At 43.8% G+C, this 69533-nt stretch overlaps 4 protein-coding genes across 10 annotated transcripts; 1 reads left to right on the forward strand and 3 right to left on the reverse strand.

Annotated features, from left to right (window-relative positions):
• Positions 1 to 7409: 7409 nt before the first annotated feature.
• LOC113975810 (cytochrome P450 2H1-like) lies at positions 7410 to 15730 on the forward strand. 2 transcript variants are annotated; one of them, XM_027700280.1, is made up of 9 exons: positions 7410 to 7652; positions 9052 to 9214; positions 10084 to 10233; positions 12016 to 12171; positions 12558 to 12739; positions 13167 to 13308; positions 13599 to 13786; positions 14270 to 14411; positions 14903 to 15730. In XM_027700280.1, the coding sequence occupies exons 1-9, from the start codon at positions 7473 to 7475 to the stop codon at positions 15082 to 15084; spliced, it is 1485 nt and encodes a 494-aa protein (XP_027556081.1). In that variant the 5' UTR covers positions 7410 to 7472; the 3' UTR covers positions 15085 to 15730. The 2 variants fall into 2 exon arrangements, with proteins under 2 accessions (XP_027556081.1, XP_027556080.1); XM_027700279.1 differs by having other exon boundaries at positions 7411 to 7652; positions 12016 to 12176; positions 12563 to 12739.
• A 2999-nt stretch (positions 15731 to 18729) lies between these two features.
• BLOC1S2 (biogenesis of lysosomal organelles complex 1 subunit 2) lies at positions 18730 to 22896 on the reverse strand. 3 transcript variants are annotated; one of them, XM_027700281.1, is made up of 5 exons: positions 22517 to 22896; positions 21342 to 21458; positions 20379 to 20498; positions 19773 to 19877; positions 18730 to 19282 (listed from the first exon to the last, which is right to left on the reverse strand). In XM_027700281.1, exons 1-5 carry the CDS (start codon positions 22572 to 22574, stop codon positions 19251 to 19253), a joined length of 432 nt encoding a protein of 143 aa, XP_027556082.1. In that variant the 5' UTR covers positions 22575 to 22896; the 3' UTR covers positions 18730 to 19250. The 3 variants fall into 3 exon arrangements, with proteins under 3 accessions (XP_027556082.1, XP_027556083.1, XP_027556084.1); XM_027700282.1 differs by lacking the exon at positions 22517 to 22896 and adding an exon at positions 22237 to 22354; XM_027700283.1 differs by lacking the exon at positions 22517 to 22896 and adding an exon at positions 21608 to 21922.
• Positions 22897 to 23019: 123 nt separating this feature from the next.
• On the reverse strand, positions 23020 to 46937 carry LOC113975809 (ATP-binding cassette sub-family G member 2-like). Of its 4 annotated transcripts, none has more exons than XM_027700276.1 (16): positions 42317 to 42442; positions 39131 to 39414; positions 38519 to 38578; positions 37127 to 37241; positions 34741 to 34893; positions 33811 to 33968; positions 32559 to 32710; positions 31705 to 31821; positions 30642 to 30907; positions 30013 to 30095; positions 29553 to 29642; positions 27977 to 28101; positions 27462 to 27616; positions 25974 to 26063; positions 24724 to 24836; positions 23020 to 23834 (listed from the first exon to the last, which is right to left on the reverse strand). In XM_027700276.1, exons 1-16 carry the CDS (start codon positions 42425 to 42427, stop codon positions 23687 to 23689), a joined length of 2220 nt encoding a protein of 739 aa, XP_027556077.1. In that variant the 5' UTR covers positions 42428 to 42442; the 3' UTR covers positions 23020 to 23686. The 4 variants fall into 4 exon arrangements, with proteins under 4 accessions (XP_027556077.1, XP_027556079.1, XP_027556076.1 ...); XM_027700278.1 differs by lacking the exon at positions 42317 to 42442 and adding an exon at positions 41716 to 41847; XM_027700275.1 differs by lacking the exon at positions 42317 to 42442 and adding an exon at positions 39523 to 39582.
• A 3785-nt stretch (positions 46938 to 50722) lies between these two features.
• On the reverse strand, positions 50723 to 68207 carry PKD2L1 (polycystin 2 like 1, transient receptor potential cation channel). Its single transcript, XM_027700267.1, has 15 exons — positions 67882 to 68207; positions 65077 to 65190; positions 63611 to 63738; positions 62204 to 62460; positions 61172 to 61396; positions 60578 to 60806; positions 60039 to 60209; positions 59140 to 59321; positions 58605 to 58725; positions 57841 to 57939; positions 56980 to 57101; positions 56537 to 56654; positions 56209 to 56345; positions 55270 to 55417; positions 50723 to 54271 (listed from the first exon to the last, which is right to left on the reverse strand). Exons 1-15 carry the CDS (start codon positions 68174 to 68176, stop codon positions 54074 to 54076), a joined length of 2544 nt encoding a protein of 847 aa, XP_027556068.1. The 5' UTR covers positions 68177 to 68207; the 3' UTR covers positions 50723 to 54073.
• Between the last annotated feature and the right edge of the window lie 1326 nt (positions 68208 to 69533).

Consider the following 69533-nt stretch of genomic DNA (forward strand, 5'->3'; position numbering starts at 1 on the left):
GGCAGCACTCTGAGACCTCTGCATCTGACCAGTCTCCCATGGGGAATGATGGTGGATCCGTGCTGCTTGGAGCTGGTTTTCTGGGATCATATTTTACCTAGAGACCTCTCTCTTCTTGGCCTCCAAATACCTAGTCTGAGACACTCAAAGTTCAAGATCTGCTCTTAGGGGTTGGGCTGATGATTTTCTGCCTCAATGGCTTATTTTCCCCCAGGAGGCTGACTGCACTCTGGAAACAATATTCAGATGGACCCATGGAGAGCAAACCAAATTGATCTGTCTCCAGGAATGGCACAAACCACTCTTAAGGATGAATCCAGTATTGAGTCTAGGGCTTGGTGAAACTTGATTTGCACTTAGGAAAAACCTTATACTATGTAAAAAGAGGGTGGCAAAGTTCCTTTTTTTTTCTTTCTCAATTTTTCCTTCATTAAGGCTGAAAAATTTTTAGGCAGGCCTTGGCCCTCATATGATCTATAGGTACCCTCTATAAGGTACAGCTGGATCAAATAATAAACAATAATCCTTTCTTAATAGCTCTTAGTCTAAAGAGCCAATGTACCTTACATGAAGGTTGCAGTGGAAGAGGTTGTGGAACACTGAAAGAGGTCATGGAAGTTCAGTCTTCATTTTCAGCAAAACCTAGTTACAAAGTCTGATGTTGGAAACCTTTCAACTGATGCCTGGATTAACTGAGTTCATTAAGAAATATTTAACCAATCCATTTGCACTGATAAATCAAATATCCTTCTTGCCAAGTCCTTGTGAATTATCAGATCAGCTGTGCAATGGCTGTTTTGCTTCTAGCAGCTGTGCCATCTGAGCTGTTGAATACTAACAGAATGTATTGTACAGTACCACATGTGGATCACTCTTCATCTTTTGCCTTCGCGCTACTGGGAGATTCACTGCAATTAGTAACTTTATTTGAAAGTCACAGAGAAAAAAGGCAGAGGTGCATACCCAGTTATTTAATTTTTTATTGACAATTTTTTCATTGAAATATCATATATTTCATATCTCTTTAGTGGGAAAAATAAATCCTAGTTGATGTTCTCCTCTTTCAGTATTCCAAATTACAAAGGATAGAGGACATCTTTCATGTTTATGAGAGAGAATGAATTAGGCACCATCATTTCCAGAGCAGGTGATATGTGCAGGAGAAGACCATGGTAGGGAGGAGGGGAGGAGCCACCTTTCACACTTGAGGGAGGCAGGGATGAGAGCTGCAGCAGAAGAGTCTTTACATGGGCCCAGTTTACCTGGTGATCCCACATCTGAAACCTGTAGTGGGGGAGGACTGGAAGGGATTGTTACATGCTTTGGAATGAGGCAAGAGAATCAATCTCTGAATCCAGAAAGTTGCCATGGAAGAGAATGATCCCTGTGGGCTCTGAACCAATCACTATTAAACATTAAATGAAACTCAAATACAATTATTAGCTTAGAAAGTCTCACTTCAGCATGAACTACTCACATATTTTGTTTTAATTAAGTGAACTCTGCCTTTGAGTCATTGACAAGTTCATCTTTTGTGTTAACTTTCTAGCCACTGCTGCCTGTGTCCTGCCAGGAGAACACAGTCTGTTCATCTGCTACCCAGACACTGCTTGTGAGTTCATGCAAGTTCTTGTTCCTTGTGGGACAAAGGCCATGACTGATGCAACAGTTCACTATTCACTGCCAGAGCATTTCATGGTTGATTTCCATCATGACTAGTAGAAAAGACATCCTAGAAACTCTCCCCTGGCCCTGCAAATTCTCCTTTTCCCTCGGTCACCATGTAGCTGATGTAAACCCTCACACAGGGAATGACCTGGGGTCTTTGGCCACAGCAAGCACTGGTCCCCTCTGTCTCACCTGTCTCTGTCCTAGGACATACTCACTTTGGCACTGACTTCTACAGAGAAAGGTCCTTCCCAGGCAGTGCCCTCCACCCTGTCCTGGGCTCTCTGCATTTCTCTTTGACTTGTAGTAAATGTTTCTCTCACTCTCTTCCATCTTCTGACACAGCTCTTCTTTCTCAAGTTTCTCTGCATTTCTTTGCTTACCATTTAGAGTAGGGAAACATGAATTACACTTTTACTGCACTTGCTGTAATTTGGCATGTTTAGGAGAAAGCCTGACTGGCAGATACCATTACCTGTAAACCTGAAGTTAAAATGTTGCTGGTTTCTAGAATTTTCTTCATTCAAAAACCAACTTCCCAAACACTAGGAAACTTTGTAAATCCATCAGTGGAACTGGTCTGGAAGATGAGAAGATTAGCCAGTGGCGTGTTCTCTGTGGTCTACCTGGGGAGTATTGCAGTAGGGGCTTCTCACATGATACTGAGGAACCTGCTGTAGCCTGACTATCTACACAATCAACAGGGAGATGGTGTCACCAAAGTGAAGATTCCTCTTCCACCATCATCCTCCTGCTAGAAGGGTCCAGCACTGGCTGTGACACTGTGGTGTGATCACTTCTTAGGGCTGTGCTATTTCTTTGATTTCCTCCTTTAACTTCTCAAGCCACTCTGCCACCTCTGTGCTTCTTTCTCTGGCAGGACTGAAAGGCATATTGAAGGCATACATTATATCACTTGGCATCAGCATCCGTTGCTTTTTTTTTTTAAATGCATGATTTATCATATGTTTTCCTTATCACTGTAGTTACTGGATATCATGAAGTGTTAACAAAGGTTTTGTTACTTGATGATTGCTGAATTCTTCTTGAATTTTAAATTGTCATTTGGTGAATTTTCACATTATCATTTTTATTTATGATATACACTATTTTCAGAATATAAAGACTACCAGCAAGTTCCATGTTTCCATGATCTTTTGGGATGATGATAAGTAACTTTTTAAAGTTTTAGAATGCCTCTAGTTAGGGCCCTAGCCTGAGTTTGAGCAGGTCTGTGTTCAGGTCCTGTTTGTGCTGCAGATTCCCCGCTCAGCCTTTAGAAAGACATGGTGGGCCCTCTGCCCTTTGGTGACGGTGTTACAGATGGGCACAGCTGATAATGTTGCCCCTTTGCTGCTTTATCTCCGAGGGCATGGACCTTCTGGATGACCTGCTGTACACCGTGGTGGTTCTGCAGCTGGCTCAGGAGGAGCTCCACTGCTCGTGCAGAGAGCTGAGAGCAGCAGTCTCAGGAACTCTGCTAACCTCAGACAACCTCTTTGAAACTCACAGCCTTCACTTCTGTGCCTCTCTTTACCATGTTGAGCACCAGACCGACTTTTCCCATTTCCTGACTCTTTTTTTGACTGGTTTAGGGAAGTGCCTGTTCTTTTTTAATGCTGACCATAGATTAGAACTAAGAGCCTTGGCTTTTCTGAAAGATGATGGGGTATAGGAGCAATATAGTGATTAACTGTTGGTGGAGTCATAGCACAGGTCAAGGGAAGGCTGTTATCAGCTTCATTTCCTTGCCCTTCTGATGACTAAAAAGCAGTTTTCCAGGTATTGCAAATGACTGATGAACTTCACTGATCTCAGTCTTTTTCAGCTGAGTTATGTTTTGGGTCTAGTGAGTTCATACACAAATTATTAACCAAGTTTCTTGATCTACCTAGTCAAATGTAATTTCTGTGATCTGAAAACTATCAATGTGCTTTGCATCTTATCTCTAGTACTACGTGTAGCATTTTACAAATATGGGTGTTACACACATTTTGAATGCTGAAGTTATCACTGAACTTTAATATCTGCTGATCACAGCAGATCCTTTGTAAAAATTGCTGCCAGAAATAAGGCAGAGGTTGATATTTTTATTTTCTACATGGCACTAAAGAAAGTCCTATCTAAAAGTGGTAAGTTTAGTAGCTGTTGCTAGTCACAGCAGAACAGAAAAGATGATTTCCATAGGCTACTCTGCCAACCTGCTGTCCTGGTTTTGGATGGGCAGAGTTAATCTTCTTCGTAATAGCTGGTATGGGGCCATGTTTTGGATGTGTGCTGGAAACAGTGTTGATAATTCAGGCATGTTTTAATGATTGTTGAGCAGTGCTTGCAGAGCCTCAAGACCTTTTCTAATTCTCCACCACCCTGCCAGCAAATAAGCTGGAGTTGCACAAGAACACAAGGAGACACAGCTGGGATGGCTGATCCCAACTGATCAAAGTGATATTTCATACCATATAGCAACATGCTGAGCATATAAACTAGGGGGAAATTTGCTGGGGGGCACTGCTCAGTGGTGGCTGGGCATCAGTTGGTTAGTAGTGAGTTTTTAATTTCCATCACTTGTCTTCCTTGAGTTTTATTTTTATTTTTTAATTTCCTTTTCATCATCATCATCATCATCCTTGTTGCTGTTGCTGCTGTTGGATGGCCTGAAGTTGTGTCAGGGGAGGTTTAGGTTGGATATTAAAAAAAGGTTCTTCACCCAGAGGGTGGTTGGGCACTGGAACAGGTTCCCCAGGGAAGTGCTCACAGCACCCAACCTGACAGAGTTCAAGAAGTGTTTGGATGATATTCTCAGGCACATGATGTGACTCTTGGGGATGGTCCTGTGCAGGGCCAGGGGTTGGATTCAATGGTCCTGTGCAGGGCCAGGAGTTGGACTTAATGATCCTTGTGGGTCCCTTCCAACTCGGTATAGTCTGTGATTCTGTGAAGACCAGAGGCCCCAGCATTCGCTTTCCTACTCTACTGGGAAGAAAGCAGAGTCTTCTCAGGTGCTTCTTGTGAATGTGAACTGTATCAGACTGGGTCTTTCATCCCCAGATAATCCTTTCACACTAAAACAGCCTTTCACTCTTAAATAATTCCTGTCTTTCTGTCATCAGAGGTGACCTAAGGCCTTTGGCAGTTAAATCTCTTTCCAGTTAAACTCCTGGAACCCTCCAAGCAGCATTTTGAAACCCTTCAGGGATTACATGAGTAATTAGATAAATAATAAAAAAGCCATGTCTGGATGTGGGATGATGCTGGGAGCAAAGCCCTGCTTTTCTAGTGCATTGGGCTTTGCAGCAGTTTTTCACCCTCAAGGCTGCTAATAAAGGAGTGCAAGGCACTTTATCTGCAAAAGTAAAGGAAAAGAAAATGCAAACAACTTCAGTTTTAACTTGATGACAGTAAAACAGACTGTTTTCAGCAATATAATCATCCCTCCAGAGCCTAGAAGGCTCCTTTCGATTTCATTCATCTGCCAGCTTCTGGTTTTAAATACCCTGCAGTATGCAGAGCAGTGCCTGTTGTACTAGAATTTGCAGAATTTGTTGAAGATATAAAACATCGTTAGGACCAGGAGAAATGCGCAGGGAATTAGAGTCATTTGCCGCAAAACAGATCCCTAGCAGTCGGACACGTAAATCTGTATATGTTTCGTGAGCCTCCCTCTGCAGTCAGGGGAAACAAACTTCTTTAGTGACTGACTCATTTCACACTACAATAAGCTCATAAGAAAAGCCAGATGATCCATTCCCTGGAATTATCAGTATTTCCTCACTAACAGGGCAGACAAGCTGATTTGTATACCTTTTTCATATCTAAATTTAGGTGGGACATGTTTCTTTCTTCGCTGCTGCAGAATCTGCTATTACTCAGCTAATTAAGCTAAAGATAAAATCTGCCCATCCTATAAACCCCATTTTGACAACTCAATAGAAAACAAAGTCTGGTGTTTACAGTATGTCCGGCTATTTTTGTGCACATGAACACTCAAAAACTGATTGAACTGACATGGATTTAAGTCCTAAGTCAATGAGTTCATGCAAGAAAGAAAATTAATTTCCCAGTCCATTACCATTACCTGGGAGATAAATAAGAGATCTAGGTGCATATATAAGAATATATATATAGAATATCATATAAGATTATATTCATTTTAACGCATCCCTCCACCATCACAGCATCTAAGGAGTCAGTATCATTTTGGCTGTGTATCCCAAAAGAAAGAATGGGATGGGCTGAGTGTTGGCAGGTGGCAGAGCCTGTTTCACTGACTGAAATGGTCCCCAATGTGGTTGTGTCCTGGTTAGAATGGCTGGGACCAATTCATCACTGGATGGGTGTAACCCAAAACTGTGTATTCTAGAGCCTTCCATGCCATTTCCCAGAAACTGTTGTCAGTAGAGGCCTGCGAGGTGGGAAGATGTTCCTGTACCCTTTTATGGAATTCCCCTCTCTGAGGGAGGGACTGAGCACTCCCGCCTGAACTGGAGAATATATAAACTGGGAGTTTCAGAACCTTTCCACTCCTCGTGGGATCCAGAGGAAGACTGCAGACCACCGCTCTCAACCAGACTGAGACCACCATCCTCAACTGGACTGCAATCACCACTTTTGACCAGACTGCAGCAGCTCTCCCACCAGCAGGTTTTTCCCCTCTCCCTTTACTTTGGACTCGGGGGTGGGCCAAGGAACACCATTTTTGTTGATACCCCAGGGTGCTGGGTTATACATTTGGGTTTTGCGGGTTAAAACCAATTGTCTGTCTGTGTAATTGTACTTATTGTATTATTTTAATAAATTGTTATTCTGACTTATAATCTCTCTTTTGAGTTGAGTTCATTTCCCCTGCTGGTTAACTTTTAAACCAGCACAGGTTGTTTGGGTGGAATCCCCCTAATGTGACATTAGTTGTCTGAAAATCTGGATAAGCTCCCTCTCTAGTGTGTCAAGAGAAACAGGCCCTGCCAGAGGACACTGATGCCCATTTAATGCTCACCCATTACCAGGTGCTTTACAGAGACCTGGGTATCTGAAGCAAAGAACAGGAGAGTGGTCAATGTGAGCAGAGTTTATGGGGTGAGGGGGGAGGGCTCTTCGGTGGGACAAGACCTACCCAGGGAGCATAGATAGGGGGACTTTGCTCCCTTGCTGGAGATATGGGGCTGTAAAACATAAAGCTTCTCAACAACAGAGGGGAGGTGGCGGGGGGGGGGGAAAGAAGCTGTTTCAAACAGAACTCTCCAAGGAGATTTGGTACAGAGCAACTCTCTTTGACCCACTTCATTTTTCTTGCCATTATCCATTTTTCTTTTTATTATCCACTGCTGGATAATGCTGAAACCAGTTTCATAGATGAGAGAGAAACAGGGATAAACAACCTCCTTTTGCACTGATTCCAATGCAGGGTGACTTTAAGAGTAATGTCATGTCTCTTTCTTATTACACGGAAACTTCCTTCAGTGATGAAACTATTTTTTTTTTATTTCCACTAATGTTTCCACTCCCTTTCTTAAGCTGCAAAAGTTAGTATTTTCTGCTCTCTACACGTGTCCTCTTCCCTTGTTTATTAGTTTCCTTACTGGGGCTTCACTAGGTCTGAATTACCATTGCTTTAGGATTATTACATAACTCACATGCATTTTTATCTTGAGCAGATTAATAAGTAATCTCATATCTCTGCAGGAATAGGAAGGCACTATTGGCTAATTTCAACCACGTGCTTTGATATCACAGCATATAAATAAGCATGGATTTACAGGTCCAACATCAGGCTCTTCTGACACTTGACTTCTCTTCCTCAGCCCACCATGGAGCTCCTGGGAGCGACTACTATTTTCTTGCTGGTCTGTATCTCATATCTTCTTCTCTTGGCCACACGGAGAAGCACATCACAAAAAGGGAAGGAGCCTCCTGGTCCCTTCTCACTTCCTATTGTTGGAAACCTGCTCCAGCTGAACCCACGGAACATGCCTGAAAGCTTGAAGAAGGTAAGGAACTGTTTTGTTCTTTTCTATGTTATCTTCATTGTATATAAAATAAAGGCCAGTCCCTGCAGTCTCAGCTTAATTCACAAGCTTAGTTTGCACTGACCAAATGTTGGACTCAAAGAGAAACTAAAGGTTTCCCAGATATACATGCTTCTGAAATCTATATATCTAATTCTATATATTACAAGTCAGTTTATGTATTTGCAATGATCATACTAATGATGAGTCCCATGCTGACCTCACAGCATTACTGCAATTTGCACTGGACTTGCAATCAAGGCCCTGCTGCTATTGCAATATGCATTATAATCCTCCTGTGCCCAGCTCCTCATCGTGATGGAAACATGGCTTGGCCCCTTTTTGGGGAGAACCCTGCTCCATTTTGCTGCCTCTACTCCCCAGCAAATATGTAGGATCACCTGGGAGTGGAACTAGCAAGTAAAGAAGTTGAAGCAAAAAAGTTTGGAGGTGGATTGTGCTGTCCATTCCCTCCCCTGGCTGATGTCACCCATCTGGCAAAAAACCCCTCTGTGTTGCAAGGTCTGGAAGGAATGTTCATCCAAAGTGCCTGTTCCTTAGGGGATTGTGAGGCTATGGTGACAGATATATGGAAAGGGCTGGTGTCCCTGGGTTCTTCAGAGCAAAATTGTGGTGGTGGCTGATGTCACTGTGTGTATTGTCAGATGCAAACATACTCAGATGAGCTCATTTTTGCCCTTGTGCTTGTGAATGTTGAGAATCATGAGCACCCTCAGGCATTCTGCTATGTTTCAGAGCACTAAGTGATTCAGTTTCCCACCATGAAAAAACCACAGGATTTCGTCTAGTTTGGTCTTGTAAAGTGAGCATGAGAAGCATTCCAGACTGGACCACATAGCCTGAGAATCTCCAATTGTAGCCAAGAGGAGATGCCTGGGAAGGAGTACATGATTAGTGCAAGGATGCTGTGACTGTCTGCTGATATACTCACTCAATTTTCAGGGGTGTGTGGCCCAGGAGATTTGAGAAACAGCTTTGCTGTTTGTGCTCAGAAACCCTTTAGGCATTTGCTTCCATATGTGTATATAATTTGGTTTTGAGCTCATGTAAACTGTTATCCACTATGCCCTGCAGAAAGGCCTCCCAGAATGTTTTGCCAGCCCTATGAAGGGCTATTTTCTTTTCTCAGATTTGGATTTGATACCTTGCCACTTCCATTCTTATCACCTATTTCTTGTATAATTCCCCCTTCCCTTGTCTGTAATTCATAGTTGAAAGAGCTCTGCACTGCTGCTAATCAATGTCATGTCTCAGCGATGCTGGGACAATGGCAGATCACTGCTCAGACCCTTTGCTACAAAATCCTTTTCACATGATTAACATTCAGACTTGTTGTTCTTTGCGTTCCTCTTTCCTACAGCTCAGCGAGAAGTATGGTCCTGTCTTCACGATACATTTAGGCCCACGAAAGGTTGTGGTACTGTATGGTTATGATGTTATGAAAGAAGCTCTGATTGATCAAGGAGATGACTTCAGTGGAAGAGGCATTCTGCCACTGATTGAAAAACTCTTCCAAGGCACAGGTACGTCCTTCATAACGTTAGCATAAAAAACGCATGTTTTCAGTGCTTCAGGAACACAGCTGAGCGGGCAGTGGAGGAGGGAGTGGTGGATTTCATTTACTACTTTCATGCAAACAAATCAGTAATTAAAGATCAAAAGCCCAACTTACGCTTGGACCCTGGAGTAAACTGGTCCCCTGGAAAACTGTTTAAGGTCCCAGGACAGCTTCATTGACTGCCTTTCTGTTTTCAGCATGCCTCACATTCTGGCTAAAATATTGTTCATTAAATGTACCTCTAAGGTCTTACTTTCGTTCTCCCACTTCTGAAAATACTCTAAATATATACACAGGTAAGGAACCAGCAAAAGGAAAGTCCACAGCACAACAAAGATAAGATAATATAGGCTGACCCGGTAAGGGCCACTCTCAGGATTAGGCCATGAGATGATTCACCAGGTCAGTCCCCAGTATGGCATTTATCTGGGTAAATAGAATATATTCCATGCAATTATATATAGTGCAGTTCCAATGATACTGTCAATAAGTATATGCTCTGTGAAGAGACACAGCAGAACATTTAATAGTTATGTCAGTGCAAAGGCCATGTGCTTGTGGCCTAGACCAATTCAGTACCAGTGTTACCTACTTACTTACATCCTAATATAGTTTTTTTTCTTCTGGGAATAAAGTCAGTTTTACTCAAAGTGCTGTGACAGATGGATCAAATTTGTCACCTCCATAATTGCACAGGCATTTCTGGGTATATAGCAATAGCAGTGTAACTCCGCAGAGAGCTGTCTTTTCAGCTTGAGTACTTACTGTGTAGCTCCCATTTAGGGAAAAAAAATCTGTTTCCTCATGAAGGTCTGTTTTTCCTCCCTGTGTCAGGCATTGTGACTAGCAATGGCGAGACCTGGAAGCAGCTCCGACGATTTGCACTCACAACCTTGCGGGATTTTGGGATGGGGAAAAAGGGCATCGAGGAGCGAATCCAGGAGGAAGCTCATTTTCTGGTGGAGAGGCTCAAGAACACACATGGTAGGATCAGGACTTTGTGCCTGCTGAGACACCGTGCATCTTTGCAATGAGACAATGAGGCGTATAGGGCTGCTTCACAAAATCTATGACCCAACTACTGGGCATATGGTTGCTGTCTCTGCTCCCTGCTTCAACAGGCAAAGTTATCACTCCTGACAGTCAGTCAGTCAAAGGCACGGGGACAGTGGGGAGGATAAACGTAGGAGACAGGGTTGGAGAGTATCATTTACCTGTTCTGCTTGAGCGACAAGACAGAAAGTGGCAAAATGAACAGCTTTGCCACAAAGCCAAGGGTTGGATGGAATTCAGCCATGGAGACAGGGCTGGACATTGCCAGCATGCAAGCAACATGCACTTCCTCCCCTTGTCTCCTGCAGCTCCATGTAAACAGTTCTTGAAGAAGTGGGTGACTAGAGAACTCATTTACAGATATTTGGGGTTGGGTCCAGTCCATCTGAACAGTAGAGACACACCTCCCACATTGGTGGGGCTGTCCAGTGGGACCAGGGGCTGCTTCTGAGGGCAGGGTATAAGGTAACCCCCTTGGTTTCCACCTATAAATGTGTTTTCTGGTAGTATGCAGGTCAATGTTACTTCTAAATACTTCCCCTGAGAGTGACACAGTACCAGCCTGAATTCCAGGCTTCCATTCCACATTCCATCAAGCAAGTTTTCAATGTGGGCTAACTGTGCAAGGTGGAAAAAGCAGATGGATCTAACAGAATGATGAAGCATCACTGTTTTCCATGAGCCACTAATTCAGTTTGGCTTCATAGATAAACATTTCTGTTACAAATTAGAGAAAATACTCTCACCTGCATTGCTTTTATCCTTTGACTTACACAGTAATACTTATTTCTTATGCCCTTGTGCAAACCTCCAACTCTGGCTCACCTTGTTACAGCATCTTTTACTGTGTACTAAAGGCTTTGCAAGCAAGATATATACAACTGAGAAGGATAAAGCCATTATCTACCCCTAGTTCAAATAACAAATAGCTATGATTAGTATCTTCTAAGTTCAGCATTAATATACTCACCACCTCTGATGAGACATCTGCTGAGTTTTCAGTGGCCAGGGAGTCACCAGGCAGGCAGAGAAGGGTTGGTGCCATTGCTGCTTGGAATAGGCTGATTCTCAATGCTGTCAAGTTGACATTTTCTGACTCCTTGGTTTTCTTTCAGGATTTTATACCTTTTCATGTTGTTGTTTCTCCTCTTGAAACCTTGACATGCAACCTGTCACTATATTTTTCCTTCTTTCTTGGGTCTAATCTTGCTTTTTTCTTATGCTGTAGTTTTCTTCTTAGTAGTTAATGCATCTGTGCTATCGAAACTAGACTTTGATCACAGGCATTTGAACCCCTAGGAGAGGGCTATGCAATGGAATTTATGCTAACAGAGTTCATAAACAGAATGCAATAAACCCATGGTTCAGGCAAAGTCCTCATGGTTTCACTGGGATTTTGTGGGAATCCTTAGGCCATTTCTAATAAACAATATATAAGGCAGACAGGTGTGTGCCAGCTGAAGAGAACTAAGGCACTCAGACAAGTGTTCTGCTGAGAACTGGGCAAAAGAGATACTTAAACCATTCTAGTTGAAGTGAAATTAGTTCACTTCAAGAAGAGAAGAATAAATTGGACAAGCCCTTCACCATCCTTTCAAAGGACTGCAAAACTCTGGATCTCAAGAGGATGTGAAACTACCCTGTAGTGTTAGGGGGGAGATGATCCCTGAAATACTGAAAGCAAGATAACATTTCTTTTGTTTGTTGTGGCAGAGCGACCTTTTGACCCTAGCAACTTCCTAGTCCATGCTGTTTCCAACATCATCTGCTCCATTGTCTTTGGGGATCGGTTTGACTATGAGGACAAGAAATTTCTAACTTTAATCGATTTGATAGATGAAAACAACAAGCTCCAGGCCTCTCTACAAACCCAGGTGTGTATAGTTATATTTAATACATTTATTATTATAATATTTTATTAATGAATATTTATTCATATTATTAATTTTTAATTAGAGGGGATTTTCTTAAATTTGGAAAAAAAATTTGAAAGTGAAAAAGACAGTTAAATAACCAGTTCCTACCGGTTTTTCTTATCTTATGGAATTGTGATTGTATGTCCAAAGGATATAATTGCAGAAGTGCAGTCTATCCTCAAATGTAGTAAAACCATAAAGTAAATGGCATTCAAATCCTGAGTAATAAAGACCTACCATTCCAAAACAGTTTAATTGCCCCAGTTTCATAGTTACAATTAGGGGAAAATATTATTGTATGTGCATTAATCAGAATGTGCTTTTTTATAATTTTATTTTTACAGCTATATAATTTCTTCCCAACTGTCATGGAGTTAATACCTGGACCGCATAAAAAACTGATAAAAAATATTGAACAAGTTGATCAATTTACAACAGAAATCGTAATGGAGCACCAGAAAACCTTGGATCCCACTTGTCCTCGAGATTTTATTGATGCTTTTCTTAACAAAATGGAACAGGTATTGTAAGAGTATAGATTTATTGGATTATGAGGAAATCACTGCTTGAATCACATCTTTTCACTTGTGATGGGGCATTGGGCTTTTGCAAATACAGAGGGGAACTTGCTCTTCTTGCCACATAGACTTCATTCTATCCTCTCCATTTTCTTATCAAGGATTTTTAAACACGGAATTAACAGCACCAGCCAAAGTTAAGAAACTTGAAGACCAATCTGGTTAATGTAATTCAATGCTACTCCCATATTAAAAAAGGTTCATAATATTATTCAGTAAAAGTACCTAAATGCTGGTGGTCTGGAGAGTGTCGTATTTTTGAAAGGACATAAGATATGTTTATAAACATACATTATGGGTACAGGACTTTTCTTTTTAAACAAGCTTCTTGCTTTTGTCATTCAAAACCTTCTGCCAAATCTTCTTGCAGGAGAAAGGGAATGTCGACTCAAAATTCACCGTTGAGACCTTGACCAGAACCACGCTGGACTTGTTCCTTGCAGGAACAGGGACCACCAGCCTCACACTGAGATATGGAATTCTGATTCTCCATAAATACCCAGAGATAGTAGGTAATAGAAAAGGAAATAAATGATGTAAAAAGTTTTAGTAGGTTACCGGATCAGTTTGGACAATTCCTGTCACTACTATACGTGGCAATGGTCCCCTGACTAAGAATCACGTCTTTTCAGTGTGGAAATGTGTATTAATCTTAGTTCTATTCACAAGAAGGAGATGTTAGTACTAAGTATATTCATATATTCCCAATTTACTAAAAGCAAGTTGTGTTGTAAATACAGGGAGAGACGTAGGCAAAGAGATGGGCTACTTGTCCACTGAGCATTTACTTATTTCCTAACAGAGAAAATGCAAAAGGAGATTGATTCCGTGATTGGCCGAGACCGAAGCCCCCGCATGGCAGATCGGAGCCAGATGCCCTACACAGAGGCTGTGATCCATGAAATCCAGAGATACATTGATTTCATTCCACTTAATGTCCCACATGCTGTGATCAGAGACACCAAGTTCAGAGGCTATTTTATCCCCGAGGTCTGTTGCATTGTGTCTGAGAAAGGTCATAATCTCCTGAAAACAATTATATGTTCTATTCTTTGTATTTTATTTAATTTTTAAAAGCACTGAAATTGTGATATTGAATTGGAATAGTTTTGTTTGGGAGGGGATTCTGGTAGTTATTGAGTCCAATCCCTTGTATTAGAAAAGGAAAAAAAAAGAAAAGATTTTTTCATCCTCTATGAGAAGAGGGCAGTAGAGCTTTCTTTTTTTATATATAAATGTAAGGCGTATTATACTTGGGAGCAATTTTAAATACTTTAAACAGACTCACCACTAAAATTCATTAAAAGAAACATCTTTGCATCTTTGCCATACCAATGCCATATATTTTCACTCATTAAATGCTCATTTTAAACTGGTTAAACTTTGACTACCCTTCTGTTTAGCTCTGGAAACTTCTTAATCCCTCTTTGCTTTAGCAAATCTCCATTACAACATTCTTTTTTGTCAATTCAGGGCACTATGGTATTCCCTATGCTGACTGCCGTCCTACATGATAGCAAGGAATTTCCAAATCCAGAAAAATTTGACCCAGGACATTTCCTGAATGCAAATGGTACCTTTAAAAAGAGTGACCACTTTATGCCATTTTCTGCAGGTAAGACCTCTTCCTATTTCACATCCTAGACTATCCTCTCCTAGAATCTCTTGGAAAATTTCACTGGCTCCATTGCCATGGTCTGTACAGTGATGTCTGGTGGCATCTGCTACTCACTTCTGGGCTGCTGTAAGCCCTGCACTAGAGTTTCAGTTGACTTCCTTTTTTACCAACCTCAAAAGTTCCTTCAATGCCTTCCACAAGAAGAGGTGTATAAAGTGGGACTCAGCCATGCAACTTCTCTCTCTCCAAACTTACCATCACACAGCAGCAGAACATGAGAAACCAGAGCCTTCAAACCACCTTTGCCCACTGAGCACTCTTATTGTTCTAGACCCTCAGTTTCTACTTTAATCCACTTGCTTTCCCAAAATGCTGCAGTGCTGCCTGTGCCTTCTGAGACATCTGAACTGTCAAGGAACAGTGGTTAAAACCAGTTAGCAAGCAAAATACTCCATCACCTCAATTTTTATTATTTTCTTTTCTTGCAGGAAAACGTGTCTGTGCAGGAGAAGGTCTGGCCCGGATGGAGATATTCATATTCTTAACATCCATCCTGCAGAACTTTACTTTGAAGCCTATTATGGATCTCAAGGACATTGACATTACTCCAGTAATCACCAGCCTGGCAAGCATGCCCCGACCCTATCAGGTCTCTTTTGTTCCACGTTAGCCAAGAGAAAACTGTTGCCAGTTCCCAAACTCATGAATGCTCTGACTGAACAACAGTCATTTCCCAATCTCTTGAGACTGAAACACTCAGATAATTTCCTAGATGCCTTATGGAGACAAAAGTGCTCAGAAAAGAAAATTGTATGGTGCTGTTATAATCACCACAGCCAGCTCTAAACAGAGTAGGCAATTGCACAGGGAAGAACACAGCTCCCTGTGCAAAATGATACAGGTTCTCCTCTGCACCTACCTCGCCCAGCTCTGTTTCCTGTCTGGCTCCTCACATACCAGGGTGTGTGGACTAGCTGTCTGAGAGCTCTGCTGCTGCTGTCCCTATCACTTGGTCATCTCAGCACAGCAGAACAGGTGCTTGTACTCCAAGCTTTCCACAGACTCTGCTTGAGGTACCTCTCTCCTCTGTACTTTCAATTTGTTTGTAACCTATTTGTAAAGGTAAGCGTAAAACAGTGAGGGTTTTTCTGTTAGGTGATGGTCATCTAATATATTCTTGTCCCAGTACTTATTGTCTACTGTGGTGGGAATGGAGTTTATCAATGACTGGGCAGATGGGTCACCTTCTGTGTGATTGTAATGAAGGTTTGTGAAATTACAACTTCTATTGCAAAATAAAAAAGTGGTACACTGAACTGTTCTTTTTCTGAGATCCCAGACCATCTTTCAGTGAAAAACCTGCATCCATAAAGCTTGTATTTCCAAATGTTTGTCAAGTCTTGTACACTGTTGAAATCTGACTGTTTCAATTCATTCATGTATATGAAATATCCTATGGCTTGAAGAACAAGCTGGCTAATGACCTATAAACTTCCATTCCCAATGGGGGATAATACAGGACTTATCAGAACCCCAGCTGTAGTTACAGAGCTGTCCACTGTGGCAAAAAAAGAAGACAAATTAAATAATACCAGGATGCCCCCAGTGCCATTTCCTAGATAAACGCCAGCTTGCATCTTCCCATTATTTTATGAAGTACGTAAAGATCACCACAGCAATGTTACAATCAGGCAAAAACTATAAATAGTGTTCACATGAATTGCCAATCATACCTGTACAGATCTAGGATTGGCATTTCCTGTCTTGATCGTGTTCCCTGTAATGTATAATATGTAGTGATTACAGTGAAGACAGAGAGCTGAATCTGTGCTATGTGGGAAAAGACAGCAACTGTAACATTACCACAATGGCATTAACTGCTTATTAACAGGCCAAACTTGTTTCCTTTGAAAGTATTAATAAGCTAAATATACCATGACTTGGTGGCATAGCATTCCAAAGGCAAAAGCCACAAATGTCACAGAATCGTAGAAATAAGTTGTCTCATCAGATAATAAGAAGAAAGCACTCTGTAATTCCTCTTTAGCTGTGCCATGACTAAAAAAGCCAAAGCAAATGAGGAAGCAGCTTCCTTGTTTCAGACATCTTCCTCCATGCTGAAATGAGAAGGAGGCAGCCAATGCAGATCAGCAAGAAAACAGTTTTAGCACACAGAGACTCCACCATGATATGAAATGGGTGTTGAGATTAGAGGAGGTTAAAGCCATGTCCTGGAAGTCTCACTTTGTGTCACTTGTGGTATAAAAAGCAGTGCAATGGTAACCAAAAACTGCTTACATTAGTTCTGGGTTAACTAAAAAAATTAGCCACTGTTGGAAAGTTCTATGTGTCCCATGAAGCCATACTGTTCCATCTCCCTGCCTGCTAGTGCACAGTGCAGCCCAGGCTTTTTCTTCTGCAGGGACAGTGCACACACTGCATTACTTGCTCATGTGCAGAACCAGGCAGGACCGTATGAATTTTCTGTGGCAAACCTGACACAACGTCCTGTCACTTGGCCATGTGAAAAAGACTTTTGAACTTGATTAATCCATTCTGCACATTGTTGCTATTAGTTCCCAAATATCTCTCACAGAACATAAGCACCTCTGTGAGCTCAAGTTTCTCAGATGCTTCTAAGAAGCTGGGAAGCAACTACAGAAGCAACAGTCAGCTGGGCAAGTACTAATGAAGAAAAGAACTGGCAAATTCTGAAACATATGAAAGTGTCCCTAAGTGAAGAGCTCAGTGAAGAAATCCATGAAGCAAACAAATGTACTTCAGCACTGGCCCCATAACAAGGCAATAGCACTTGCCTGAGCTACTACTATAAATTAACGCGACATACAGAGCTAATTGGATGTCTGGACATAAAGGACAGATGTGGGTCAAGGGAGATGGGGTGATCAAAGGTAAAAACAAGCAGTTTGGAATAGCCAGGTATAAACTCAAATATCTTCAAATTTTTTGTTGAAGAGGAAACAGACACGAAGAGAGCGCATACCAGAGCCTCATGTGCTCATATATGTTACACAGCTCGTATAGGCTGCAGGGAAGGATGCTGAGACATTTGTGAATTCCCACACAGAAGCTTCATTTAAAAGGCAAAGTTGTGAAAACAGTGGTTTTATCCACAGCTGTCAAGTTAGTGATTCTCCCAGCTGCCATTTCAGATGTCTTTCTGACCTCTTGGGATGTCAGTGCTCCCTTGATAACCCTACACAGTAGCATGTTAAGTTATACATGACTGTAAAGAGGTTGAAACTTTCAACCTAAGGGTTGAAAGTAGTGTTGTACAACATAGAACATTCTGAGGTTCACTAGCGCTGCTCTATCCTGAGGATGAAGCTCTCTATTGGATTATTGATTAACACTGAGGAACTTTGGTTCCAGGACTCACCTTTCTAAATGGATCTTCTGTTCAGCACACAAATACGTCAGAGATATTGTCTGACATGAGTCGTAACTCCCAATGCTTGTGTGCTGCGGGATATACAGCCCCCCTCAACTCAGACACACACACACACAGACAGACACACCCACCCCAAAGGTTTCCACTTCCTTGCAGCTGATGCCTCTGGAGTTTTCCCTGCTGACACAGCGCCCCCGTCTGTCCCCCCGCAGTCCTGCCAGGAAAACACCGCGAGCACAGAAATGCTGCTTCTATTTTAAACCCAGGATATTTAAAGTGATGGTGAAGGCACTCGAGGATCATCTGCTTCACTGTTTTTAAACAGCACTAGGGAAAAGTGCCTGTCCTGGCTAATTACAGTGCTGTACACTGCCCAACACAATGAGGATGTGTACCACACCGGCATGTGACTAGACATTCTTCTAAACGGACTGTATTTCTTTCCTACATATCAGCACTTGTACTATTCTCAAATGCAACTCACTCAAAAGCCAGCTTGAAGTACTTACGGTCGACAGGTATGGAAAAAGTCCTTGGTGTAGGAGGCATGCCTGTTCAGGTGGCAGGGCTCTGCCAAATTAGCAATTTGGAAATTGTTAATCTGGTAGAGAAGCAACTTTTTGTGCTGGGCATGCCACTTCAAAAACTACTAGGATCACAATGCACTGCTAAAGTAGAGAAAGGATCTGCTAAGTTAACTGAGCATGTGATAGAGCAATATATATCTTGCAATTCCACCTGAGGTCCAGGCAGTCAAAGAATGCAATTGCAACAATACTTGAGGCAGAGTTTAAAACATGTTCTGTTCTGCCATCTTCAGTAGCTGGAAAAAGTCTGTCCTCTGAAAAAAATAAAAAACCAGCTTACATAATCTTTCCAACAGGAACTTAGGATTCCAGAGACAACAAATGCAGCAAGTTGTTTTATTGTAAATTTATAGTAATTAGTCTCCCTATGTCAAACAGATAACGGGGGATACCAAAATTAAGGGGTTTCAATACCCCTCTCATGAGTCCAAAGGCCCAAGTATCTTCTCAACACAGAGCTCAATGAAGGAAAAAGTGAAGTTTTGGTCCTACTGCTATTGAGGGAAAATGTCTTTATAGGTTACAGAGGAATTTTCTTAGACAGAATATTTCACGTGAAAAACAGGACTAACACACACATAGCCAATATCAGCATGGGTTAGGGACAGGCTTCTACTTGTCACTGCAAAACAACTGAGCAACAGAACCTCCTGAGAAGAGGAAAATATTATTCAGCCTTAAGCCTGAATACAGCCTACTGTATTCAATAGCTAGAAGAAGTTCCCAGTCTCGATGTTAGGTGCAACCAAATCCTTGGCAACATACAGAACTGCTGTTGTGCAAAACCTGAAAACAGTCTGACTCGTTGCCCAACTCCAACATAAAGACTGTTTAACTTCATCGTTTCTCCAGTTTTTTGTACTTGGCTTCTGCAGAAGGAAAAAAACCCAACATTTTAGTACAGGGTAGGTAAGAGCTTTGCATTTTGTAAGTCGCTACACATCTTAAAATTCAAGTTCATTTACTGTATCATTCAGGATCCTTTATTACTAATGCATTTAGGCAAATATAATTGTACAATACTTTTTTCTTAAGCACATAGTGCTTAAGTCAGACAACTAATAATAATTTAATCCAAGAGAACCTGGGTGCCTTTATGAATTCCTCTGTTTGCAGGATTAAACACAGGTCTTTAAAATTTGGGTCAGGGCATATTGTAAAAGAGAAATCAAGCCTCCCTAATAAGCTGTAGTTTAATAACACCTGTACTAGTCCACTGTAATATAACTTCTTAGAGTAATCTTTTCCCAAAGGCAACTCTGCAACTTCAGATTTGTTAAACACTTCATTTTCTTTCTTTTTAAACCTCCTTGCGAGGCACTATGCTGCTAAGTCATAACAGTAGAGAACAATAGTTACCAAGTTTTTTGGAATACGCATCCAATTTATACGCTGCCTGCTCCAGAGCTGCAACCTGCTCCTCAATTAGGTTTATTTGTTCCAGATATGGCTGAAGATCAGCATCTTAAAAAAAGCAGGAAAATTGTATCTGTCAGTTCTCAGTAATGCACTTCCAGAAAACAGTTCACACTTGAAACACAAGAATTTCTCATTACATTCCTCAGACAGAACAATTTACAAGCTCCTTCCTTCCCCTGCCCCAAAATTAAGTGGTGACACTGGCAGCCATATTCCAAGAAAGCATGAATTGTTTAAGAGTACTGGCTATGCTCTAACACAAGTAACAACAGAACAAGAATCAAAAGAAGTGCTGTTCCTATCAGATCCAAAATTTGGGGTAAACCAGGACATAATTTCAGATGTATTTTCTCTTATGCTAGTCTACATGGTCTATACATGTATATACATGTAACACACAAGATTAGCATTGTATAGCAGCATATCTATTTCAGTGAGTTTTCTTTCCTTCAGGTAATGGAATGTGAACCTTCTGACTCTTAAGATGCTTCATTTCCCAAACAAGTGCACCATTCGTTATACCCCTACCATATTTGGTGTACTTACATTTTTGATTCAAATCCTTAAGATTTCTACTGATGTTTATAGCAATATCTTTCATTTCTAGGTACTTCAAGCTAGTCAGCTTATTCATGTTTTCCAAGAGTTTGTAGTCTTCACTGGTGGCTTAAAAAAGAATAAAGTTTATTTTAATTAAAGGCTGATGTGGTTTGAATCACGTGCAGATTCTTCAAGAGGACAAGAGATTTCAAACCAAGAGAAAAATGTAGAGTACAGTTTGGATGGCAATCCAGGTATAACATGTTACAAAACGAGAATGACCTTTTGTGAATTGCAAAAATCAACTAAGCTGATGAATTCACTTGTAATTTTTTTTGAGAGAAAAATTTACTAATTCCTCACATTTCTACTCTTACTCTGTAATTTAGACACTTATGCTTACAAAACTGATAGCACAAATTCAGACTGGTCATCTGTACCATATATCCTTCAAGTCTGTGCGAATTAGTGGTGCTTTCAGAATTAGAGCCTATGGAATGCACTAAGCTGGTGAGCAGTTTACTTTGCTCCAGTTAATTTTGCACAGCAGTTTATTGTAAAGCATCAATATATTGGAAAAACATCTGCATGATCCTTGCTCTCAGAAACAAAATAACTGCAAATGCTCCACTCTCTGTTGTGCTTCCCTTCTAGTCTTTCTTAACCTAGACCGCTTTTGTTTGTTCACTTTTCTATATACAAACTTATGAGAGCCTAAAAAAAATTATTTTTTGAGTTGCTGATACCATACTGAATTATTTTGAAAAATGTTTGTGCTATTCCAGGACTTTATTAAATTAATAAGACTAATCTCAGTGTTGTTAGTAGCCTAGCAACATGCCAGACTTGAATTGCCAGTCTTACTAGATGTGATCTAAATTAGTTTAGACAAACTACACAACAGATTTCTTTGAAAGAAAGTGAAAAGAAACAAGAACTTACTTGTAGGTCAGTATTGCAGTGTCTTACCTGTCAGTTCACCTGTTAAGTAAGTGGCCATTTTGCTGAACATGTCTTTACAGAGTTCATTGATGTCTGCCTCCGCTGGTTCCTTTGCTTCCTCCGCGGTTTCAACAGCAGGATCCTCTACTCGGGGTACAGACATTACAGGGTTAAGGCAAAGCTATAGCAGGTGCAGGAACACACCGGAAAGATGGTCCCATGTTTTTTTCCTTTAAATTGCCTGCATCTACTTCCCATATAAGTTGTCTACTTCACGCTTAAGGGTAACAAACCTTGGTAGATTCCTTGAAGCAGCTGATACCATACCAAAATTATTCCGAAACAATACTCTAGGGAGCATTCAAGAGATAAGCACCCGGCCTGACCGCACTGGCAAATATCAGCCCCCTCCTGTGCTTAGACGACAGGAAGGGAATTTGGGAAGAACTTCAGCGTGACTTTGTGCACGGTGCCGATGTTTATTTCCAGTCACTGACCCGGAACAGCAGCACAGTCCCCCCAGGCCGCCTCACGGGGGCTACGGCAGATCCCCGCCTGCGGAAAGCGGCAATCGCCGCTCTTCTTCTCCAAACCCGTTTCTACCACAACCTCGTTCTGCCCTTCCCCGGAACGACCCGGCAGCTCTTCCCCAGACCCACAGGCCGCTCTTTCCCTCCTCGGCAGCGTTTGCCGGCTCCTACACGAAGGCTGCCCGAGGCCCGCGGCCGGAGCAGGGGAGTCAGGCGGGGGAGGACGCGGCCGTGCCCCGGGGCAGGGGCAGCAGCAGCCGGCCCGGCCCGGCCCGGCCCTGCCGGCACACTCAAGGCCCCTGGCCCCTCCCAGCGCCTCGGCCTGCTCGGCCCCTGCCCCGCACCGCGGCCCCGGGCGCGCCCGGCCCCTGCCCCCAGCCCCCGGCCCTTACGCTTGGCGGGCTGCGCGCCGGCCTCGAGCGGCCCCTCCGCCGCGGCCGCCATGGGCTCAGAGCCCCTCCCGCCGCCCCGCGCCCGCCTCCTCCGGCCGCGCCAGGCCCGGCACCGCCCTTCGTCGGGTGGGGACGAGCCCCGGCTCCGCCTCCCCGTGAGCTGCCCGCGGCGGCGGCTGCGCGGGGGTGACAGCTGCGGGAACGGGCAAGAACACGCAGCCCTCGCCCCGGCAGTAGTGGAGAGACAAACACCGAGGTGTAAAAGGTGGCACGAGTTTACTTTTCACCAGATAGGGCGTGGTTCGTGCTCGACGAGGCTGCGCCGCCGGTGCGATCATTGTCCCTTTAACACCGCAACCGCACCGATCACTGCAGCGGCACAGCAGCACTTTCACACCGCAGGCCGGTTCCAGGGGCTGCTTCCAGCCCGGCCCTCACAGGCGAACTCTCTAGTCTTGTGTTTGAGGATATCTTCCTTTGGCGTTTGCTGGTCCACTTGCATCTGTGGGTCTTAATGCAACTTAATAGCATCTCTGCTGTTTTTGCTGATGATGGTGAGGAGACAGCTGCTGGCACGCTACACTTTGTCCTGTGGGGACTGCGGTATATGTCGCTGTGGTTTGCCACAGCAATGTCCATGTGTTTTTCTTCAGTTGCACAGTGTAAGTGGCACTATATATATAGATTGTGCAGCTAAGCATTGTCTGTTGTTAAAAAACTCTGCCAGTGCTAAGTATACAAATTTTTATTAAGAAAAATAAAGAAAATGGTAATTTCCTCTCCTTTTAAGTAGTAAATATATTTTTTGCTGTTGGTCATAGGGGGGAAAGTTGTTTGGTGTTGATTTGGGGTTTTTTTTACAGTACAGCAGTATATATTTCTCACTCTTCTTAGATAAGATGTGTTACACCACTGCTGTTTAGTTTTTAATGAAGCAAAAGTTGTTTCTGCAAGTAGCTTCCATTGAGAAGCTACCAAAAGTATAAATATTCTTGCTTGGCAAGGACAGCTCATACCCCATACTCACTTCAAATTCAAATGCATCTCCAAAACACTGGGAATGGTCTCTAGCTCTCCTCAGATGTGACAGGCACTAGCAATGCATAAATGTCACCATCACCTTTTACCTTTTGTGATGGAGAAGCTCACATGTTCAAAGGAATATTTCCAGTATAAGCTGGCCACAGAATAATAATGCTTTACAATATATAGTTTGATATATACCTAAGGAATTAGGAGAGTTATATTCTCTTAGAAAAAAATCACGCAGTGTACATCAATGCATGTCTTCTTAAAAACCTCAATCATACAATCCTAAAGAGATCATACTCCAGAAACAGGAGGACAGGGTTCCCATCTGAAGTCCAGTAAACTGGCAATCTCCAGTGGGCCCTAACAGGCTTTGCGGTTTTAAGACCTGAGAAGCTGCAGACCAAAGCAACACAGGATTCTATGTGAACTTTCTCATAAACCGGAGTTTTGCATAGGCAATGATAAGGAAGATAACAGTCATGCAGAAGAGAGCCACTATGTTTTCCCACATTGCCCAGCTGGTCGGTGCGATTCCCTGGCTGCACAGGTATGCTTCACCAGAACACCTGAAGAAAAGCATGGGGTGCAACTTAGTACTACTGTGGTGCAAGTCTTCAAGTAATTACTTTTATTCCTGTTCCACAAAGATCCTTCTACCCTCAACTCTGCGAAACAGGTGACAGAAATAATCCATAACCCATCACCAAAAAAAGCTTAAGGGACAAATCTAGATCTCTGGTTCTCATAATTTTTCAGTAGTAACCTAATTGTTGTTTATAGACAGCTGGCAATTTATAAGGAAATCTCAGAACCACCTTAAACCTTGCTAAATACAGAAGCAGGCTGAGGTCCATAGCAGGGGTTTGGGGTCCAAGAGCTGTGAAAACAGTGCTTTAGCACTGTTCCCTGCAAAACCCTCAGTTTGCCAGCCCTCTAGCACGTGTCATGAAATACTTGCATTGCCACAACTTAAAGTATCAATACTCGAGAGTATTTCAAATAGGGCAAAATGAAGCACTGAAAGATAGATACCTCAGCCTTGTGCTGTATCTGCAGGGAGGTTAATATTTACAAACAAGCTTTGGGGGAGAGGCATGTTCTGATCACAGGTCTAGTGCCTTCCAGCAACTTTGTAGCTTGTCCATACATTGCGTTTCAGTTGTTAAGTGAACCTCAGTTTGTTTAAGAAAACTGGTAAGTCAGGGCTAGGTTATCAAATACAAAACTTAATTCAGCTCATCTGCCTATTTTTATGAATAAAGTTTCATCTCTACTTCACTCCTGGGTAATTGTGGAGTTTTACTGTATAATCCTAAAATACATTATTTTGGGACATATTATTGTGACTGGCTTGTGAGTGGTTATTCCGTGCATGGTACAAAATTTTGAAACAGTCAGGCTTCTCTTAAAGTAAGCCATCACAATTCAGGCCCAGAACCACCATGAGTTACTTACATTTCTTCTGAAATATTGGGCAGACAACTGCCTACATCTCCCACAAACACTGTAGCATTTGGATTCTTCTCACCACAGAAGTAGAGATCCCTGTACTCATTCACCTGAAGAGCCTAGGAAAAGAGGCAGATACCAGATTTTTGCAAAGTTAGTGATTTGGGTATTAAAACTGAAACATCTCAAAGGAACTTGATTATTAGAAGACATGTATCACCATTCTTGGAATCGTATGTTTATGTTCCTTTTTATTTTCAAGCTCTTAATAACTGCCCTTCTGAGGAATTGCCGAGTTCCACATGCAGGATGGTTGGTATTCGAGTCTTTGGCTTCAAAGTTACTTAGCCATGGGTTTCTGTCTTGCCAGCTACAAGTTCCTGTTCATCCACTTTCACCTGGGTCAGCCGACTGATCCAGAGAACCGTGTGGCTGCATGAAGACACCCCAGCACCAACACACTGAAGACATGGCACAGTCAGTCAAGGTAAGTGGTGAAAGGTTCCCTTGCACTGGCATCCTGGACTCACTGCAATCTCAGAGGACACTTCCACATTCAGTAACACTGACAAAACATCTCAGTGATACCCAAACAGGGAGGTCTCACACATCTCCCACCCTGTACCAGTTCAAGCATTCATTTAATTCATTTTTACTCCAAGGTAGGACACTATTCCTCCCAAATAGTCCCACCTGTAACCAGTGGGTGACCTACTATGTCAAATTACTCTGTTTCAAGCAGCTGCATCCTTAGATTTCTGGTACCACAGCTCCTTATTATTCAGAAATGGCAGCAAGTCAAATTTTACTTCAGAGGAAGCCACATTGAAGACTGAGACACTCAGACATTATGGTAAATACTTTAACCAGCTGAACAGTCATTAACCTCCGACTGGCCACCCAAACAGCAGTCTCCGGAGACGTTGTACAATATTTGACTTCATTCTAAACCATAGGGATCAACAATTCAGGCTAGGAATTAGTGCCTCACTCGACAGCTCATTCTGCTGCTGTCCATGCAGCACTAACTCTGTAACAGAAATGTTTGTTCAGTCTCTGAGACTTCCATCTCTCACACAAAGATTAACTTTTGCTTCCTTTTTGGGGTTGGCTGGTTTGTTCTTTTTTTGCCATGTTCGTGCAAGGAATCAAACCAATCTGACTTTTAAGAGAACTTCATTTATACTCAAAACCTCTCCAGAAAGCAACAATGTGGCTACATTATTCACAGGAGACCAATGGTACTTTCTACTCACAGTGAGGCCATATCGAGGGATACTGAAGTACTTGAGCCAGTTCAGCCAACCCATTACTGAAGGGAGGTTCACTAAGAGGCCTGAGAAGATCTGAAATAGAACAGAAGAGACTGATGAGTCACAAACTATTTACTGCACACTCCTGCACAGATGCTGCATTTGCCCAGCAGAGGCGCACTGGGGTTGATGGACCTGCTACTGCTGTCACGCCTGTGCCTACAGGCATGAGGCTGGAGCCTCGCAGCACTCCCAGCCAGCTGGGCCAACAGCAGAGCCAAGTATTTCAGCTGAACTGCATGCAAAGAGGTCAGAAAGGTTTTCTTCATCGACATGTGAGCTAAGAAGCACACATGCTCACAGTTTCTTACTCGGGAGGACAGTGTGCTATGGTAGAGCTAGCCAGAGGCTAAAGAAGGATGACTGCGAGATGAGAAAGTGGAGAAACAAGAACCAAAAAATGGGGAGCCTTATGGGCTATTACTGTTTCAGTTTTCTCCTCTGGCCTACATCTTTTATCCATGCTCTCTCCTGCCTGAAACAAGATTGCTTTTACTTCTTAGCACAACTGGGTGTCATAGCTAAGCATGACACTTCAGCCTCTCCTTCATCACAAGTGATCTTGTGCTTACCCCGCTGTCTTTCAAGGCATGCATGTGCCACTCCTTATATACTGTGACTTAACTGAATGTACATCAGCTGCCTTTCACTATACATGCACACTTCTCAGCCACAGCAAGCATTTGAAGCAGCACACTATTACTTGGCTTATTGCAAAAGCAGATTAAATTGCAAATCAAAGAATAAAGGATGTGCGGTGGCTCAGAGTACACACACAGATAGTTACCAAGAACCACCTAACAAGGAATATCTAACTTGATAGCGTCACCACCATTACCTCTTTGAAAAAGAATTCACAGCTCTCATCTGTGAGTAGCCAAAACTCCCTTTTCTCTCTCTTGCTCTCTTCCTTAGAAGTCCTTAAGGAAGAGTATTGAAGTAATTTCTTGAACCCAAGGGCAATACTGAATTAAAGAGAGTGTTTGCTCCTGCTAATCCCACTGGGCAATAAAAATTAATGCAAAAAAAAATCAACAGATCTGGTTTATTTCAGGATTTTTTTTCTTTTAAATGATCTATTTGATCACTTAGATTTCTAATACTGGAAGTACAAGATTTTTTTTAAATCAATTTTTGTAAGGACAATTTAAGAAAAAACCCAACACTTTTTTAGGGGGCACACTGTTTGGAAAGCTCTGGTGGTATCACACCTACTGAATTGCACCTGAGCAATGATCTGACCCTCAGACTACAAGCTGGCAAGAGAACATCTTTGGCTATAGTGACAATAAAATCACAGGCATGGGACTGACATCCCACAGGACTACGGATTTTTAGCCTGCCTATGGCTGGCTCAATGCAGTCCACTCAGTTGGCCTCAGCTCTTTCCTCCTCTCCACCAAAGGAGCACACACACCCTTATATACTCACAAGCATCAGGACAAAACAAATCGTGATGAGCAGATTGGCCACAGCCACCACATCCATCCCAGCACTGATAGCCAGAGACATGGCTGTGGCAGTGTAGGACACCATTACCAAGGTCAGCATGAAGAAAAAGAACCGTCCTGCAACAGCTTGGTATCCTGTCAAAAAATAGAAAGGTCAAAGTCCAGTAAACAACCACATTTTGATTCCCAGAGAGGTGCCTTGGACTCCTGTACAAGACAGGCTAAGCAGGAAGGCCAAGTTTGAAGTTGGCAGGAACTGTGCATGCTCTAAAAGCCTAAAGAGCATTACCAAAAGATGTTGTCAGGCAGGTCCCTGTCTTAGATTGCTGGTGTCTCTGCCCCTGCCCCAGAGTCCTCCAAAGTTATGATGCCAAGCACTACAATAAGCTGAAGGTTTGTGTAGTTTCATGTTACAGATATAGGAATTAAGCTCTGGCTAAGTCAGAAATCAGATATGTTGGAAGATGACAGGTTCAAGAAAGCATCAACTTTTACCAATCATCCAGTAACTGATGCATGAGAATATGATGGCTGGAGCAGTTCTCATGGGCAGCAGATCTCCTATCATCAAGGCCAGGAAGTAGGCAGACACACGGTAATATCCACTGGTGTACTGATGGCTGTGAGGACAGGAAGGAGGGGAGTTGTACAGGTTTAGAGGTTATCTAGGAAGCAGGCTCACCATGTGTGTTTGGTTTATCCTGATTCAGTTTCTGCTCTTTCTACCACTGACTCCTTCTCTATGTGAAAGTTGCTCTGTGCTATCACTTCCCACTCTGTAAAGTAAGGGCTGATCTGTCTCACAGACCCTGCAGTCAAACTGACAGCCCTCCAAGGAATGTGAATGAAAGGCTGTGCAATTGCTAAGTAATATTGGAAAAAAGCTCCTAAATCTGTTTTCAAAGAGAATGATCCTTAACACAAGAGCATGAGGAAGTATTAGACAGCTATTAAACTGGAGGAACACTTCATCCACTGCTAACTCATACAGATGCTTCCAGAGAAGAAGGAATGATATCCAACAATGGGAAAACACCTTTAGGACATCGACTCACCCCCAGTTCACAGGGCAACCATATGTCATTACAACTGTTTTGCTGCTTAATTGAGCTTGTGAAAAGATGCTTTAACTGGTGAGGTGCCTAAATCACCATTGACACAACTGGTAAGCTGCACTGGCAAGCAGGGCAGACTGGCAAGAAATGGCAGCACGGGGCAGTTTCACTACTGAGCAGCTGTTAGGGGCAATATTAAGCTGCTCTGAGCAACCTGTAAGTGGACATGTGCCTTCCAGGAATAAATCTCCAGTTTCCTCTTTGCTGCACAGGATCTGTTTCTTACCCTTCCATTGCATGAGCTGGAGGCTTCTCCAAAGTACATTTTCAATATATATGTATTATACACGTGTGTATGTTATATATACATGCACTTACATACATATACACACATACAAACACATAAACATATATATCATTATACATAATATTATAAATAAACAATTGAATATAACTATAAATAATTATGAATAAAATAATTATTTATAAAATAATTATGTATAATAAATACAATAACAATGTCATAATCAAGCACATCTCTCTAAATAGAGACATGCATTTGATTATTAGGAGAGTCTTGTAAGCCAGCCAGCAGCCCCCCTTTATCTGAGCATCAGTTGCAAAGCTTTTCCAAGAACTCTCCCATCATCTTTGCACAGTCTTGCCATTTCAGGGCCATTGCAAGACAGCCTTCAACCCTATGAGCAAGAGGGCAGGCAGGGTTCACAGTCTGCCGGATTCACACACAGATTTCGAAACCAGCTTTACCAAAAAGTGGGTAGGAAAAGCACTTCACAGAAAACTGTTACACAGCAAGCAAGTAAAAGCATTTCCTCCTTCCCCCAGCTCTTAGCATTTCAGCTCCCTGCTCTACAAACTAATTTAGCTTTACTATTACAATCTGATGTTGCAAGGGAGCAGTCAAGTATTTGGTGGAAATAATTTTGTTTAGGGGGTAAGATACATCCCCCACCTCATTCCAGGGTATGAGACAGTACAAGTGCCCTCCTACTTACACAAATAATTTCTTGTCTCTGATGAATAGCTCAATTGCAGAGACACTGGAAAAACACTGGTTTGTGGTGACGAAAAACAAGGATCCAACCCTAGAAGGCAAAACAGAACAGCTGAAAAGTGAGACAACAGCCTAGGTCAAACACTGTCAGCCTCAGACATCATCATACCACCAAGTCAGTGCTTTTCTGTCTCTGTTCACAGAATGGAGATGTTTAATTGTGCTATTGTAGATCTTAGATGTATCCTTTACCTTGTCTTTCTCATCCCCTTTGTACTTATGTGCAAGCCTGACAGAACTGTGGTCCCTTTAGGACCTCTGGCAATTCCATGCTGCAGTGCACAGAGGCTTGTGAACCCAACCCTCCTTTGTGTTCCAAGTGGATCCCAAGGCCTTCCCTGTCTCTCAAAGCTGTCTGCTACAGATAGAAAAATGAGCAAAACTGTGGCTTTTCAACTTACCGATTCTGAATACCACTTCGGTCCAATTTTACACCAAAAAAGATAGCACCCACAACCAAGGCTAGGATTACAGTCACTGCAATCTACAAGTGGAGAGAAGAAAGGCAAAAGGGAGCCCTTCAGATCTGAAGTAAATAGGAACTGACGTTACTAAGTCATATGCAGGGTTTAAGATTCACACCTGCCTAAAGCCTTGCTGTTTTGAGGCAATGTATACCTATGACATACACAATTAAAATCTCTATGATAAGTTTTCAGATTTTATCCTCTTCAGTTTTCTACTTCCTCTGATCTTCTTTGGCTAGGAGAGGTTAGTAGCAGCACATTCATAGAATAACCCAGTGAGGCACAAAATTAACATCACCCTAGAAGTTCCCCATATAAACCAGAGAATTGAGTACTTCTCCCCTCTCCCCAGTCTTCAGTGAAGTAGTCCTTGTGCTAAACAAAAATGGAGAGTTTTTTCCAAAGGCCACAAAGGTAGCTGGCATTTCACTCCACTTATGTGACAGTGGCACAGGACTGTCTTGTTTTCCTATCTGCCTTTGAAAACAAATTCTGTCCTACAAATTGCAGATTGTGGGACTGACAGCAGAAAGAGTCTGAGGCTTTTAGCTGTTGTTACCTACTTGTGCAACAGATGCCTGTGGGTTCCTGATGAGATTTTTCAGGGAACGTTTCGACACCCAGTACAGCTGGGTGAGGAATCCATTTGCATAGGTAATCTCATGCTCCTGCTTGGATACTCTCTGCTTGCTTCCCCGTCCAAGCTCCACTTTCCTCAGTGCTTCCTTTGTGCTCTGATATAGGCTGGAGCTGAGATATTTCTGGTGCAGCACATCTACCACACTGCTGTCCATGTTATCTTCTGCCACTCCATTTTCACTGCTCACCTCTGAGTGAGAAAAACAAGGTATGGCTTGTGATTTCTCATGAACCCAACTTTCAGACATGGCCCATCAACATGCTCAGAAACTCTGGAGGCTGGACAAAAAAAGCAGAAATGGCAGAGAATTTGAATTGTTCAAGCCTTAGCTCTGAGTTTAAGAGGCTAGCTTGAGTGAGAGGGTTTTCCTAGTTTTAATTGAACCTAGCTTTGTGGCATAAAAATGGTCATATTTTTAGAATGAGGCACCAGAAAACCTTTGTTTCACTGAATTTGCAGGACATCAACATTTGCTCTAATTCACTTCCTGTCCCCAAAAAGCACTATTACAAAAACTGTTCCCTTATAAACTTTCAGTCATAGATGTGCCACAGCATCCCCAAACAAATATTTCCAAACAGTCTGCTCACTATATTATTAGAGAGTTTGTTCTCTAATCTAGTTGCAGTCTTTTTCACTCTGCTGTAAATACATCACTCCTTAGCATATCTACCCTGTCTTCTCTGCAGCAGCCTCTTATGTGACTGAAAACTTCTGTCACACATCTCTTGAGACTAAGCAGAAATTTTTTAAATTTCTGATATTTATCACTGCTCTCCTATATTACTGAAGGAAAAAAAATCCCTTTTAAAAGTTTCTGAGCTCTTTAAAGAAGTCCGAAGCAAAGTATACCTATTAGTAGGAAAAATAAAAAGATAATGAAGTGTCCTTAGACTAGAGGAAACCTACAGAACAAAAGCTTGCCATTCCCACATACAAATTCCCTTCTATACCAGCCAACAGTGGGTTTCTCCTTCACAATTTACCTTTTCCTGTGTCCACAGGTCTGTGATCTTCCTTGCTTGCTGCCACAGCAGTTGAATCGCCATTAATTACATCAAGGAAGAAGTCAGCTGGATTGTTGAAGGGTTCACATTCATATCCTTAAAAAAAAACAAACCAAACACACATGCAACATTTTTGTATTGCACAGAGCACAGCTTAGAAGGTCAGGTCTAATACTGTATCACTTTTCCATAACCCCGTTATAAGAAAAATTCACTGCTTTTCATAAGCACTAGCTTATGTCAGTAGAATGGACAGGATTTAGGAGATGGTGAATCTGAGCTATCTAAAGAGAGCTTCAAAGTTGCTTATTGTCCACTGATTTCAGGTGAGGAGAAATCTGTAACTTGCTCCTACACAGCTCAGTATGGACAACTCTTGCCTCCTTCCCAGTGCTGCTCAGACAAGATGATGCTTGTAGTTCTACCAGGCCCTGGTGGCAGATCTGGTGGGTTTTGAACCACAGCCTGCAATTTGGCAGCAATCTGTACAGATTGATCCAAAAATATGCTCTAGACTGAATGCAGGTGGGTGACCAAGAGGACAAAATTATGGTGCTCAGACATCATTCTTCTACATGTCCAAATGATTCTTGGTTTTTGCCCTGATGCCAGATAAAACAAAGGCAGGAGAAAATTTGTTGTCTGAAAATTTTCAGTTTTATCATTCCATGTTTTTGCTGTTCTAACATAACACTACTCACACTGTATGTGTACAGTCTCTGGTATCCTAGTGATAAAACAGCACAGGACTGTTGTCCCATGCTAGGGTAAAAATCTACACACAGATTTAACTCATTAGCCAGTTGCCTTTGCTCTTGGCATGGAAGACTTACCAATAGAACTAAAATACTCCAGGGCCTGCTTCGCAGGACCATGGTACAGCACCTTTCCTGAAGCCAGTAGTGTCAGACTGTCAAACAGCTTGAATATGGAATAGCGGGGCTGATGGATAGAAAATATGATGGTTCTACCTCTTCTTGAGAGCCTGAAATAGAAATAAAACATCTCTCAAATACACCACACTTTGAATTTCAGAAAGGCCATGTTAACCCAAGCAAAAAACAAGTATCCAAATCTAAGAAAAATACTTGTCAACTTCTTAGGGTCTTGACTCGGAAAAACTGTAGTTCCCCTTCTCTGTCACTGCGTCAGATGCTGCCTGTGGGGCCTTCAAGACAGCACCCATCGTTACAAGAGACCATCACTGCAGTCCAGGTAGACAAAGTTGATGTTGTCTGTAGGTAGCAAAGCCTGAGGGCACAGCTGTGTATAAACCCTCCTTACATGTTTTCTGTACCAGACGCCAACTTGACTAACTGGAATAGTCCTACTGCACTCAGTGGCAGTACCAGGCTTTACATAGCAGGTTGTGGAAGTCTGGCCAGCTGAGATTTCTCTTAGCTTTTCTGTTGAACATTTACTCTCAAGAAAATTCAAAACAAGTTTTCCTTGAGGTTTGTCAGACACTCTTTCAAGTGCTTTAGCACTGATGCCCAACAAGTACACTTGACAATCAAAGACAAACAGCAGAACAAGATGTCCCCAGCAAGCAAAACCAGACAACATGCTACAAACCCAGGAGGAGGATTAGGAAGTCATTGTCCTTAAATAAGCCTTTTTGGTCCTCCTTGAACATAATTTTGTTCTACCTGTCAGAAGACAGTTCATCTCCAAAACATAGGAGATGAAGGTAAACACTGAAGGTAAATCTGCAGGTGAAGTCTTATCTGAGTTCAAAGCTGTTGCCAGAGGGGGGAAAAGCCTTTCTAATAGACTCAGATGGAAGGCCAAGAAATTATGATTACAAGGCCTGACCTCCCAGTCCACCCCTCTTCGTGACAAAGGGAAGCTGTCCAAGCTACATCTGCTTTTTGGGCTCCAATCCAAGGCTTGTTGTGGAAAGATTCCCATAAACTTTAAAAGGCTTTGGACACAACCCAAATAATTTAGTACCACTTCTGCATCTATTTGTCTAGCTTTTCTTTTTTTTTTAAAGAGTGTTATAGATACTCTTAAGAACATTCATTTTTTTACTAATGACTTGACAACAAAATTGCAACAGAGCCCTGAAGAACTGACTCTTACTTCTTCAAAAGGATGAGGACTGCATTTGCTGTGCTGGCATCAAGGCCAGTTGTTGGTTCATCCAGAAAAAGGACTGGAGGCTCTGTGATGAGCTCCATGCCAATGTTGGTTCTCTTCCGTTCCCCTCCAGACACTCCCCGGATCAATTCGGTTCCTACCTACAAGCAGAAGAAATCAGATATTTTCAATAAGACCTAGTCAGTGCATGCTCTGGAGTTGAGGGCTCTCTGCACCCAGCAGCCCTTTTCATTTTCAGAGTCCCATTAATGAATTCTAGGGCCAGGAGCAGATGATTGCTTTGACTCGGTGTGAGGGGCTGTGTAGCAGTAAGCTGAGCCTGATTTTCAGAGGCACCAGATGCCTTATGACTTCAAGGGACAAGGATGACACTGATAAGGAAGAGACAGAATGAGACCACAGCAGTCAGAGGAGGCATTGGTGTTCAGGGATGCCTTTTGTTGGTAGCTTGCCTGCTACTAAAGTATGAGTGGGGTAAGTAAAGTAAAAATAAAGTAAGAGTAAAAATGCTGCTGGGAGGAACAAGCTCTGCACAGAAATTCTCCATCACAGACCAGTTTTCTATCCCTCACCGCTTTCAGCACTGTAAAAACAATTTCCCTCTCTAGTCCCACAAAGCCAGGAAGCGACTGAGCAGCTTTCCAAGGTACAATGACTAAGCGACTTTTTCCCCTATGAATTTATACAACATGCTGGACATGGTCCAAAATCTTCCCCTTTTAGTAGCAAATACACAGACTTCTTTCCAAGTTCCCTCCTGAGCTGGAGACTAATTTCTTTCATGCAGTATGATTTACTCAGATTCCTGTTTAGCTTCATGTGGCTGCACTACATACACCATACTGCCCAGAGACAAGCAGTTCAGTTGCCAGAGGTAGTATGATTTCTGAGAAAGGTGCTCTCACTGCTCACCTTAGCATCGGCCACTTTGCTTAATCCCAGCTCACTGATTATCTGGGTGACTCGCTCTTCCTTCTCTTTAATGCTGATAGAGCTGGGGAGTCGCAGGGCAGCAGAGAATTGCAGGTTCTCCCTCACCGTCATTGTGCCCATGACAACATCATCCTGAAAGCAGTAAAAAGAGACAGCTGGAAAGACTCCTCTGCTACCTGAGTGGACATCAGAGTTCCGGTAGTGGCAGTCGCTGTTTGAGGACCACAGCAGAAATCGGATTGAGAGACAACTGCTTCAAAATTTACATGACATGAAATTCAAGGTCACTCAGTAGCAGTCAAGGGGAGAATGCAGCTCTGCAGACCTCACAGCTTCCACCTGCTTTCGGGCTCAGAAGTTCAAGTGCAGACAGTACCACTCTGTACGCACGTGCATTTTTCTTACTAGCCAAAGCGAGGCAGAGCAGGTAGCTGGTTTTGTAAAGAGTTACATTTCTGTCAGTCCAGCTGAAGCCAAAAGACATTGCTAGTACTCAGTGTTCAAGGTAGCGACATTTAGGGAGTCACCCAGGTCAGCTCTGTTGCCAATTACAAGCTGTATCTTGTGGTCCAAAGCACCTGCCAAGTTCAGCTGCCAATGAGTTTTCCTCAGGTCCTTGCTGGCAGCAGCTTCTCAGAGAAACAAGAATATTGCACCAAGATACTCCTAAATTTTTCATGTCTCAAATAATCTGTAACTCTTGGACACAAGACTGTATTCTAAGGGCTACCCCTTTACAAAAGCTTCAGCAGTCATATGCACTTTGACTGAGAATCAAATCTATCCAGTTGACAGACATCTGGGCAGCTTACACCAACCTGCAACAACCATGAGCCAAACAGAGTTGTCATCAGGTCCATCCAGAGCTCCATGACTCTCCATCATCCCTACTTTGATATTTGTGCCAATTCTGCATCCTACCATGAGAGAAGGGTTGGGCAGCTGCTGAAAAACATGCCTGTTAAATCAGGCACTTTTCAAATCTAGTGCCCTTTGGAACACACATCCCTGAAGCTGCAGGGCAGCAGATTCTTGCCTGCTTTGGGACTCTTCTCACATCAGATATAGTTGATCAGTAGCACAAATGATGTGTTAGCCAACCATGTTTTGCACTGGAGTTAACAGAGGAAGACAGAATGTGCTGTTTTGCTGCCAAAGCTGGTTTAGGCATTTCCTATCATCCCACAGCCCCCCAGTCTTTGACCCTAGCCTCCCATTCCCCACCCTCAGATCCACCAGTGGGTCATCACACTGGAAACTAACTGTGAATTTAAGCTACCTAAATACCATACATAACAAACCATGGCATGACACCTTCACTCTCGAGGCATGAATGGAGAGACTACCAGCAGTTTTATAGAGATAACACATGACTTAGCACATCTATATGCTTATCTGCATAAAACTGATCCTATAATGATGTATGTATTTAGGATTTAAGTGTTGTTTGTATGGGCCATCTTCATTGATCTAAGAAGCACTGTGCAGGGTGAGAGGGGAGAGACCATTTAATGACTCATCAAGTTGCCTATCATTTTAAGCTTATGTTTGCTTGCTTTGGACATTTGAGAGACAAATGTCTCAAACTGGGATCGCTTGCAAGAAACTTCCTGGCCATTCACTAGGATCTGGGGATCCTTGACCAGTAGAATCAAGATTCAGCACCAGTCTCGTCACATGCATTCTCCAGAACCCCTCACCTGGCAGCTTTCAGCTGCCTATTTCACATCTGCCTGCAGTCAGAACCCTGGACGGTTTCCAGATTTGGATGCTCATATGGCTGCCAAGAATCCCCTTCTCCCCAGGTCCCCCAGGGCTTTGAGGGTCTATTATTGGTTCAGGCCTCCACCCAATTCCGCAGATTCAGATGGCTTTTCCTGTCTCCGCGTGGAATGAAGCTCCGTCACAGCCAGCTAGAATCAGAGGAAGAACAGCAGGGATCTACTTATTTCCTAGAATTATTGTCTGATAGTTTGAAGGTACTTCTGCCAGATAGAACTGATTCTGAGTTTAACAACAAGAGATTTGGGGTGTCATGGGTTTTTTCCTCACCGTTTCATTTAAATCTTTGCTAGTACTTCAGGACAGAGCCCAAAGAACAAGCCACAGCAGCCCAGTGGTTTGGGCAGTAGCCTATGTGGCTTTGGGAAGACAAACACCTATGTACTTGACTAGGTTGGAGTAACAGTTTGATCTTCTTGTCTTCCATATCCCAGAAAAATAATAAATATGTAACATCAGAGTTATCAAATGAGGCTCTGTGGGGACCATTGAAAACTACCTAACCTAGTAGTTCATGCTTTGCTCATTTTACCTGGTTTTCCATCCCAAGGGCTCCCAGCCCTTACTGAATGTGGTTACTCACCTGCACAACATATCCCGAGATGCACTTGAAATTTGGAGGTTGTGGGATGCCATCTATAAGCACTTCTCCAGACAGGCCTGCTGGGTCCTTTCTGGCAGCCAGCACATCTAGGAGACTTCAGACAAACACCAGGCATTACGTTTTGCAATAACAGCTGCTTTTACCTTTGACTGGATAAGTACTACCAGTCAGGACTGCGGTTACAGCCTGCTCACAGCATGCCGCAAACCAGGACACAGAAAGGGGCTTCCTCTACTCTGGGGGCTTTAGCTCTTTGTACAGAAAGCCTGGGATACATACAGGATTTTCCAGCACACTGTGTGCCACAGCAGTATGGCAGTATACAGACACTCACAATTCACAACAGTGAACCCCCTACAGACATAAACTCAGTCTGTGTATTTACAGCTAACCTCAAATGCACAGAGACAAAAGCACCCTGCTGAGTCGCTGCGGGCTGCTCTCCAGCCAGGGGAGCACAGAACTAACGCCTTTGATCTCAAGGAAATTAATCCAAATTGGTATAAACAAGACGGGAGTTAAGATTAATTCTAGAAAGTAATTTTTTTTAACGTATCACTGGATTCTCCTTACTGCCAATGCAGAGGCCAGCCTGTCTGCTAGCTAAGTAAACTGCCCTGATGAAGCACTGCTCTTGAAAGCATCCTGAGTAACCACCACCCTAGAAAGGAAGATCAAGGGTCACCACAAAGACACCTGTGCGAACCCTGGTCATATTTACCAGTGCCTGACATTTTCAAAGGCAGAGAGTGACAAAGAGCTCTCTTGCCATGGTTATACAGGAGAGAAAACAGCACTAACATCATTAGTTGGAGACAGTCTGCATGGTATTTCTCTGTGCTTTCATCTAAAAACCTCAAGCATATGGGCACCCCCATCAGCAGGCCACAGTCAAGTTGGGGTGAGGATCCAGAGCATCCTATAGACTCTAGTATTGTATTACAACATACTCCTGTTAGTTGTCAGAGAGGGGTCTGGCCTAGCAGCTTCAAGGAAGTCTTGCTGCAGTGAGTTCACAGGGGATGACATCTATCATGCCCACGAGCTTGCACCCCATCCCCATCCCATTACCAGTAAGGACAGTGCCTACATCTGAGCTCCAGTCAACCCAGCTCCACCTAGTATCTAAATTCAGGCCACCACCAAAGGTGACTGCAGTAGTATGGACCAACTGGAGCAGATGAGGACAGTGGACTGCTGCAGGGCAAGAACAAAGCTGTGGGGCAGGAGGTCAAACTGCATCACCAGGTTTCTCAGAGGCATGCAAAGGTCTGAGCCTGCAGATCCCTCACATCTTCCCTAACCCGCAGAATCCCAAATACCCTTTGAACAGCTGACTGTCCACTTAAAGGAGCAGATGAAGGTACTCACGAAGATTTTCCACTCCCGGTTGGCCCCAGGATAGCATTCAAGCCTGGCTTCATAATGCCACTGGAAGAAAGAAAGAGTTATTTACAAATGAAGGACTGTCCATATGTAGCTTTTAGTAGAGGTGTGTACAAAATGCTGTTGAAAGGAAAACTTAGAAAGTATTAAAAACTTCTCCTTAAATCTGAAATCAATGTGCATTTTTCCTTTCTGCCCCTGACTGCCCTTCAGAACATAATCAAAGCTGGACATAAAAAAACAATCTACAAAAGACAGATGTTAAGTGTCTTCCCTGCTGAATGAGTTCTTGAGCTCTCTGCTGCTCATTTCCTCTGGTTGTGACTTGAACAACAGTTAGGGGAACCCTCAGATCTTCTGGCAGAAGAGTTCACACAAGTTTGGTCCTAATTTGCTCAAATCAATAACTGAAACTGCTCCAGCTATATCCCAGCTATTTTGCCTAAAAGCAAATCACAAAGTGCTCACTTGAGCTGCTGACTGGCAGGAGGGTAGTCATTTCTGTACCAGTTGGATCTGGAAGGTGACATGAGGTCACTGATTCACAGCAGCAGATTAATTCCTACCCTCTAGCATCTTATTTAAGCAAGAACTTACTAAACATTATGAAGGATCTTCTTTTCCACAGTTTTCCGTTTACAAAGGAATCCACTGGACTGCTTAATGGAGTACTGGATGTTATGGAAACTCACGACAGAGCCCCGAGGAGATCGGAGGGACTCTTGTGTTGGGAGAGAACGTTGGAAATTGCCTGCTCCTTCCTCTTCTCCAACAGCAATAATGCTGTGATCAAATGTGTCTGCCATCATGTCTTTGTTACACAGGTCAAGCTCCACTGCATGGAGGTGTTTGAGGTCACTGTTGTTTTGAGCAGTTCCCATCTGTTGAGACAAAGAACACAGAAACAAGCAAGGAAGGAGATGTGAGCGAAGATTTCTCCAGAAAGTGTCTTGGAAAAGCAAGTTCACGCACACCACACCAATCCTTACATGTGCCAAGTTTCCAAAAGGATGGACATCCGCACTGGAAGACATCCAGTAGTCTCCAAAGGCACGGAAACCCACAGATTTAGAACTAACCTTTAAGAACAAGACATGTATGTTCTTGAAGTAAGTTATGCTTGCTGAAAGAGCATCTAACGAGGAAAAACCAAAACCCATCTGTGATGGTCACTGTCTTTCCAACACAGCAGGGACTACAAATGGAAACTGCTACCACTTACTTAAGCTAAAGAGACTCAAGCTCCTCTTCTTCAGTCATAACATGCTTACCTCCCCACAAAGCCAGCAGAGCAACCCTATTAACAAATCTCTATGAAGAACCACAGGAAGAAAAATGGCTGTGCTTATAAAAATGAGGCCAGCCACATGTATCCTGTTTCCCGACACAAGTTTGTTTCCGAGATACCAATGTGATTAAAATAACAATTATACATGCTGCTTATCTTGTTTCAGTCACACAGTATCAAGATATTTTACAACTACAAATAGGAAGATAAATTTGAATTTGTCTGGAAGCACCATTTACGCTGAACTACAGAAGGAATGACCTCTTCCACGAGGAAAGATCTGGGATATGCCAAAGTAAGAAAAAACATGGTACAAACTGGTACATTATGGAAAATTAAATATGCTATCTGCTTATTATCATAAAATTATAAAGCATTCTAGTTCAGGCAGATAAGCTGCCTCAGTAGCTCACGATGGGACACCTGAAAGCAACAACATGTAAACAGCAAAGGGAAGGAACTGTTCTCCCTGTCCTACAAAGTAGGAAATATAGCTATGTGGGTATAACTATTAATATTAATTCACTTATTAATCACAGCAGTACAGCTGTTTTATCAAGGGGCTGCTTCCCTTCCTGTAACTGATGGAGACCAAGTCTGGATCCCTTCACTCATTTTGAAAATAGAAAAAGGTTAAAGTTCTTACCTTGACATTACATGTTAGGAGTTTGGAAACCCTACATTCCCCAAGTTCTGCAGCTGGGCATAACGTATGCCTTTCAGCCAGGGGCCCTTGCAGATATAAACATTCCTTTCCCCTTTCCAGAAAACTACAGCAAGAAAGAGAGGAATTACTACATACCCCTTCCAGAAATTGAACACAACAGTTAGACTAACACAAGTTAGTCTAATCATTTACTTAACTTCTAGCTTCTGGCATGGCAGTGTTTGTTGGAGAGCTAAAAATTTACTGTGACACTGGGGAAAGCCAAGGTGCTCACGAGGCTAAAAGAGCAAGGAGATCTGTCCACAAAGACATCCATTGGTAGTTCCTTGAATTTTGTGGGAAGACAGATGTATCCCATCAGTCACTCCTTTCCCACCATCTGCACTTTTTTCCTCCCAGGACTGAGAGGGTGATAACCAATAGGGCCACCACTGCAGCAGTGGTAAGATTTTACAGGGAGAGAGATGGTCATCCTTTTAAGAAACTGGATCTACAAAAGCCATATTTAAAGAAATGGGAACTGTCCTTTTGTCTCTGCCTCTTGCTATTACTGAAAGCTTAACAAGTTGCAGTAGTTTTTTCCTGTATAAGTAAAATAAAAGTGGTGAGGAAAAGGAAGGGTTGTTTAGCTTGGACACAATTCTGAACTCTAAGGCTGGTCACCCCTGGGAAAGCCTTGCTTATGAGAAACAAGATAGGATATGCTGGTTACATCAGCAAGAGATGGTTTATATACTTGAAAGGTTGCACAACAGATTAGGAGAAGAAAAAAAAGTCCGGATGAGAGCAACACCAGGGAGAAAGATCTTGTCAGACTTTTGCACGTTGGTCTTGTATCTGTCCTGGATCGGTTCTTTGGTTTAGCTCACCGCACACCCTTTTATGCAGGTTTTTGCAAAGTTACCGTCTAGCACTGGCAAGCCAAACCAGTGCTGCGGGTGTGTGCACGGATGGTTGAGGGAAGCTTAGCAGAAGCTACAGGTAGGCTCGGGCTGCAGCACTGACCCTCTGCCTCCCACCTGGCCCCACGGGCCGGTTCCGCCGCTAAGCCGGAGCCACGAACCGACCCGGCCGACCACGCTCCGCTTCCCTCCCCGAGTCCCCGCCCGCCCGCGGAGCTGCCCCGGGCCCCGGCCCCGCCGGGCGCTGCCCGCCCGAGGGCTCCGAAGGCTCCGCCGCGCCCGCCCCGCCCGGCCCGGCCCGGCCCGGCCCTGCCCGCGCCGTTACCTCGCGGCTGCCGCGGCGCTCGGGGTGGCGGCGGCGCTGCCTTGCCGGCGTTTTATAAGCGGGTCCGAGCGGCGGGTTACATAAAGCGGCGGCGGGGAGTGCCGGCGGTGTCACGCAAACCCCCCGGGTCGCGGGCGAAGGCAGCCGCAGCGGTGATGGAGCCCGGGCGGCGCGACCCCCGGGGCGGGGTCGGTCCCGCCGCCGCCTGTGCGTGCGCCGCGCCGGGGCAGCCGCTGCCCCCGGCCGGGAACGCGGGGCCCGGGGCGGCGGCGCGGAGAACCCCCCTGCGCCGGGGTGCCGCGGGCTGCCCGCGCTGTCAGCCCGCCTTCCCGGGGCGGGGAGAGCGGCAGTGTTCGCTCCGTAGGAACCCCCGACGCGGGGAGTGGGCGTCGGACACGAGGTGCCCGGTGAAATGCCCGCGGCTCCTGCGCGCCCCGGCACGGGGGGCACGGCCGGGGAGTGGGAGGAAGCGCCCACTGTTCCTCCCACCTTCTGGGAAGGTCATCACACCCAGGGCATGTGTCCAGTCCAGCCGGGTCAGCTGGGGCCACAGGCAGCCCTGGGAGCCCTTCCCAGAGTGGCAGTGACACTCCGATCTTACCCCTCCAGAGGCAGCGTGCTCCCCCGGGTGTTCCCTTGCTGGGACCGGGGAGGTCAGGGCAGCTCGCTGGGGTGACCCGTTGTTCTCCAGGCTGCATTTCCGTGCTGCCATGTGTTCCCGGCCAGGAGAACGTGTGAAAGCAGGAATATCCTATTTCCTTTGGTTTGTGGTCAAGGCTTCTCCTTGTCTTCCCATTCCCAAGCACTACTGTGTTTATAAATCAGCTCTGTCTCCCCGAGGTCCTTGATGTTGTGCATGCAGGAAAAGCTCACTTTTATGGTTTATAAGTATGATTTATAGCAGAGCTGTCAAGTCACCATATTCATTGTCTCCAGTTTGACTACCCTCTGCAGTTCTGTACAGCATTGCTTTCTTCTAACAACACCTCTTGCTAGATCAATTTAAAGCTCAGCTAAGCTGAAACATACCACTAGCTACCCAGTCAGTAACAATAATAAAAACTCCAAAGGCTCATCTCTTCCCCTTCTGACAGCTGCCTCCCTCCAGGCATGCTGATGTACTCAATGCTGTTGATGCACTAGACAGAAGACACCCACAACTATGAAGCTGCACTGCTCTACAGGGCTGATAGGAGTCAGCAGGTGGGTTTATGGGGGTATTCAAATAACCTTAGAGATCTGTCAGAAGGGCAGGTTTTGCCATAGGTACACCCAAGTATCAAGTTTGCTGAATGTTATCTTCAGTCACTCTGTGGGTCAGAAATGGACTTAAGTTCATGTTTCCTTTGTGATTTAACTTCCTCTTTCGAGGAAAATCTGCCTACATTGAAGACTTTTGCCCTAGTGTTTCACCAAGCACGCACATCTCTGTCTTTAAACGTATTTCAACCCTAAATACTCACTACCCCTCAAAAGCTGCAGAGACAATTTTCTCTTGTCATGTGCCTGGGACAGTGAGAAAAAAAGAGTCTGTGTGCTTGAGAGCAAAGGTGAGCATTTTCTGAGTCATGAACTTGCTGCTCCACATAGTGTCTGCACAGTGGTGCAGGAGAACAACTCGCTGAAGGAAGACAATTAAAAGTTCAGGTTACTCTTGAGAGTTACCTTCAGCTGCACAGCTGCTCCTCAGACAGAGTTGGTTGATGCCAATTCTGGGAAACAGTACTGCTCCTTCCACACTTCATGGAATGGAAAATCCACTTCTCTGCCCCCTGTGCTTAAGCTCATCCCGATGGCAAAGAAATAGGCAGAGACCCCAGATGTGGGGAGGAACCAAATCTGCCAAATACAGCATCTGGCTGTAAGCTCTGGCTTTTCTCTAGTCCATTCTTCAAGCAGCAGTCTTCTAGGTTTCTTCAAGAGCCTTATGATCGTCAGCCTGTTTCATGTCCCACCCCAATTACGAGTATTTTTCAGCTGTATCATTTTACTAATCCTTTTATCTAGCTCATACTGTTGCTGAGGAAGATTTCTGCCAATACAGGAATAGAAAACAGTGGCCAGGACTGTGGTTAGAAAGATGAATACTCTCAACAAGCCTGATGAGAGCCTGATGTTATGTACTGTACTTTTCTCTCACTCACCTCTCTGTAGGCTGGTGGGTGCCAGCATTGCTTTGTGCTGCTCCTCCACAAAAAGGGGCGTTTGCCTTGTAAACTGTCAGCCTTTATTGCAGATTAAAGGATGTGGTCTTCACATCCTGTCTTCACAGAAAGACAGCAAAGGCATTAGCCCAGTGTAAAGCTTTAGCAAAGCCCTGTTGCTTTTACTGAGTGACATTAAACAAATAATGGTACAGGCTTTGCTTTGATATGTTGTGATAGCAAGGAAAGAACAACCTGGGTCATGTTTCAGATCTCATGCAGGTTCTAGTGCAGGTTTGAGGTCTTTGCTGTTGCTCCTTAGCCCCTGCTACCTTGAGTCTCTGATCTGGCTGCCACTATGGGGTTGCAGAGCAAGAGGGACCATGATGCTGTCCTGGGCATGGGGGAAGAGACCTAGCAAAAAGTGAGGCTTTGAGGAGTCCTGCTGAAAAGCATTATTCTTGTTTCCAGGTGATTTGAACCTTGCTCCTTTCTTACAGGTTCTGGTCACACTAGACATGTCCTGCATGTGTCCCAGCACACAGAGTGGATAAGAAGTTACTGAGGACTATGAATTCTGCTCTGTGCTGAAGGCCCTGCTCTCTTCTTCCTTTCTTCCTGCAGCCTGAGCCACAGCATCACAAAAACATCTGTGAGAATGTGGCAGTGAGGGTTCCTTCTAGTCCAGCTTTTCACATGGGCCAAGACTTGTCACCACTTGATCAAGTCAGGCATGGCCTCCAAAATCACTAGACGCAAAATTTTCAAATCTCTTTCTCCACTGCTTTCTTTAGGATTCTGCTCTCATTGCCCTGAGGATCCAGAGTGTTTTTTAAGACAGGGTGTTTTATCCTGCCTAATGTTAAATTTCATAAAGCTCATGAAGTATTTCAGGGAATTGAACCAGCAAGAGTGCATGAGAAATAGGTCCAGGAGGACCTGCATGATGATTATACTATTGCCTTCTCTACTGAATGCATCAATAAGCAGATTCCAATGCTCACTGTATAAAAGCAGCTCTGAGATCAATAGAGAAGATGGCAATATCAGACATGATGCTTGAGTGATGCCTCCTAGCTCTTCTTTTCCAAAAGCTCCAGTAAATCATTCCAAAAGACACACCCTGTACATATGTATACACATGTGCTGAAACTGCTGCATATACAAATTCACCACCCTAGGCACAAAAAAACATCTCATCATGCTTTTTCCACCCTGATTGCTCATCATGTCAAAGCTAGTGCTGACTGGCCTCCCTTACTTGGTTAAAGTGCTGCTTGCCTTGGGGAAGTTGGCTATTGCAAGACTTGCAGATTATGTAGAAGAAATCTGACTCTGTCAGGTTTTGTTAATCATTTAGTCCATTATCTGAATTCATAGTAGCACTAAATCCATAACTGGTTAAAGATAAGAAAAGCTTCAAACAAATCTAAGAGAAAAGGAAATCAATATTTAACTAGTGTGCTACGCTGAGACATCATGGGCTTGATTCTGACAGAAGTCACGAGTAGTTGAACTATAGGATCAACAGATCTACACATGGGTTTTATCTGGGTAAAGCAAGTAATCAGGCACAGATATAAAATCTATACTGTAAAGTGTCTAGTGCACCTAAACCACCATGGCAGTTCTTCAGGAGTTAAAAAGCTGACATCATAAACATTCTCAGATATTTACCAATCTGATTCATTGCTGTTAGTAACATTAAAGAGAATCTATGTCTACCATATTAGGTACAATAAAAATACAGACATGCTCCTTTCCATCACAGTCTAAGTAGATGAAGAGAGGGGAATAACACATGCAAAGGGAGCAGAAATGGCGAGGTCTGATCAGAAAGCTGAGAATAGAGACCTAGACCAGGGATACATCATAGCTATGCTGTATAGCGGCTTCTAGGGAGATATACTTTGGGAGATTGCTGAGGAGAACAGAAGCTCCCATGCCCTCCCTAACAAAGCACATCTGAAAACACATCAGTTGCAACTGCCCCATGTTCTCATGCCTTTAGGACAAAGCCTGGGACTTCAGACCAAGAAATGCACCAAGCTAAGCTGGGGCAGCAACACAAGATTCCCAGTACAAGATTCTCCTGCACTCAGCCCAAGGTCCTGGGACACGACTCCCTCAAGGACAGTTTGTATTCCTATTTGCAAGTCAGGAATGGGCACTCCATCCTTCTGCTTCCCTTTTGAGGGCCTCAGTGCCTGCAGGAGGTTAACAGGATTAAAGTGTGTTTTATCTGTCCCAACTCAGCTCTACGAGGTCAGCTCCCTCCCTAGACATGAATGTTGACATACAAAACATTACGTAGGCATTTCACCTCCTTTTTCAGGAGCAAAGTCCAGGTGGCCCCACCAGCCATTCCTAAAAAACTGATTTAACTTTTATTTACTCCCAAGGCCTGAGATTCTGCCATTAGGATTTGTTGTGGCAGCCCTGAACAGATTCAGACTTTTTTGCTGTAGGTGCTGTACACCCAGAGTCTCAGAGTATCCTTCCCCAAAGGGACCCTGCACAACAGCAGAACATGACATAGCATTAGGGCAAACAGCTTGTATTCTGAAGAAGGAGAGATAAGAAACTAATTCTGTCTCATCCCTAAATTCCCCTTTCTTTTGTGCCTTCCTAGATGCCTAAGAGTGCTATATGACCTTAACAGAGGCCTGTTGAACCACAACCTTCCAACTCAGAGCACCACATTAGGTGAAAGAAAAAGTGCAAAGGCTATGAAATCTCAGCTGTCCCCTACTCTGATGCACACTTCCTCAGTTTCATAAATAGAAAGACAGAGGAAGAAAAGCAGGGAATCACCAAGTAGCCAGTGTTATCAAAGAGAACCCAAAACAGTAAGCGAGACTAAATGTTTGGATTTTTATCTTGAAGATGAAGGCAATAACACAGGTGAAGAGGAGAACAAAAATTGAAAAGCACTCGGTTGCACAGCTCACCCAACAATGCCACAAGAAGGTGCACAACATTCCTAAGCTATTTAAGCCAGAGCTCTTGTCCTCACCTTCCATCTGGCCTCACCGGTTATGTTCCACTAGGTCCCAAGTGCATCTCAATATTTAGCTATCTCTTTCAGTGAAGCCACTGCCTGGTGTTTGTCTTGGCCAGGGCATCTAAATTTTTTTTACAGTGTTGCTCTGCTCCTTTTCAGACCTAATTTTTCTCTCCTAGTTTGGAAACTGCTTGTAAGTGGAGATGACTAGTACATGCAAAAGGGGCAGAGGGGGAGAGATACCCAGGAGCCACTGAAGGGCAGCTATCTGTCCTAGTGTTGGAGACAATTGGCAGTAATCAGGAGAGGCAGGGGGAGTAGAGAATCACAAGAGAAGAGCTAAGATAGGTCTGAATGGAGAGTAAATGAGAGGCTAGGTGTGAAACACCAGGAGTGGCAGGTGTTAATGACACTGAGTTTAGCTGCTCACCAGGACAGCGGCACATCTAGGGGTAGCTCCTCCAGGCACTCAGACTGGGAGAGAAAGGACAAGGAGTAAATCTTAACGACTCACAGAAGAAGGACAGGATAAGAAACTGAGCACTCTCATCTAAAGTGTATAAAAAGGCACATGCAGAAACAATCCATGGGGACCAGGCTAAGAAGGTAGGAGACACGAGAACTCTGTAGCTGGTGTTCCTTGTTCTGTGTCATGGCAAGAACCCCAACCACAGAAGCCGGACACAGGCCCTGGTGCCCAAATGCTGAACAGTCCATTTGGACACATCTCTCCCTGCTCATGAGTATTTGGTAAGAGAACCAAAGCGAGTGCAATCTGTTCTGTTTAAAAATAAGATCACCCATGAGCTTTGCTGCATTTTGTTTCCCTGCTCCAGTGCCTCCATTTCCCACTTCTGCACTGACCTCCATCCATTTCAGCCTTCTCTCCTGCTCTACTCTAAGCACCCCCTCAGAAATACAGCTGTTACCAAGCTGTTACATACCTCGCCAGACCAGAAGACCTCTGTAGCTGAAACGTGGCCCACAGACCACTGCCTTCCATTGAAGCCCCAGGGCCCTGGCTGGGCGATTCACATCGAAGGCTTTCCTTCTCCTCCCCAGTGCAAGGAACAGGCAAGCATGAACGTAGTCCCTGGGGGTTTCCTTCCTGAGAGGTCTCCTTGCCCTCTCTCACAAATCCTGCCAAACCTAAGAAGGTTGGTGAAATCAGAGCTGCAAAGGCCTTTAACACAGTGTGTTCAGCAAACAGGGGAGGTGACCAAGGTGACTGTTTCAGTGCCACACTGTGCACTTTCCCTCCACCATTGATGTTCTTATAAAATCTAGACATAGGTTGGATGTCACAAGCCTCCTTCCACCATGATTTGCCTCTTTTGAAGGCAAACTCACAGTCTTTACTGACCAATGTGATCAAGTAAGCAGCTCAGGGACCAGACTCTGGTGCTATGGGATTTCTACTGTTGTTGTACCTACATGGTAGAGAATGCATGCTGGGGGCATGGCCTCTTGTGGGCCTGAATAGGAAATAACTCTTTGAGGCAGAAGAGGCTGTATTCCTGAAAGGATTCAGAAAGCCTACCATCTCTTGTTGCTGTAACAGTTGTCTATTACATAGGAAACTGAGAAGAAGCTCTGGCCTTTTATCTGTCCCAGAAATCTTTGTACATGCTTTCAAAACCTGCTCACTATGTGAACTCCAGACATGTCTGAACAACCTGGGTGGTTTGACACATTACAGCAATATGTTGGGGTGTGTGTCCATGTGTGTTTGCACATATATGGAATTTTTCTGTCTGAGCTCACCCTTTGCTGTTATTTCTGATGCTTTTTGCAGAAGAGAACCCTGAAGGTAGTCACAGCCACTAGAAATGACCACTGGGGTGACTTGTCAGTCCCTTCTCAGGCAGCACAAGCAAAGCCGGCTTCAAGCTCCTGCTTTGCGTGTTGCTCTGAGGCGCTCTTTCTTAGGCTCTGTGCCTTCTGGCACCTAGGGGTGAGTGTACCAGCAGAGAAATGATTGGTATCTTCTGTGGATGACAGTGCCCAGGAAACAGGACCATCCAGAGTCTGTGCTGTAGAACCCTGTCGCTGCCAGGCACATGGGCTCTCTTGGTAACTTGCTGTGGCATGCCCCAGCAAAGCCTGGCTGACTTCAGGCTGGAGACCCATCACCAAACAGCCATTGTTTTGTCAAGTGAGCGTTTGCATTCCTCCTTCAGCACTCCTCAGCCAGGGCTGGGCCTTAGCTCACCGCACCCCAGGGGGCTGGCCCCCTTCTGCCACCCGTGTAGGTCCCTGGCATGTGTGCAGCATGGCTGACTGGCAATGAGCTACGCCTGGCATTCTCCACTCCGAAACTCGGCCACGAGCAGGGCTTATTAGTCAGTTCCTCAAACATTGAATTCTGCCACCTCTCTCCAAAACATATTCATGTTGACATATCCCCTGGCCTCTGAGCCCAACATGGGGGCTGGACCTGGCACTCAACTGAAATTCCTCCTACTTCTACTGCTCTCACACTACCAGGCTCCTTGTTTTCAGGTTTGGAGACCCTGAATTAGGGCTTCTGTGGCCAGTGGAGGGATGGCATAATGCTTCATCCGGGTTTGTAATCAGCTGGAGCATCAGGTGCTGCCTGCTTCTCCCCTCCTTTTTCACTGGTTACTGATAAACTCTGTGAACACTGATAGTTGTTTCCCTGATGTTGCTTTTTCTTTTTCAGTGACTCCTACTAGGCTGTGTTTGTAAAAGAGTCAGGGGCAGGGCAGTCTCCAGCCAACAACCTCCTGTGCTAAAGGCTGATCAGTTAGCAGCAGCTCTAGGCTAATAATAGCACTTATTAAGGACTTTCCACAAGACCGAAAAAAAAAAATGAGCAAAACCTCTACAAACCCCGTTTACAGGTTGTAGGGAGAAGGATCTGCCAGACAGATAAAGCCTGAAACAAATACTCAAGTGTGAGGGTCTAGTGTCATAAAGTGTGTTAGAAACCCTGATTTCTGCTTCTGTCTTTTCTCTGACATCGAGAAAGAAATTTTTCTATGTCTCAGTTTCTCTGACTAAAACAAATGGGAGATTTGCTTCTGGCCTCCTTTGAAAACGGAACTGAGAAGGAGCTGTAGGTGCAAAGGGTTGTGAGTAGTGCTGACATCTACTGGTAAACTAAAAATGGCTGATAGGTAACAAAATAACATAAATACATAAATACATAACACAAATAGAGCTTGGCTGCATTTGGGGGGGGTCTGGAGATTTATGTGTTCCTTTTAAACATGAAAAGTTAGGCTTGCTCATTGTTACGATAATGGCATCATATTCTTGGAGAGACACAGGGAAGAGATGCTACCAGGAGCTTTCCATGCTCATGGCCACGGCTGGTTGGGGCTGCCCCTTGCCAGATGCCTGAGCCTACTTTCAGATGTCTCTGCCGTGCCCCTCCCTGCACACATCAGTGAATCTCTCTGTGCCTCACTTTGTGCTTGGGAACCATGGTTAGGGCACTGTTTCCTTCTCCCTTGGCTGAATTTGAGAGTGCTCTAAGTCAGCCTCTCTGGAGCACACACAGCACCTACTAGAATGGGTGACAGGTCATATCCACTGCGACTGCCAACGTAAATAACCATGGTGGTGGTATCTCTTCAGGGCACCTTATACTTTTCCAAATCTCCTCCCAAAGATTTTTAACCACCTCAAGGCACAGCTGGGACAGTGCAGTTTGGAAGGCTAGCCTCTGCAGATTGAAACAGAACACAGCTACGCACCTATTTTTTTGAGGAAAAAATACTTTACTTTCCCCATCAGACATACAGCATCTAAATAATAACAGCTCCTGATAGGAGGCCTGACAACACATATGTGAAAAGAGAAGCTGTATGAACTTACCATTCAGTGTTTTTATGTTATTTCTTAACCAGCTTGAAGACACAATTGACAATTACACACAAGCGCTTGCTGAGAACAAGTAATTTCCTTGCCCTACTCTAGGACACATCATACACATGACCATGTGGACATGGAACAGACAAGGCAGTTACATGGAGAGGTACATGTAAGAGAGAAGACATCAATGCAGTCACAGGCACATGCCAGTGACAGAAGTTGTTTTACACTGAGCAGCACTGGCACCACCAAAATCACAGCACAGGGTGAAGGGAGTGGTCTTTCTATCAGAAAGGGGGAAAGGAGTTGACCTGGGAGACCACGGCAGCCTGCAGTTCTTGTCTGATCCCAGCCTGAGCTGGTTTAGGGCTCCTCAACATGGCAGGCTGACTACTGCCCCCTAAGCCCAAAGGAGAGGAGGCTGCCAGGCTGTTCTTGCCAGTGGGAAAGGGGGAGCCCTGGCAAGCTAGTCTAGAGTCTAGTCTCTGGCTACAGTCTCCTGTGTTTACTATAGAGAGGCAAAGTGAGGGACAGGCATCTCTCCCAGCTGCAGTGGCCCTGTGAAGACTCTCATGCCCTCCCTTTGCAGGGGAAAGCTGGCTTCCCAAGTTTTGGGCAAGAACAAACCCTGCAGCGCAAACATGACCATTTTGTTTCTCCTGCTGCCCTGAAGAGCAGACCACAGTGAGCTGGTTGCCTGAGGCTGTTGGTTACTGTCCCATGGATCTGAGTCCAGCTATCACACCATTGTTCTCTGTGCTTCCCCCACTTTCCCTGACACTTACAGGGGTCCCCATGCAGAAAGGAGCAGGGTGGTGGAGGTTACCTTCCCGTGCCTAATGACAGGTCTTTCACTGTTCTGCAGTGGCTGCAGTATCCGTGCCTCAGTGGGCAAATTATCCGTGGGGCTGATCTTGTGGGTGTTTGGTACAGCTGAAAAGGGGAACAGAAACACTGGGCAATGCAAAGAGGGAGGTCCTGTACCACCTTCTCTGCAGAAGGTTGTTCTGTTGAGCAGAACAACCAAACAACATTCTTCCTGTGAGAAATCTGAGGCTTTATAAAGCCAGGCCTTAGAAATGATAATTTTTACCTTCATTTTCTTGGCAGGACATGAATTCAGGATCCTGTTGCCTTCATGGTAATTATTGCTCTATTCAGAAGCTAAGCCTCAGCCAGCAACATATCTTCTACTGACTCCATTAGCACAGGATCAACCACCTCAAGCAGACAGTTGCTTCTTGGATCTCTCCCATGGTGTTAGACTTAGTTCTTCACAGATCGGCATCCCAAGTATTTCATATCTATGCAGTAACACAGACTCAGAACCTCACCCAATATTTTGAGTCTGTGGAAAAGGCACTCCTTCAGAGACCTCAAAGAAAGAGCCTACATTTTTGATTTTGCAATTATGCCTTGGTAATCATAGACTGATATTGACCCAGGATCTAAAACAGGGTCTTGCAAATGAGTTTAAGGAAGAACCTCCCTCTTGTGCCTTTCAAAACACAAAGGACCTGATCAGTTAACTGCAAGGGGCTGTGTGCACTCTTCAAGCCCATTACAGAGCACATAGCTCCTCTGTTCAATTACAATTTAGCATATAGATTTCCTGTTTAATTAATATTTGGGGGGAAAAAAAAGAAAGAGAGAAAGCCCATTTCAGGAAGTTCTCCTGACATAGGCTGTTTTCTTTTGAATAAGATAACAGCTTCAATGCAGAGAGCAGGAGGAAGTAAGCAACACCATTGTTACAAGTTCAGCTGGAAAAGTTGAAGGTAGGAAGCTCTTGCTCAATTCTGAATTCAGTGGAAATAGGAGTCAAGAATGATGGCAATATCTCACAGGCAAGTCTTGTTCCCAACAGCAGGACCAGCTGATGGGAAGTGAATTGTGAGAGCCTCCAGTTACTGTGCCCACAGCTCCTGTCCGAAATCCAAGCTCACTGTGGGCTGGGTGACAAGCTCCTCCTCACAGCTCCTGCTAGGTCCTTGCAGCTGAAAGACCCTCTGCTTTAATTTATCAATGATATCTTGTAGCTGTGACAGCCCTGGTGCCTGGGCCATCTGTGGACAGGGCTGATCCTGAGGTCCATCAGATATTGCCAGAGAGGATTTCCACAGAATGCAGTGACATACATCTTAAAAAAGGTGGCAATACAAAATGCCCCTGCACAAGGTCCCCAGTAAACTTATCACTGCACTGCACAGCATGCTAAACACTGTAGCACTAATGAGAACTGTTAGCAATTGTCTGGTACAACTCACATTTCTATTGGCTTTAAGCCTACAGAGCCTATTTGAGGTTAACTATTGTGGAATACCAGTGATGAAGATATTTGGAGTACATTTACGCTGACCCTGTAATAGCAGCAATAGTCTGCACCAGTTACAAGGAAAGAGAAATCTCAGCAAAGGGAGAAATGCCTGGAAAAGAAGTATTTTGCACGCATGTGGTTGAAAAACTAACACATCTCATTTTCACAATATTCTTCAACTGAAATGGTGTCAGCACCCCCAACTGCAAATTGTTCCCTTGGCAAAATCAAGAAAGACCATAACTTCATAAATGTGGTGCTAGTTTTTTGAAGAACCTTGAGATGCAATTTAAGGAGCGTGAAAATAAATGATAGAGCGTCAACAGCTGTGTTAGAGACCATATAACCAGAAGTTTGTTCCCTAACACTCAGACACTAAGACTTTACCAGTAACAACTGCTTCTCAGTTTAGAGTATTTCAGATTTCCTCCCAATTACACTGTCAGTCAATTCTCATTGTAGTTGTCCAAAGTTAGGTGTTAGTATCCTCTTCCCTCAACATCTAAATCTAAGATACAGAAAGGTTACCAAGGTAATCTGGAAACAAACTACAGCAGAACAAAACTGTAACCAGGTAGACACAACTAAATTTCTTCTTTCCATCTCACTCTAATGATTATATTCTGTTTACTTTACATTATAATCACATCTGTTTTCTGCAGACAATTGCATGTGTTGGGAACAAGTTGCAATATGCCACTCTGGACAGAAGTGTTCAGAGTTCTGGGGTTCCTACTTTTTGGGAAAGGATAGATAAGAGACTTTGTGTCAGCCTGTAGAGAGGCAGAAACCTGATACATCACCTGGTTCCAAATTCCACCTACTCCAGAGATACTGAGGGGAGGGAGGGCAGAAGTTCTACTTTTTGATGTTATACATCATTACATTGAAAAAGAGAAGCCCTGATTTTTCACATCGACAGTTCCTGGCAACAGTGGTGTCTATGTCCAGCTGTCCGGATTATCCTAACAGTGGGAGAACAACTGACGGTGACTTAGTACCATGGGAGCCAGAGTGGGAGCACTTGGCTGTTTGCTAGAAGTGCACATCCAGCTATGGCTGGATGATGTTCTTGGACACCTGTGAGCCCAGCACATTTGACTGGGGCAAGATGTGGTAGACACCATTTTGGGAAGAGTTGCCACTCAGGTTGTTTCTCTGGACATGTTCCATCCCCCAGCTTTCTGCTTCTTCCTTCCCCAGTTGGTCTAGGCTCTGGGGGTGCAGCTCTTCCTGACTGGCTTCTTCCTCCTGTGAACCAGAAGAAAGGCACCAAGAACTTCAGCAACACTCCAGGAGAGAGGCAAGGTATGCATGATACTTAAATATCCTCCCACATTCTTTCAGAAGTTAGTACAATCCTGCCCATCTATAAAAGATCCAATATACTGTTTGCTGCAGTACAGTGATGAATACACATTAAACAAACAAGGACAGATTAATCCCTTTTCACCCTGTACAAGAACATTCACAGAAATGCTGTGGCAAAGCAAATCTGCAAACAACTACTCAAATAAGCTTTTAGGTACATTCGCATGAGAAGTTGGACCTTTCAAGACACCCTTTCAAATGGGAAGTGATCACAAGACTACTCTGTAAAAGGAAGGCTTCTTACTCAGCTAGGTCACTTTGTGTAATTCGGCTATTCTCATTATTAAGGCCACAAAAGCATGAAGTAATGACATGGTTCCCACATGCCTTGCTGCCTTTGACTTTAAAGCTGAAGACCTAAAATACGCTGGATGACTGGATATAGGCAGTCTTTGGCAAAAGTCACAATTCTGCAGTGAGATGCTGTAAGCACACTGCTAACAGTCTTTCATCACATATGTCTTATAAATAATCCACAGGCGAGGTGTTGTTAAGATCACAGTCCACAACACTGTCATGAGCTGTTCTTGCTGGAAAGGACCATCTGATAATTTTTCTTTTAACGTCTGAGGACAAGCAGTTACAAAGCAACTGAATTGTCAGTGAATTGCATCCACTGCCACAGGATTGAGCTTGGCCTCAAAGGAGCCAGAAGGTGTGTTTAAAGATACCATAGTTAACCGAGGGGACATAAAAGCAAAGTGTTACTTTTCTTGAACAGAAAAGGCTTGATCATACAGAATGCTGACCCTGCCCAAGCCTTTTTGTCTTATGTCGATGTGGATTGGAAAAGCAAAGATGATACCAGGTCCTTTCACAGAGCAGGGCTGGTCACCTAATGTGAAGCAGGTTCAGGTGCATAGTGGAGTGCTACCAACCTTACTAACATCATCCAGTGGTTTGCCCACCAGGTCCTTCCTCTTCAGCTTGTTTCTTTCTGGCACATCGAGCTTGCTCACCACTGGATCAATCTTGGAGCCAACGCTGTTTATGGACAGTTCCAGATGCAGTACACGTTGCAACAGGCTGGGGGAGACACGGAGAGCATTTGTAAGCCTTTTCTTGTAATGATTAGTAGGATTTGCAGGAGATATCTCACAGACAATGGGCCAGACCTCAAACAGGAGTGAATGCTCCCCATCAGATAATTGATTCATACCCACTGAATGCATAACTTCCTGCTGTACTGTGTTTTCATCTGTAATCAGTGATTCTGCTTAGGATGGATCCCAGCCACTTTGGATCACAGTCCAGACACATTATAATTCCATTATTAAGTATTGCACCTGCCTCTCCTTTGATATGGCCCTATATGGTTTGCTCAGTGTTTCTCAGTAGCAGAATCAGGATCTCCTGATTCTCTGTGCTGTATTTATCCCATGCTCCTGCTGTGGAAGAAACAGCCAAGTGTTATTCTTGGACCTGGACGATAAAGGCCAACTAGGCTATAAATCAAGGATATTTATTCCCACAGGATCTTCTGTAAAGGTATCAGCTTCTCTTGGCCCAGTTATCTGGGCCACCTTCTGATCTGAAATATGATGGCATATTGCCTGTGGCCAGCTGACAGCTGCAGAGGTTATTCAAGAGGCAGAAAGCAAAATTTCTTAATTTTTTATATGAACAAGCAAACTACATTACTAGAATTGTCCCAGTTATCTCCTGACCTGCTTATTTATGCATGTGCAAGGTAAAAGAGACAAGATCTCACTGAAACCGCTCAACACCACTGTAAAGAGTTACATCAGGGAAGGAAGCAGAAGGGAATCAGACTCCTCATTTGCAGAGGGTTGAAACTACTGACAGCACAAACATACACTTGGAACTCTTCTTTGGAGACCCAGCTGGCTTTATTGGCGTGGTCATTCCTTGCTTCCCTGTAGATCAGATTCTCATCCAGGTTGTTGTCACCATAGGATTTCCCCAAATTTTCAATCTCTGTATTCAGAGCAACCTGGAAGATAAAGAAACTCCTGCAAAGCTGGATACTAACTCTGTGTCAGCTTTACTGTGAATAACACTCAGCTTCACAGGCAGTGATATGAGTTGCCTGCTTAGTTTATACCACAAACCCAAAAAGATTCCTGGGACCACTTTGAAGTGAACTCTACCAAACAGAAGATTTCTTTCCTTGCCCTTTTTTACCCTTTTTGCCTCGAGGTCATGCTTCATCTGCTGTTGCTCCTCTTCATCAAGGATGTGGTTGCCATCTTTGTCAAATGTGGAGAAAGTCACTGTGATTTCATGGTCTGCATGGCCCAGTCTGAAAAAGAATAGAAAGAGAAAACTCAAAGCACAGAATTACGCTGTTAAGCTCTAACAGTGTGGGAACACCACTTTTGAAATCAGTGTATTGTTTCCTCCTGCCAGTGGCAAACCTCAACACCCCAAATGGGCAAGAGATAGTAACACAAACCTATTTAGACCAGCAGATTAAACATGCGAGGAAAGATAACTATTTTTTTTGAGTCTTAAATTGCCCAGATCTGAGCTAACTGCTCTCCCAGTCTTGAAAACCAGAGAATCTAGATTACATGTGTTACCAACAGAAAGAGCTAAGTGGGCATCCCTCAAGCTGACTCACTTACTCCTTCAAGCTGTTCTTGAAGTCTTCAAAGTCTAGTTCTTTCGTTCCATTCTGCAGTGCTTTCTGCACATCAGAAATCCGCTCCTTCTTCAGCTTCAGCCTCATGAGTGTCCGGTTGTAGCTCTGTTACCAAAGGTGCAAAAAGGTGCAAACAGACACAGAATCATGGAGACAGAACAGTCAAAAGTAGAGCAGAACACAGGTGAGCCTACGCTAAGTAATGCAGGAGGTTTTTAAGTTTTCCACAAGCAAAAATACAACACTGCTGAATGAACCTCATCTCTAAACTAGGATCACACCTTCAAAGTGACACCAACATGCTAGTCCTCTGCTTTTCTTCTCACAATTCTTCCTTTATCTGATTTCTCAGTCCATCAGCTGTTTAAGATAATGTCTCAAATACTGTTCTTTGCAGAATATTGCCCCCACAGCAGAGCTGTGACCTTCCAGGAACTTTTCTGGAATTTGCCAATGGGAAATCCAGATGTAACCCACTAGATTTGCACCACTGTAACATGCTCAGCTTAGCAAAGTAGGACCTGCCATGTTATTGATCGAAGTACAATCTATCAAGGACTTGAAAGGACTTTGTTTAGAGACCATCCTGGGAAGAAAAGTCTCTCAGAAACACTACGTCAAGTAACAGGATTCCCCCAACCCCTGCTTTTTCATCTTCTCATTGCTAAAGGATCTGGGAGCTTGATTTATTCCAGAAAGGAACTGTGACTCCTTTGCACACAAAGAGGATAGATCTGGAGTTGGAAACCACTGTTTCTCTCTAGTAAATTCCACTTAGTTCAGGGACTTCCAAAAATGCTTCATGATTTAGCTAGAAAGTAGCATGACTTTCACTATTCATCACCTGCTTCAAGATGTCAGAGAGCTGCAGCTCATCCTTCTGGCTTGAAAGCTCCTCCTTGACTTCTGAGTAGGTGTCATTGATGATGGCCAGAAACATGTTCTAGAAAAAGGGGAAGAAGAGAGGTGAATACGCATAAGACATCTTGCCTACTCCAGCAGCTGAAGCAGCAAGAGGCAGGACTTAGTTAAACAAGGAGCTATTTCCCCACAGAGTCTCTCTTGGCAAATTAAAGTGGGTGAAGAGAAGGCCCCCTTCAGCCACACTGTGTTTTCTCATGTTTTTGCAGTGAAAGCAGTGATTGCAGATATTTGTTACCAGCTCAAATACTACCTTTGATAGCTTTTCTTGAAAAATCTTAAGTTACATTTGGATTCCTGACACTGGCTGTTTAACCTGGATGTTATGAGCATCCCTCTGCATCCATTGCCTAGGAAGCCAGAGACTGTCCCCCATGTTTTTTTCACTGCTTTTTACAGAACAGCTGATCTGATCCCCTTGAATTCAGCTGACACATTAGTGGTATTTCCAGTCAGATCTAGTCTTCACCTTAAAGCATGTGAATATGGCCCTAAATCACCCTAATAATCAAATCCCAACTGTAATAACACACTCTTTGCCTATTGTGGTCTATTCACACTGCAAAGCCTCTGTAACGAACTCCCTTTCCCTCTAAGCATTAGCACTGCACCTAACTCAGGGATTGTCAGGAGGGGTCTCTCAAACACTGCTGTCAATACAGGGACAAGGAGTACTTCCTTGCTTACCAGGAGCACAAAGAAAACAAAGAACACATAGGTGACGAAGTAAATAGGCCCAAGGACCCTGTTGGCATTGTCGATGGAATTGTAGTCAAAATCTCCGAGAATGATCCGAAACTGGGTGAAGCTGGAGGAAAGAAAGAGCCCAAGATCACACAAAGGCACATGCATTTATCCTACAATCTCAAACAGTCCTGAGGTGAACCTGAACCTGCCTGCAGCCCAGATGGGCTCAAGAACAAGCCAGAGCAGGGTCTAAGTCACTCAGTCAAAGTGTAGGTTCAGCTACTCATCTTTAGTAATAAACCCCAACAACCAGAAATCTGTCTGTTACCCTCAATTTTCTCACTGTGTCCTTTTGTCCATGAAGATGTCACAACCAGAGGATTATGAGTGACTAATTAACTGTTGTGACTTTATTACAATGAGATACAACAGGTGTCTGATTGACATTCAGATTTGCATCTGTAGGAAGGGGTGGAAAGGAGTTAAAATTCTTTTGATAAAATTATGGAAACATGGTTCTACCTTATACACTTACATGCATTTAACAAAGGTACTGAAGTTTTCCACTTGTGTCCCAAAAAGAAGGTAACCCAGCTGGGCATAGGCAAAGAAGACAATGAAGAACATAATGGCAAAGCCCAGGATGTCCTTGGCGCAACGTGCCAGTGTGGAGGAGAGCTGGGTCATTGTTTTGTTAAAGCTAATGTACTTGAATATCTGCAGGATGAAAGAATGGGGACAAAGTTAGGCCAAACCATCAGCTAGGTCAGTCTCTCTCAGGTATGTGCATGCCCACTGACAAGAGGTTCACCATAGTACCAAAGCACTGAGAAGAAAGTTGGGCTAGAGGAATAGTGGCTTAGTGTTCGGGATATTTGTCCCAGGTGTGCTGCCATCCTCCTGGAGGTCATAAACATATGGCTTTGTTCCCTGTCTCAAAGGGAAATATAAACAGGGACTGCTAGAAGGACAAATTTCTTAAAGCTAACAAGGAGCCCCAAAAAGAGAGTGGCTTTCCACCATGCCAAGATGCTTTGGTTGAAATGCAAAGTCCATGCCAACACATGAGTAATTTCCAGTTCTTGAGAGGCCATCATGAAAGGAAAGCATGGTTTGCAAGATTATCCTCCAGAATACTAAAATAGTACAGGATAGACAAAGTTACATTGTACTCAGCATTTTCTAAAACCACTTTTACACCACAATGTCTGAGCTCATCTCCCTGGCTGTTATCTCCCAATAACTGGCTTCAGAATGCAGGGTGAAAAGTTGTCCAGATTTACTGCAAAACAGAGCATATGACTTTGAGGAAAATCCTTTGCTGTATAGCTGTTACACTCATTTACTCAGAGGGATGGAAGAGACAACCCCCAAAGTTATCTAGAGAAAGAGGTCTGACTGAAGACCTGGCACCTCCCAGACCCACTACAATACCTTGATCCAGGCAAAGAATAAGTTGACTGCATTCATATTGTTGTACTGTGTCTGCCAGAATGCCAAAAACTCAAAATCTGCGTAGGTGTTGGGGTGTTTCAGCAACTCTCCCAGCAGCCTGTTCACCTCAATGGTGCGAAAGATGTGAAATCCAATGGCGACAATGGAGAGCTGCAAAGAGGAAGAGAAATAGTCTGCAGGGACCACTGTACCTATGCTTTCCTCAGAAATTGAAGTGTCACAGAACTCCTTGATATAGCAGTTCACAGCTGCAGCCTACTGGTGGGGGATGGAAATAAGGTCTTGATGCGCTGAATGATGCTCTGGTTTCACAGTCTCTCGGGCATCTCTAAAGAATTTTCTCCTAACACTTGACAGAAGAGCATATGTCCATTAATTCTGCTAGTTCATTTTAGTATTAAAGCAAAACCTGTGCCAGCTCTTGTCCTATCTGGACTAGTTCCCACATTCTTTCATTTATTTGGGCTCTTATACCTCTCTGCAATTGCTCCCCCCAAAACATGTGTAAGAGTCCTCACCAAAATGACAACAACATCCAGGATGTTCCAGATGCTGGTGAAGTACTGAAGCTTGTGGATACGCAGCTCCAAAGTCTCCTCCACCACGTAGTAGAAGATGAAGACACAGAATACGATTTCACAGGCAACAATGAAGAAGTCCCATGCACTGACATATCGTATAAGTTTGACTGTCCGGATTTGCCAGGAAGGAATGGCACCACCAGTAGCTGGAAACTCAACAACTAACCTTGAAGGGGACAAGAAAACTCTGATAATTACAAACAAGATGATGGAGGCTCTGGGATTATTTTGAGAGGCAGCAAACTTGAGCATGATCTATCCACCAGACCATGAGTGGAAGAGTTGTGCACGTGTGTACACAGCCATATCTCTGCTGCTTCACTGCCTGTGACAGGAAAGGGTGAAAGATAAAGAAAAGTCTGACTGGTTATATCAGGAAGACCAAGACTTCTTACTAATCCATACAATTTCTACTGACACCACTCAGACCTACCCCACCAGTAGACCTTAATAAAGTATTTGCATTTTAAGAAACCATGGCACTGAGGAAGATGCAAGAGGCTGAAGAATTTTCAGCTGGACTCAGCTTACCTCAGAACACAGAACAGATTGATATTTGCATTATACACAGAGAAATCAATGAAGACAACTCGCGTTCCCCGATCCAGCCACAACTTCTCCTTCAAGACTTCCAGGGCTTCAGCACTCTCTTCTCTGGTCAACTTGAGGTCTATGTAGTATCCTCCCCCATTGTAACTGGTTAGTCTTCCCCAGTGAGATGAACCACCCAGCTCCTCCTCAGAATGGTAACTCCATCTGCAACAGACAAACCATAAGCAAAGGCTTCACCACCCCAGGCTTGGATATGACCTTGTAGCCTGGAAAATATATCTTCAAGGGACAGAACAGTTTTTAATTAAAGAATTGGCACTTAATTCCTAATTCCTAATGAGTTCTTCATTATTGTTAGTTTTCCAGTCTAGTGCTTCCCAGCAATGACACATGACTTGCAATACTATAGAGGGAAAATTCTGAGATCCATTGGCTAGGTCAGTCTTGTTTTCATGGAGGTTGCTCCCAAGATCTGCTGTATTGCCTTCTATCACATTGCACACAACCATCTGCTTAGAACACTCTTGCACTCGTATTTCCTTATGAACAATAACTTCTTGTTCACAGATCAAGACTCATGCAGCAAGTAAAGAGTTATTAAACTGAAGCTACCTCACATTATTATAGAGAAATAGGTTGTCAAGATGAAAGAGGTGTACTTTCTTCTCTTTGGCTCCTGAAATCCCAGAGGAAAGCAAATAGTATCCTCCTTTTGATGGATCTAGTCCCAAAGGTCTTTATTTAACCTCACACTCCTAAAAACAGGCAGCAATTTCTACCTAATTTTCCACTGGATTTTTCATGGCTTTCCCAACAGGTCCCACCCTGCCACTCATTCTGCTGTGCTTTTCCTCAAAGAGACACTCGACCTTATTGATAGACAAAAAGGACTTGCTGCCTCTGACTGCAAGGGGAATTCCAGCCTTATGTGAGAAACTCACCCTCAGCATCCTGCAGCTTAGCAGATCTTGTTTTAACTAGAAGAGACTAATTTGGATTAGATGTACTTACGCCGTTCCATTGATGAGCCCAAAGGGGACCCTTTCTTCCTTGTCTTCTGAGTATACATCATAGCAGCCTGAGATTTCCTCCTTGAAGTCATCGTGGACCACACAGGAATTGTTCTTCACCTTCAGTTGTCTCATGCGTGGGACACCCAGCAGCAGATTCTCGTAATAGATGTACGACTGGGTGCCGTGCGCTGTCAGGGACTCGTTGTTGTACCACTTTGTCCAGTAAAGACTATCCAGAAGGGGACCTTGTGCATACTGCAAGAAAGGGAGAGGAGAACAACCTCTTTGTAGCTCACACAGAGGAATTTTCTTAGCCTGGGATTGAGATAGTAAGACGTGACCTGCCCCTCTCTGCTCCCCAAGACAAAGGTAGTGTCTTTGTTGGATGTATGTTAAGGAGGGGAAAGACCAGGGCTGGTGATAGAGGAGGGATGCTGGGCAGCAGGGTCATTGTTGGTTTCTCACAGGCCTGTTGTACGGTTGCTTCACCTTCCTGGACTCATAAAAGAGACAAGAGCTCTGCAAGTCTCTTTGTCTCTTCCATTTCAGTCAGCACAAGTCTCAAGGAATTGCCTTGGCACCAGTTGTGAATTATGAAAAGAGTGTGTGCCAGTGTCCTGGAAACACTGGGGGAGAAACAATAGTGCCATTGTTTGCTGTAGTGTTTTAATATGATAGAAAAAGACAAATGTAATTGATGAACAATTTCTGTCTGTCAGAGATAAGTGGTTGCAATAACTCAATGGCCTTCACTGTGGCTCTCATTACTCCTTCACCAGTTCTTTGACAGAAATATGTTAGACCTCAGACATCTTTCCCCTATTTTATTCCCTTTGATAAAAGTCAGTGCAAATTTTAATCCAGTTTCTTCATAAAGAATCTATAGATCAGACAAGCCCAGGCACGAATTACAGGCAGGTTAAGTATGCTGTTCAAATTGCCATGAAAATGGACAAAAGCGTATTACTAAGACACCAGCATGAAGACATGGGACTGTAGGATTCAAAGTCACTTGTACCACATGGAAACATGAAGTAAATCACTTGGCCTCTCGGGATCAGTTCTTTCCATCTGTGCAATGAATTGATGCTCAGATCACTTTAATTTTTTTGTTATGTCCTGCCTGTTCAGCTGGTAAGTTACTGGGAAATGGACCCTTCTGGGCACACACAACACTTACCCTAGCCAGTATTCTGGCCACAGTGCTCAGAAGGATAAATGATATTTTAAGTCAGTGAGTATTTTGCATGCAAATGTTATTGTAACTATTGCTAGTAGCTGGCAAAAGCTTGTGGCAATAAAATGCCTTGCTGAAATCGCTAGGCAGCAAATTCAGAGGGAACTGAATATCCCAGTCTAGCTGAGATTTTCAGGGTTCCCTATGCTGGGCCAGATTTGTACTCACCACCCAGAAGTCAGCCATGCTGCTGATGGACTGGAAGGAGACACGACCATCTGAGGAGGTCTGCAGAAAGAGCTCAGACATCACTTTGGTGTAGTAATAGGCATTGGAACTTGTCATTCCATATGTCACTAAGAGAAGAGATAAGAGGAGGGTCCTTCCTTATACCTGAATATTGGAGCCTGATATAAATACATTTATATATTCACTTTATGTGTAGCTTGTACTTTCACAGGTAAACTGAGCAAGGCATGGGAGAAGAAATCTTAGGACCTTTTGCTTTCTTGGGGATTTACAAATTTACTTGTTGCATGTTGCAGAATTTAAACTGTCAGACTGACAGACTGTAAGAGGTTAGTAGAGAGAGAATATCATTGGATGATGCAACTGAGCATCCCAGGTAATGATTTTTGTTCTCAGACAAAATTTCTGAGGGAAATTTTCTTTCTCAGAACAAAGCCCATGTTCTGTATTTCGACTTTCTGATGTGAAGCCGCGAAGGTACAGAGACCACCCTGTTTTTCCAAGTGGAAAGCTCCAGGTAAGTTCTCATCTACCAAGAAACCCCAACAGCAGCAGGCTCTAACTTCCATGAACATGTTGTGTCAACTCTTCAGTGTTCCTCTTCCTTCAGAAAAACATCCATCATAGTGATCACTAAGAACATGTTCTGCTCTTGAAAGCACAGCAGGAAAATAAAGCAGCTGACATTCAAGATACAACCCCCCCACACCTTCTGGATGAGTCAGTGTGTGACAACATGTACGTCTGTGCGCACCTCTTGCTTCTTCAGGAAGAGTGACTGAAGCACTGTCTCCCTGGGACAGTGTGATAATAACTTAGGTTGCTATTGTCTGTCAATCTCTCCTGCCATAGGGTCCATGAAATATAATCCTCTTCACTATCCCATGCCACCGGTGCTCATTTGTGATAATGAATGAACCTTCCCAAAACCAAACAGCCATTGTTCTATCTACACAAAGTCAATTAGCATTAGCATTCAGTACAGGGAGACATTAAATTCACCCAAGAACAACAGTGAGAGCTGCTATCTGCTTTATCACCACAGCCACCCCTGCAGTCTCAGAGGGGAAAATCTCTCTGACCTCTGTATCTTTGATGCCAGGAAGTTTCTGGAGCTGCTCTCTGGGTCTTGAACATTTGCCGTGAAACTAATTAAAAACCTTGAGCAGATTCTCCCAGGACTGTGGTGTCAATGGCTAGAACTGATAATGTGAATCAGAAAATACTGCTTAAACCTAACCATTATCAATTAGCAATGGTCAGTAATTTTATTTCTGTGTAGAGTTATTAACCTATTCTATAGGTTAATAACACAACCTGCTGCTGCAGTGAATGCACATACAATAAATTTAACATTTACAGCAGAGCAAGGAAGACTAATAATAAAATCTCATGTGATTCCCCTCACACTGCACACGGAAAGGATGCCTATGACAGCTACTTACGTAGACAGATGTCCACCAAGAACACAACATAAACTAGCAGCTCTCGCAGTGTGGTCTTCACATAAAGCTCTCTGTTTTCAGCTGTGTTCTCAGTCAGTGTAGTGCCCCACAGACCTGTTGGGTATAAAGAAGAGACTGTTGAGTTTTGATGGCCATTCTCAAGGGCCATGTGAGGAGCTGAAGTCCTGTTCTCAAAGAACATCGCTGGGAGTTGAATTTTTGTCACTTTTTAAGGCCAAACCACTTTTCATTTCAAAACTTGACTAAGACCTATAAAAATGTGTTAAATAACCCCTAAGAAGAACTAGAACAATTCCAGCATGAATAAAGATTTGGGGCTGACCAAAACTGTAATATATTGGCTTTTTAGTTTTGCTAAATCACTCTCTAATTTTCTGTTTGAGCTCATTAGGGACTGATCTTTTTCGGACTGTTTTTCAGCTTACTCTTTGCAGAGATTTGTCACAAGGTCTCTTGAAACCATAAAATTTCAAGTCAGTCACCCACGTGCCAACAGCTGACCTGTTAGGACTTCTGTAGCAGAACTGCATCTGATGTTAGCTTTACAGATACTAGTCCTTTCAGTGCACGTTGAACCATTAGGTCCCTTGCTTACCTAAAAACTCTTGCAGTTTTCTTGTAGGTCATAAGACTCACACACATAACACAACTCAATATTTTCAGCATAAAATTTAGAGTCAAATTAGCTTTAGGACATCTATCAATGGAGCTCTGCTGAATCCAATACAGTTATGCCAATTGCAACAGCTAGAGATCCTATTTCTTTCCACAGTCAAAGCAACTCATTAAATGTCACCAGGATTGATCAATAAGAGAGAAACACTTCTTTAAAAGAAGCCTTGATATTTTGAGTTTGATGAACCACCTGATACCATTAGTGTATTTGTTTGTTCTTTTTGAAATGGCTTTTTGTTGTGATTTCTGGAATGCTCCTGAAGTTGAAAGGCATAAGAACTTCCAATTGAAAGCCTAGTGATAGAAGCCATGTCGATAATATCCATAGTGTTGTTGCTTTCTGCAGCTCCTAGAGAGCTCAGCCCTGATACCTATCCCCAGTAGTATGCAGCAATCATCTTCCTGCGAGCCAGGATCAAAGCTGATCAAAGGCCACACATTTGAAGTCAGTTCTTGCAGATGAGAAACCGCTTTTGTTTCTCTAGTGCAAGCAAAAGTGATCTAGTGGTCTGTGTGCATTTACTCCTGTCATTTTGACAGGTCTTTGGCACCTCATCAGATCAGAGAGCTTTTTGCACCATCAACTACCGTAGCGACTGTTCCAGAATCTGCCATCACTCCTGGGCAGACAACCAGTAGCCTGTTCTGGACAATCCAGACTAGCAACAAAAATGACAGCCTGAAGAAGATCTCGATTAACTCCTGTGAAGGAGAGAGTGTCATGTCGTCTACAGGAATCTCCACAATGCAGAAAAACAAATAGAAAGAACTCACCCATCTGTTCAGGTCATATTTAAATGACCACCTTCATCCTCAGATGTGACTACATCACAATCTTTTAACAGGTTTGGTTTAGTTTTTTTCCCCATGAGGCAGAGAAACCTTACTCTCCATATGTTTGAAGCAGAGGCACAGACTTTCTTTGCTTTGAAAACAGAAGTGTACTCGAGAACACCTAAATTCAGGGACACTCAAATATCCCTGAAAACTTGGTTCAGAGAGTTGCTCAAAATGACATCTGAAGGACCACGAGGCTGGTCCAGTACCCTTTCAGATTGCATTCAGAAATTGTAATACTATATCACTTGAGGTTTGTTTTCAGCTATTTCTTTAGGAAATCTGTAATTACCCACCCAGCCCACCCAGCACTGTTCCTCAGCCAGGAGAAACCTCTAAAGCCTCAGCTCTGACTGCATGTGAATAGATAGTGTTAGACTGTAATGACAATGACAAATAAGTATTGATCATAGAGGGGCTGTGCAAATCAGAACCAAGCTATATTGTTAATCACTCACATGTACTGTTAGAGGGTACAGCTCTGAGAAAGGTTCTTACATTCCAAGTCAGGAAGAAAACAAGAAAAACTACACTGGCAAGAAAATGTAATTTTCACAAGAAACAGTTTCTTGGTCTATCTTCCCTGTTTTTACAATATTAGGATTTTATGCCTTCTGTAAGAAACTGTTCAAATAATGCTCTTGCCCAGGACTGTATACTTACAGGAGACTTATCTTGCTACCAGGGTTTTTGATTGTCTCTGATTAAACCTACATAATATTTCATTCCCCTTTGCTTTTTAAACTGGAAAACAGCACCTCTTTCTTTCTGCTGTCTTCAGGAAAACCATTGTTTGATACATTCCTGTAATCCCCTGCATTTCAGTCCTGTCAGTGCTAGATTTTCTCTGGTAGATATTTCTGTCAGTTCTTAAGTTACTGTAACACAGGGGCCAGACCACTGTCTAGAAAATGCACACATAGACAAAATGGTCTCATTACTACAGTGATGACTCCTGGGGATTCTGAATATCTAAGCTCTGTCCAAAGCTCAGATTCACTGCAAAACCCTGAGCACATCACTGAGTCCCCGACCTTGTAGTAAAGGTAACAGGACAAACTGTGAAGCTATAGCCAGGCACACCGAATGAGAATGCTCCTTCCAGATCAGCCAAACATGATCTCTGGAGTAATGCTACTGTATGTTGAGCAGGGCCCTAGGCTACACAGACACTATGAGGTTTCTACCTTCTGCATCCCTTCTCTCATCCCCCATATGATTGTTCTTTCTGAGGGCTAATAAATCCTTTCTAGTGGGATGTCAGAGCTTTACCTCTTATGCCTCTGAAGATGTAGAAGAAGCACTTGAGGAAAGGACTTGTCTTCCCATCCACAGCTTTCCTCTGCTCTTCCTCGTAGGGCAGTGGATCCCCAACCTCTTCAAAGTTCTCATAGGGATTTTCCAGGATAGACTTGGGGTTGTAGATGGTTTGAATCTTCAAGGAGGTAGAAGGAGAGCCATTGTAAACAGGATTGTCCCAAGCTTTCTTCCCCACTGTTTCCAGTTCATGCTCCTCTGATGCTCTAAAGTGGCTCTCAGCTCTGTTGTTTAGGCGAGATGAATTCATGACTAGTCACTGCCAGTAGAAGTATTTTTTAACTGGAATTGTGAAGATTGCCTGCCCAAGCTGGAATTGTAAGGTAGCAGAGAGAGAATCAGTGAATGCCAAACAGCTTGCCTGCCTCAGCAACCAGGAGAGGGCACACCAGCAGCTCCCCACAGACAGCAAGCATCCTCTCTTTTATATCTGCTCAGCTGGTGACACCGATCAGAGGGGTGGCACTACCCGTTGTTAGGAACCACTGTCAGCCTTATTATCCCAGGAGCCGTGGGAACACCGACAAGTTCAGGAGTCATTCTCTGTTTCGTAAAGGCGATAACAGACAGATGCCGTCGTGAGAAGAGGCTGCTTAAAGGCCGGCCCCTGAGGATGGAGGGTTGGAAGGGGGAGGAGGCGGCTGGGATGTAGCTGGACCCCTCAGGCTGCTGCAGCCCGGGTCAGTTCCAGGGGAAGCTCCGGCTGGAAGCGGCGGTGGGACCCCGTGCGAGCTCCGCGAGGAGAGAGGCCAGGCGGGAGCCTTTGCTCGGCGTGGGGGCACTCACAAAGTTTCAGTGAAGCGCCGAAGAGCAGAAGCGCTCCCCGTGAGCGGCGGCAGCGCGGAGCATCTTTGTTATGTCACTGTAAAAGCAGGAGTGAAAACCGGGGGTAAATATTGCGTTCGTTTTGGAAACAAGGGGCTGGAATCTTCTGCTTTCGCGGAATTTCCATAAGCCATGCAGTGCCTGTTGGCCCTGAGGCAAGCCTGATTTAAAAAACCCCAAAACAACAAAACAGGATTACAGCAGGCAAAAGTGGCAATAATAACAGCTGGGAGTTGCCTGGATTCAACTTGCCCCTGGCCAGCAGCACGTAGTCGCCCCAGGCACCACAGGTGCTGAAGGCCTGTGACTGTACACTGGAGGGTCCCAGGGCTTAACCCTGGAATGACACACTTGTCTTGGTGATGAGACTGTAAAAGAATGTATAGCCTGAGCCAGGTCCTTCCTCAAGTCTGAATATATAATTCAGAAGAGGTGCCTTTCCCTGGGTACTGAGCGTTGCACTTTTTCTGAGATTACCTAGGGAAGCAACGTGACTCTTGCACCTGTAGATGACCACAGAGCTCAAAGGTACAAGCAAGGATGTTTTCTCTGGACTATATGATCATACAGGTGATGTTGCCAGGCCAGATGGGATGTGGAGAGATGTCCCCTCCCTAATGATGGCACTAAGCAGCTGCTTGAACAATAGTGAGACAAGACCTAACTTGGCACAGGTCACTAAGAAGGCAGCAGATCACTGCTTGGAAGATCACTGGAGGTCTGGGTTGACTGAACTTGGTATTATTAGAGCCTGTTGTGTTTCATTGCTCCCTAGCAAAATG

This window comes from Neopelma chrysocephalum, unplaced genomic scaffold (genome assembly GCF_003984885.1).
Source record: "Neopelma chrysocephalum unplaced genomic scaffold, ASM398488v2 Primary Assembly neopelma1_143, whole genome shotgun sequence".
Taxonomy (NCBI): Eukaryota; Metazoa; Chordata; class Aves; order Passeriformes; family Pipridae; genus Neopelma; species Neopelma chrysocephalum.

Excerpts from the sequence above, each read along its gene's own strand:
- LOC113975810 (XM_027700280.1), top strand. The coding sequence starts at position 7,473 with ATGGAGCTCCTGGGAGCGACTACTATTTTCTTGCTGGTCTGTATCTCA. Across the intron at positions 13,787-14,269 it reads GAGGCTATTTTATCCCCGAG|GGCACTATGGTATTCCCTAT; the intron begins GTCTGTTGCATT and ends TTGTCAATTCAG. Across the intron at positions 14,412-14,902 it reads CTTTATGCCATTTTCTGCAG|GAAAACGTGTCTGTGCAGGA; the intron begins GTAAGACCTCTT and ends CTTTTCTTGCAG.
- BLOC1S2 (XM_027700281.1), bottom strand. The coding sequence starts at position 22,574 with ATGATCGCACCGGCGGCGCAGCCTCGTCGAGCACGAACCACGCCCTAT. Across the intron at positions 21,459-22,516 it reads CACGCCCTATCTGGTGAAAA|AGGATCCTGCTGTTGAAACC; the intron begins GTAAACTCGTGC and ends TACCCCGAGTAG. Across the intron at positions 19,878-20,378 it reads TAAGGATTTGAATCAAAAAT|ATGCTGATCTTCAGCCATAT; the intron begins GTAAGTACACCA and ends GCTTTTTTTAAG.
- PKD2L1 (XM_027700267.1), bottom strand. The coding sequence starts at position 68,176 with ATGAATTCATCTCGCCTAAACAACAGAGCTGAGAGCCACTTTAGAGCA. Across the intron at positions 57,940-58,604 it reads TTGTTTTCTTTGTGCTCCTG|AACATGTTTCTGGCCATCAT; the intron begins GTAAGCAAGGAA and ends CCCTTTTTCTAG. Across the intron at positions 55,418-56,208 it reads TCCAAAGAAGAGTTCCAAGT|CCTGTTGCAACGTGTACTGC; the intron begins GTATGTTTGTGC and ends TGTCTCCCCCAG.
- LOC113975809 (XM_027700276.1), bottom strand. The coding sequence starts at position 42,427 with ATGGCAGCACGGAAATGCAGCCTGGAGAACAACGGGTCACCCCAGCGA. Across the intron at positions 39,415-42,316 it reads AGCACGCTGCCTCTGGAGGG|ATGGGAACTGCTCAAAACAA; the intron begins GTAAGATCGGAG and ends TTGTCTCAACAG. Across the intron at positions 26,064-27,461 it reads TTTGTTTTGTCCTGATGCTT|ATCTTCTCAGGCCTCTTAGT; the intron begins GTGAGTATATAA and ends GTTCTATTTCAG.